The 72,089-nt window shown below is 37.1% G+C and overlaps 1 protein-coding gene across 1 annotated transcript; it reads left to right on the top strand.

Moving 5' to 3' along the window:
- The first annotated feature begins 49,103 nt into the window (after positions 1-49,103).
- On the top strand, positions 49,104-54,521 carry LOC131049110 (cyclic nucleotide-gated ion channel 2). The gene is made up of 9 exons (XM_057983133.2): positions 49,104-49,777; positions 49,910-50,109; positions 50,245-50,902; positions 51,482-51,697; positions 51,989-52,305; positions 52,461-52,572; positions 52,751-52,987; positions 53,584-53,670; positions 53,788-54,521. The coding sequence occupies exons 2-9, from the start codon at positions 50,060-50,062 to the stop codon at positions 54,313-54,315; spliced, it is 2,205 nt and encodes a 734-aa protein (XP_057839116.1). The 5' UTR covers positions 49,104-49,777; positions 49,910-50,059; the 3' UTR covers positions 54,316-54,521.
- Positions 54,522-72,089: the final 17,568 nt, after the last annotated feature.

Here is a 72,089-nt window from a genome sequence, read left to right on the forward strand (position 1 = left end):
CCCACATATACCATCATGAACCTCACGTAAAGCCATTTGAGCCTCGTCAGATTCCAAACACCTGAGGAGGGTGTGGCCAAAGGAACGACGGTAAAGGGTGTCTATGATGATGACATATTTGGTAGTTTGGCGTATGAAGGCTCGACGTTGGTTAGAGGAAAGGTTAGGTGGTAAGGTTTGGGATTTCAAATACCGATAGATGTCATTATACCACAGGGAATTAGGACCAACAAGAACACACATCACATCTACTATTGAAATTTCAAAAGAAGGCACCAACAACTGTTCAACCAAAAATTCACATCTGTCCCTATTGTGGGGCATATTTAACATGGAAGCAATAGTTGCCATAGCATCTGCTGACTTGTTTTGGATTCTTGGAACTTGGCTTAAATGGATATCAGTAAATTTTGTCTTGAATAAATCCACCATATGTTTGTAGGGAAGAAGTTTTTCATCTTTTGTTTCATAGTCATCATTCACTTGACGGATGACTAACTGGGAATCTCCATAGACTTGCAAATGTGTAATGTTCCATTGGATTGCTATTCTGAGTCATGTGACCAAAGCTTCGTATTCTACAATATTATTGGTGCAATGGAAAGTGATCTTATATGACTTTGGGATAGCATCTCCTTGAGGGGTGACAAACAATATACCTACTCCTGAGCCATACTTTGTGTGAGATCCATCAAAGTATAATTGCCATTCTTTAGAAGAAGTAAGAGCAAATACTGATTCATCAGGGAAATCTGTCAACATTGGTTGATCATCATGAATAGGTGTCTCTGCAAGTTGATTTTCTATGATTTGTCCTTATATTGCCTTTCTCTCAATGTACTCAATATCAAACTCACTTAGGATCATAACCCACTTTGCCAGGCGGCCTATCAAGGCTGCCCTGCTAAGAAAGTATTTCAAGGGATCAATTTTTGCAACTAACAATGTCTGATGATTTAACATATAGTGTCGAAGCTTTTGTGTTGCAAATACCACTACTAAACATGCCTATTCAATAGTTGAATAATTCAATTCATAGCCCACTAGTGTTTGACTGATATAATAAATAGCCCGTTCTTTGCCTTTCTCATCTTGTTGGGTTAAGAGAGCTCCCAGTGCCGTTTCAATTGCAAAGATATACAATATGAATGACTTCACTGCTATAGGAGGCATTAGAATAGGTGGCGACATCAAATAATCCTTGAGAGTTGGAAATGCTGATTGACATTGCTCAGTCCATTTAAAAGTGACACCTTTATGCAATAAATGTTGGAAGGGATGACATTTGTCTACCAAGTGAGCTATAAATCAGCGGATTGACTGTAACTTCCCTTGCAGACTTCTTAGTTGATGGAGATTGGAAGGAGGAGGCATATGCATTATTGCTTTAACTTTTTCTGGGTCTACTTCTATGCCTCTGTGAGAAACAATGTACCCTAATAATTTGCCGGCTGTGACACCAAAGACACATTTCTTTGGGTTGAGTATGAGCTTGTAGGTTTCCATTCGATCAAAGATTGGGCCAAGGATGGCTAGATGACTATCTCTTGTGACGGATTTGTATAATAGGTCATCAACATAGTCTTCCATCAAAGTATGCATAAAATCATGGAAAATTGTTGTCATAGCTCTTTGATATGTTGCTCCAGCATTTTTAAGGCCAAAGGGCATCACATTCCAGCAGGAGGTACCCCAAGCACATGTGAATGTAGTCTTATGTTGATCTTCAGGAGCAATGCGAATTTGATTATATCCAAAAAAACCATCCATCAATGATAGCATCTCATATCCAGCAGTCATGTCAACTATGATGTCTATATTTGGTAGTGGAAAGTCATCTTTAGGGCATGCTTTATTGAGATCCCTAAAATCCATACAGATTCTAATGCCCCCAGTTACTTTGCTAACTAGTACCAAATTTGAAATCCAATCTACATAATCAATTGGTTTGATAAAGCCCACATCTAATAATTTTTTGAGTTCTACTTTGACTAAGAGAGCCACCTGGGGATGCATCTTTCTGAGTTTTTGTTTGATGGGCTTGACATCTGGTTTTAATGGCAAGTGATGAAGGACTAATTCTGGATCAAGGCCGGGCATATCTGCATAAGACCATGCAAAACTGATCTTCTTCTCGAGAAAGAAATTGACAAAATCTATCTTTTCTTGTTTTGATAGAGAAGCAGCGAAATGAATGACCTTAGGATTGTCAGGTATACCCAAATTTATCTCTTTGGTCATTTCCACAAGCAATGTTGATTTGTCCTGACTTGATGAGGGTATGTCCAATCTTCCACCTTTGGGTGCCTCAGAGAGGTTTTCACCCATAGGTACATCTTTTATTTTTACTTTTCCATGGTCAGAGAGTGCCTTACGGTTTTCACTCAAAGACCCATTCTTTTGATTTTTTACTTTTTCTTTTTCTTTTTCATTTTTATGACTAGAAGATGGAGTTGACTCCCCAAAATATGCTATGGAATCTAAATCAATAGCAAACCCTGCCTTATGATTGCCTCGTGGTATGCCTTGCTGTAGTCCAAGGAATTTTGCAATGGCTTCGTCATTTTGAAAACAATCCAATTTGAGTGGTTCTTGTTGGTCATGTTGGATAAGCTGTGGATAGACAAGGGGCATGTCATCATCAGTTTCAAGGAGAGTTAGGGCCAAGATGGTAAGGATAAAAATGTCCATGGTATCACTGTCTGAACTGCTCATATTTGATTCGGAGCTTGGGTCCTAGAATGACTCTATCCAAGCATTAGGACATGGTTTGGGAGGGGGAGTTATTTCATGTTTGTCTTCCATGGGCAAATGATCAGGGTCAAGGAAAACATTTTCAAGGGCATAGGAGATAGAAGAAAAGGAACTCCACTCCCATTCATTGGAATCAGTTTCAGTTTGGGTATCCTCAGATGTTGTTTCATCATTAGAGTCATGCACCTTTCCACACGTGGTCACTTTAGTAGACGAGGTTCCAATTTGCAATGGTACAAAACCTAACCCTAAAGTTGGATGTCGCATCTTAGGTATAATAGGTTCTAGTCTTCCTTTCTTATCAGAGCCCAAACCACTGCAGCCATCATATCCCTTTTTCTGCATTATAGTAAACCCTTTTCCATACCGCTCCACTAGCAATTTGACAGGTGGTGTATCAGTTTGATCCTTATAAAGTCAATCTGTTACATCATCATCCAAAATTTCCTTGTTAAGCTCACCCCATTTCGTAAATGTAGTGGGGGGCTAATATTGAATGACTGTTGTAGGTTCCTTTTGCAACAAATGTGGTTTGCCATGTGATTTTGGAGATATTGGTAAATTCCCAATGAGGAATGTTTGAGCCATTGAATACTCTCTGCATCCTTGGTCCTGTATCTTCAATTTTCCTTTGATAGCATCTAACAACTTACTAGGATACACATAATTATGTGAGTGGGCCTCTCTATTCACTGGGACTTGTTGCTGTAGGGAATCTTTTAGATTAGCACAAAATTGAAATGGATTACGATCTCTTGGAATTGTTATCTCCGTCCCATTGTAAGGATATTTTAAACACTGGTGATAAGTAGATGGAACTGCTTTCATTGTGTGGATCCACGGATGACCAAGAATCATATTGTAAGGGAGATCGAGGTCTAGGACCTGCAGGAAAGTGTTTTCTGTCACTGGACCTATTCTGATAGGCAATGAAATTACCCCTTTAGATGAGCGCTCAACATCATCATATGCTTTAATTGTTATTCTTCTAGAAGAATCAATGTCACTTTCAGTATAACCAAGACCAATGACTACTCTCAAGGTACAGATGTTAAGACCTGCTCCGCCATCTATCAAGACTCATCGGATCTTGCAATTATGGACAAAGACTTCAAGATGTAAAGGATCATTATGAGGGAGCTTATCAGGGGAAATATCGTTATCAGAAAAGGCAACATGTTGGGAAACAGTGAGATGTCCAATTCGGGCTTGAAACTGGTCAAAATCAATGTCTATCAGGATGATGGACTCAGTTAAAGCTTTATCTAGGACTGCGTGATGCATAGGGGACATTTTCAACAACTCAAGAATTGATATTTGTGCAGGTGCCTTTCCCAGATGATCTAGGAGATTATACTGACTCGTAGGAGTTGATTTGGGAGGAATTGTAGGAGCTCCTTTCACGCCTATTTTGGATCGATGAGTGGTGACTGTGCAAGAAGGACCTTGTCCCTTTATTCTTATGGTGGAAACATACTCATTTGATGCTCGAAAATAATTAATGACATTGTTATAACTAGTATTTGCATAATTAAGATTCGTTGTTTGGGTAGAGTTTGAAGAAGATGCTTTGCCCTTGTCATGATCAAGCAAAGGAGTTTTGAAAATTGTATGATCAGTGTTAGAGGTCGCGTTGGGTGGGTCTACCTCAATTACTCCTTGATCTAACAAGTCTTGAATCATATGTTTCAATTGAAAACACGATGCGGTTTTATGTCCTTTTGACCGATGGTATTCACAATATGCATTATCATTCCACCAATGCGGCTTTACCAATGGTTCTTCCTTGACATCTAGTAACTTGATAAAATTTGCTTGTATCAATTGTTTCATTACTGATTCAATAGGCTCTCCCAATGGCGTAAACTATCGAGGAGGCCCATCCCTTGATCTAAAAGGTTTTTGTTGCTGGTTTTGTTGCTGACCTTGTTGTTGACTATACTGTTGGTATTGTGGTTGTTGAATAACATTGCTTGCTTGTGTATGATTTTGTTGCATAGCTAACATATTAGGAGCACTCAATTTCTTTATCGTGAACTTGGGTTGATTTGCATTCACTGCTCTTGCGTTGACAACTCCATCATTAGTGACATTCTTGTTTTTGTACCAAAATCTATTTTTGTCCCCTGAATTGTTTGTGTTGTCACTGTCTTTGTTGAGCTTAATGAGTCCCTTAGCTACAAGAGCATTTCCAATGTTCATCCCTTTCTTAATGAGCTTCTCAATGGTACTAGGACTCTTTAGTTTGAGCTCATACATCATTTCTAGGACCAAATTTTGAATAAATAAGTTCACTTGTTGTTCTTCAGGTATATCTAGGGAAGAACGATTGTACAAGCTTCGCCATCTTTGTAAGAAAGTCACTAATGGTTCACCTTGCTTTTTCTTTGTGTTGCATAAATCTGACATGGTCACTTCATTGTCAATGTTGAATGCGAAGTGGGATATAAACTTTTGAGCCAATTCCGGCCATGTCTTTATGTTCCCTGGCAAATGCAAATACCAATCCATGGCTTGTCCTGTGAGACTTCATGCGAATAAGCGCATCAAATATGTTTCTTCATAGCTAACTTCAGTACATGTTGCCAAAAATGCTTGAATATGGTCTTTTGGATTGTTGTTCCCTTTATATTTCTCAAAATTAGGTGCCTCAAAATGCTTAGGAAAGGGAGGCATGTACAGGCTCTTGTCAAATGGATTAGGACATAAATCTTGATTTGTGTATAATTTCTTTGTCCCTTTGGTTTGCAATGCATCAATTTATCGTTGCAACTTCTCAAGCTGTTGTGCAATTGTGTCAGATAGCGAAGATTTTGGAAGTTCATCATTCATTCTTGGGTGTACTCTTTGTCGATACATTGTGCTCTCCATTGGTTGTTGATGCTCTAAAATTGTTGTCTTTGGTGTCTCTGGCATATAAAGTTCTTGATACAACTCTTGTTGTTGTGGTTGTGCCATGCCTTGACATTGACCCTTTTACTGTACTTCTTGTGATGGGATCATCATTTGTAGCCTTGGTTGATATTGCAATTGAGGTTGTTGTTGATATTGCATGGACATCAGTTGTGGTTGTGATGTATGATAACTTGTTTTTCCTGGCACATATTGAGGCACATGTTGTTGTTGATGCTGACGAATCGGAATTCACTGACTTTGTGCCAATTGTTGTTGTCCTGATGTAAATCCCATCATTTGCAAAAAACTTTGTTTGGGAGGTTTCTGTTGTTTCTCCTTTAGATGGGGTATGGCACTTGCATTGACTTGCTCTGTTGTTTGTCCAATCCATTGTGGTGGTTGCAAGTTTGAATTGACTTGTAATGGTGCAGAAGACACTACAACTTGTTGTTGAATGTGATATTGTTGTTGTTGTGCATTGCTTGTTTGCACATTCGATTGTGCCTTTTGTGCATTCCTCAATTGTTGCAACACTTGTTGTTTGTGCACACCATTATTTGTGGCTCTTTGTGTTGCCACTATTGAAGGATCTGTCACAATATTTTGCATAATTGGTACTTGAGTATTTGCCAAACGTATTGAACTTGATGGGACATACGAACTTTGTTGCATTGTAGAATTGTTTTGAACATTCGTAAGATCAAACATTCCAGTCGTAAATATTTCTTGCATCTTAGAGTTGGATCCACTTTTAGTTATTTGAGGAATCACTTCTTGTTGAGGGACACCTGTCAACATTTGTGTGGCCATCATTTGATCTTGTGTTAAAGGTGTTGCATTAAACAATGGATTGTTTATTGTTTCTAATGTTGACTTTTGTGGAATAGTCACTGTCAAAGTTTGTGAAGCACACTTACTCAACAACGTGTGTTGAGGTTCTTGTTGCACATTTTCTTTGTTTGGATGTGGAGAGAAACTTAATAGATCACCGCCTTGCTATTTTTTCACATTAGTTTGCTCATTTGAGGAGGTCATATTACTCATCATATCAAGATATTTTTGTGGAAACATCTTAAAGACCTTGTTCAAGAATTTATCCATCTTTTTTGTCAACTTCGGATCTTTAAGGAGCATATCAACATCATCGGAAGCATTGGAATCTGATGAAGAATCTGGTAAAACATTTGGATTTATTTCTTGTTGAATGCCTTGATCTGAACCAAATCCTTGTGAAAGAGTTTGTTCCTCATGTAATGTTTGAGTTTGAATTTCATGTTGCAGGTTTAGTTGATTCCAGTCAAAAGGTGCATTTTCCCTTGGCGTTGGTGGAACACTCCCATATACCGGTTTCATGGGTACAAATATTGGCTCATATAATGGAGGTGGTCCAAGTTGAACCATTCCATATTGTGGTAATGATGTGTTTGATGAACCTTCAATTTGTAATGTTTGACTAGATTGAAACTGTGAGTTTGATACGTTGTCAATGGGTTGATATGTTGGTTCGCCCATCTTCTTTGATTTTGATCTTGTTTCAATAGGCATGTCACTATGCAAATGCAATATCTTTTGGTTTTTTTTTTAATTTTAAAAGGATGATGTATGATATGCAACTAAATGCAACCTAAATAGATGAAAATGTAATCTATGGCAAGAATGCAACCTATGTTTTTGTTGTTTTTCAAGGTTTTGACAAACTTTTTGGAATGCAAACCTAAAGACTCATCCTTAGGAAGTTGAAATGAAGCCAAGACCTTAAAGGACAAAGGACCAAATGACAATAGGATAAATTAACAATGTCTCACCTATATGCTTGGATACTAAGCTAGGTTTGACAAAAATGATATTAATGAAAGGACAAATTTTAGACAAGGTCAAGACTCCCTAACAACAACTTAGGGTATCATCCAAATTTTTGATTTTTTAAGTTTGACAAACCAAATTTGGGGCAAAATGCAAGAAGGCAATGATTATGACAATGACTTAGGATATGACATGAAAATGATCTAAGGATATGATATGACAAGATGAAGCCAAGACAAGATGACAATACAATGATAAGGATATGCGAAAACCAATGACTTGGAATATGCAAAATGCAACCTAGGCAAGACCTAAATTTAGCAATACAAGGATAATGCACGAATGTCACCTAAATGGAAATCTAGCTTGGATATGACAATGAAATGCAAACATAGGGAAATGATTTTGAACCTAAGTGCAAAATGAGGACGCTTGCAATGAAAAGGACTAAAATGAAGGGAGATGACAATATGTCCTAGGACCTAAGTTGTGTAAGGAAGTAAAGTAGCGGAAACAACTTCCTACACTAACCTTGAGAGGAGGGTAATGCAAAACTTTTCAGATCATTACAACAGTTAGAGAAAAAAGAAATAGATATAATAACATTCATACCACAACACAATGATTTACGTGGGGAAAACCCTTTCGGGAGAAAAACCCCACCCTCCAAAAGCAGCTCAATATTTTATTCAGCAATCAAAAACAGATTACAACATACTTGCAGAGCAAGCTCTTCGTAGGAGTACCACTAATCAGAGATTCAGAGGCAACTCAAGAGCCATAAGACTCTTACACACAACCTCTATCTCACACACCTCATAAATAGGAGATACAATACAAGAAACCGTCAAACGGTATTACAAAACCATGGGCTAAAACCACCCAATAAGGTGTAGCCGACCTTATCTCCCTTCTAGATGCCCTATGACATGTTAAAGCACACATCAACATGTGTCGCTCCCTTTTTACAGCTCATTTATGTATTCGATACAAATTATTTTTCCTATTTCAAGAGTACAAACTTCCGGAGGCCATAACTTGAGAACCGGGTGTCCGATTGATGAACCGTTTGAAGCGCCGGAAAGCTTGCGAAGTGCTCTATCACCTCGTAACCCGCTTCACCGGTTACGGCCACTTTTTAGGGAATTTCGGAGCCTCTAAAGTCCCCAAAATTAAGTTTAAACATTTTATTGCACCCCTCCAAGACGTAAACTTTAATATCTTCAAAACTAGCTGTGACCTTGCGACGAAACTTTACCGGAATGCTTATCTAGCCAACCAGAAGCTTCAGGGAGAGTTTCGCACCATTTCGTGCTCAAATAAAAACTTACTATAAACAGTAACCTCACATAAATGCAAGGTTGAGACACCATTTTTCCCAACAAATCTCCCACTTGTCGAACACCTTGCAAGAGCGGAAGGGAATGTCAACACAATGAATCAATTGCTAGGGGCCATAAGGCCCATAGACTCTGAACACCATCTGAACTTCTCTATGCTCACAGCCTTAGTTAAAGCATCTGCAACATTCATCAAAGTTTCCACCTTAACCAGCTTCACCCTACCATCTTCGACCATATCTCTAACAAAATGATATTGAACATCAATATGTTTGGTCCGGGCATGAAATGTCGGGTTCTTAGCTAGGCTAATTGCACTCTGACTGTCACAGTAAATTGTCACTGAACCTTGTTTTATTCCAATATCTGAACACAGTCTCTTAAGCCAAATGGCCTCTTTACAAGCATGAGTAGCTGCCATATACTCTGCTTCAGTAGTGGATAAAGCAACCACAGCCTGTCGCTTACTCATCCAACTAATTGCACCACCAAACAAAGTAAACACATAAGCACTGGTGGATCTTCTGCTATCAATATCACCTGCCCAATCTGAATCCACATAACCATGGATATCAAGGGAAGTCATGTCTCCAACTGAATTACCATGATAACACAAAGAATACTCTGAAGTACCCTTCAAATATCTGAAGACTCTTTTGACTGCATCCCAATGAACTCTACCAGGATTAGACATATATCTAGAAAGTACTCCCACTACTTGGGCAATGTCTTGTCTAGTACAGACCATAGCATACATCAAGCTTCCAACCGCACTCTGGTAAGGCACTCTGCTCATGTCTTCCATCTCCAATGGGGATGTAGGACAATCTGAAATAGATAGTTTCATTCCAACTGTAAAAGGAACACTCAATGGTCTACAATTCTGCATGTTGAACCTCTGTAACACTGAATTCACATACTTACTCTGACCTAGCCATAACTTTCTGTTTACCCTATCTCTTCTAATTTCCATCCCAAGAATGTGCTTTGCTGCACCAAGATCTTTCATTTCAAATTTAGCAGCGAGCTGAGACTTCAGTTCTGAAATCATACCTTTCCCTTTACCAATGAATAACATATCATCAACATACAATGCAATGAATAAGAAATGATCACAATAAGATTTATAATAAACACAGTGATCTTATTTAGAGTGTTCAAATCCCAAACTCAACACATATGTATCAAATTTCTGGTACCACATTCTAGGACTTTGTTTGAGGCCATACAAAGATTTCTTCAATTTACAGACCAAATTACTTTTGCCTTTCACCACATAGTGCTCTGGCTGTGTCATATAAATATCTTCCTCCAAATCACCATGAAGGAAAGCAGTTTTCACATCCATTTGCTCAACCTCTAAATCATAAGCAGTAGCAATAGAAAGCAAAAATCTAATTGACATCATTTTTGCAACAGGAGAAAATATCTCACCGTAATCAATACCCTCAACCTGAGAGTAGCCTTTTGCAACCAACCTTGCTTTATACTTCTCAATGCTTCCATCTGAACCAATCTTTTTCTTGAACACCCATTTACAACCAACAGGTTTTCGTCCTTCAGGCAATGGTACAAGATCCCATGTATCATTCTTTTTCAAAGCTGCCATTTCTTCCTCCATAGCAATCTTCCAGGATTCTGCATCATTCATACCTAATGCCTCTTCTACAGATTTCCGTTCATCCACACTAGTATTCAGAGCAAAAATACATCTCCAATCATCAGGTGAATACCTTTCAGGTGGTTGTCTATGTCTTGTAGACCTTCGAACAAGCTGAGTTGGAGGTTCTTCCTCCTCTTCTGAAGATTCAGAGCTAGACAAGCTCTCCTCAAATTCTTGCCTATATAGGGGTCTCCATTCAACTCTTTCAAGTGTAGAAGGAAGTTGAATCACATCTTCTTTTTTAGTCTATTCTGGCTGCAATGTAACAGAAGGAGACTTAATTTCTCTAAAAATAACACTTCTACTGTGAATTACCTTTTGTGCAACAGGGTCCCAAAGCTTGTATCCTTTCACACCATAACTATACCCGATGAAGATACATTTCACAGCCTTGTTCTCCAACTTTGTTCGCTTCTCCTTTGGCACATGTGCATATGCCTCACAACCAAAAACTCTAAGATGTCTCAATGAAGGCTTGTGACCTGACCATGCTTCCATAGGCGTTTTATCAACAAGAGCTGATGTAGGAGACCTATTAATTAGGTAGCAAGCAGTGGCAACAGCTTCAGCCCAAAACTTTTGTTCGAGACCAGCACCACTCAACATACTCCTAGCCTTCTCCATCAGTGTCCTGTTCATTCTTTCTGCAACTCCATTCTGCTGTGGAGAATACGGAGTTGTCTTCTGCCTATTAATTCCACAGTCTTTACAAAATCTATCAAAATCATTAGAGCAAAACTCACCGCCATTATCAGTTCTCAAACATTTTATTTTCTTTCCAGTCTGCAACTCAACCATTGCTTTAAATTATTTAAAATGACTAAAAACTTCAGATTTACTCTTTAGAAAATAAACCCATGTCCTACTAAAATCATCAATAAATGAAACATAATATGTGGATTTTCCAATCGAAGAGACATCTACTGGACCAAACACATCAGAATGGATAAGATCCAAAACACCACAAGTTTTATGAGAACTCGAGTAAAACTGAACGCGGTTTTGTTTTCCATAAATGCAATGCTCACAGAAATCAAAGTCAAGATTACAGTCATTCAAACCTTCAACAAGGTTTTTATTTTTCAAGGTCCTTAGACCCTTTTCTCCAATGTGGCCAAGTCTCTGGTGCCATAACATAGTCTTCTCTGCAGGTAACTTTGCTTCAGACGAAAGAGCACCCTTAGGTACCCAAAAACCATTTCCATCTACTGAAAGTGAAACCTTCAAATCTTCCAGTGAAGTATCCGCAGATTTACTTTTTACAGAAGTGCTATTACACTCAACAGTGTATGCTTCAAGCTTATACAAAGTGCCAAACCTGACACCTCTAGCAACTACCATAGCACCCTTAATCATCTTACATCCTGCTTCAGAAAAGACTACCTACACACCCGCATCTATCAGTTTGCTCACAGATAACAAGTTTCGTTTTAATCCAGGGATATGCAACACACCATTAATCCTTTTTATTCTACCATCAGAAAACCTGATTCTAACTTTACCTCGACCAACAATGTCTAGATGTGAATCATCACCCAAGTACACCTTACCTCCATTAAATCCTTCATATTCAGAAAACCAATCTCTATTGGAAGTCATATGAAAAGATCCACCTGAGTCAATTAGCCAGGCATCATTACCTGCATGAGTCGCCAAAGCCGCAATAAAGGCATCGCCATCTTCCTTGTCGGACTCAGAATCAGAATCGAACTTATTCTTTTTCTTCTTCTTCTTTTCTTCTTTGCAGTCCTTACGGATGTGACCCGGTTTACCGCAATTCCAGCAAATGACTTTGGACTTTCAAGGAGATTTCGATCTCCCTTTGGATTTGGACTTGCCGCGCTTCTCATTCTTCTTGCCTTTCTCTTTAGGTCTTCCACGAATGGTTAGGGCTTCCTTTGAACTGATGGATAGCTTCCTTCGCATCTCTTCACCGAGTAGGGCACCCACCACATCTTCAGATTTCAAAACAACAGAAGTACTACTGATAGCCATAACAAGAGAAACCCACGAATTAGGCAAAGAACAAAGCAAGATCTGACATTTCTCCTCCTCGTCCATCTTAACACCGACGGATACTAATTGAGCCACCAACATATTGAATGCTTCCAGGTGGTCTGCAATTCGTCCACCCTCTTCCATCTTCAAGGAATACAATTTCTTTCTTAAGAAAATTTGATTTAATAAAGATTTCACTTGATACATCTCACCAAGCTTAGTCCATAGCTTCTTTGCAGAGTTTTCTTCATGGACATTGATTAGAACAGAGTCTGCCAGGCACAGTTTGATTAGACCCTTGGCTTTTCGGTCCATAACATCATACTGAGCTGCCGCAGTAGGATCTGAGGGCCTTTGGACATTCGCATCAACAGCATCCCAAAGATCTCGATCTATTAGCAGATCTTCCATCTTCAGCTTCCACATCTCAAAATTACTTCCGTTAAATTTCTCCACCTCTATTCTCCCTGACGAACTCGCCATCTGAATATTCCTACAACAAGATCAAAAAGTGTCTTCTGCACAAGCTCCCACTCAAATCTGGATTAGTTCAAAAAATCCAACTGCCCACAATTGAAACCAAAGGTGATCAGGCTCTGATACCACTTGTAAGGAAGTAAAGTAGCGGAAACAACTTCCTACACTAACCTTGAGAGGAGGGCAATGCAAAACTTTTCAGATCATTACAACAGTTACAGAAAATAGAAATAGATATAATAACATTCATACCACAACACAATGATTTACGTGGGGAAAACCCTTTCGGGAGAAAAACCCCACCCTCCAAAAGCAGCTCAATATTTTATTCAGCAATCAAAAATAGATTACAACATACTTGCAGAGCAAGCTCTTCGCAGGAGTACCACTAATCAGAGATTCAAAGGCAACTCAATAGCCATAAGACTCTTACACACAACCTCTATCTCACACACCTCATAAATAGGAGATACAATACAAGAAACCGTCAAACGGTATTACAAAACCATGGGCTAAAACCACCCAATAAGGTGTAGCTGACCTTATCTCCCTTCTAGATGCCCTATGACATGTTAAAGCACACATCAACATGTGTCGCTCCCTTTTTACAGCTCATTTATGTATTCGATACAAATTATTTTTCCTATTTCAAGAGTACAAACTTCCAGAGGCCATAACTTGAGAACCGGGTGTCCGATTGACGAACCGTTTGAAGCACCGGAAAGCTTGCGAAGTGCTCTATCACCTCGTAACCCGCTTCACCGGTTATGGCCACTTTTTAGGGCATTTCGGAGCCTCTAAAGTCCACAAAATTAAGTTTAAACATTTTATTGCACCCCTCCAAGACGTAAACTTTAATATCTTCAAAACTAGCTGTGACCTTGCGATGAAACTTTACCGGAATGCTTATCTAGCCAACCAGAAGCTTTAGGGAGAGTTTCGCACCATTTCGTGCTCAAATAAAAACTTACTATAAATAGTAACCTCACATAAATGCAAGGTTGAGACACCATTTTTCCCAACAAATCTCCCACTTGTCGAACACCTTGCAAGAGCGGAAGGGAATGTCAACACAATGAATCAATTGCTAGGGGCCATAAGGCCCATAGACTCTGAACACCATCTGAACTTCTCTGTGCTCACAGCCTTAGTTAAAGCATCTGCAACATTCATCAAAGTTTCCACCTTAACGAGCTTCACCCTACCATCTTCGACCATATCTCTAACAAAATGATACTGAACATCAATATGTTTGGTCCGGGCATGAAATGTCGGGTTCTTAGCTAGGCTAATTGCACTCTGACTGTCACAGTAAATTGTCACTGAACCTTGTTTTATTCCAATATCCGAACACAGTCTCTTAAGCCAAATGGCCTCTTTACAAGCATGAGTAGCTGCCATATACTCTGCTTCAGTAGTGGATAAAGCAACCACAGCCTGTCGCTTACTCATCCAACTAATTGCACCACCAAACAAAGTAAACACATAAGCATTGGTGGATCTTCTGCTATCAATATCACCTGCCCAATCTGAATCCACATAACCATGGATATCAAGGGAAGTCATGTCTCCAACTGAATTACCATGATAACACAAAGAATACTCTGAAGTACCCTTCAAATATCTGAAGACTCTTTTGACTGCATCCCAATGAACTCTACCAGGATTAGACATATACCTAGAAAGTACTCCCACTGCTTGGGCAATGTCTGGTCTAGTACAGACCATAGCATACATCAAGCTTCCAACCGCACTCTGGTAAGGCACTCTGCTCATGTCTTCCATCTCCAATGGGGATGTAGGACAATCTGAAATAGATAGTTTCATTCCAACTGTAAAAGGAACACTCAATGGTCTACAATTCTGCATGTTGAACCTCTGTAACACTGAATTCACATACTTACTCTGACCTAGCCATAACTTTCTGTTTACCCTATCTCTTCTAATTTCCATCCCAAGAATGTGCTTTGCTGCACCAAGATCTTTCATTTCAAATTTAGCAGCAAGCTGAGACTTCAGTTCTGAAATCATACCTTTCCCTTTACCAATGAATAACATATCATCAACATACAATGCAATGAATAAGAAATGATCACCATAAGATTTATAATAAACACAGTGATCTGATTTAGAGCGTTCAAATCCCAAACTCAACACATATGTATCAAATTTCTGGTACCACATTCTAGGACTTTGTTTGAGGCCATACAAATATTTCTTCAATTTACAGACCAAATTACTTTTGCCTTTCACCACATAGTGCTCTGGCTGTGTCATATAAATATCTTCCTCCAAATCACCATGAAGGAAAGCAGTTTTCACATCCATTTGCTCAACCTCTAAATCATAAGCAGTAGCAATAGAAAGCAAAAATCTAATTGACGTCATTTTTGCAACAGGAGAAAATATCTCACCGTAATCAATACCCTCAACCTGAGAGTAGCCTTTTGCAACCAACCTTGCTTTATACTTCTCAATGCTTCCATCTGAACCAATCTTTTTCTTGAACACCCATTTACAACCAACAGGTTTTCGTCCTTCAGGCAATGGTACAAGATCCCATGTATCATTCTTTTTCAAAGCTGCCATTTCTTCCTCCATAGCAATCTTCCAGGATTCTGCATCATTCATACCTAATGCCTCTTCTACAGATTTCGGTTCATCCACACTAGTATTCAGAGCAAAAATACATCTCCAATCATCAGGTGAATACCTTTCAGGTGGTTGTCTATGTCTTGTAGACCTTCGAACAAGTTGAGTTGGAGGTTCTTCCTCCTCTTCTAAAGATTCAGAGCTAGACAAGCTCTCCTCCAATTCTTGCCTATATAGGGGTCTCCATTCAACTCTTTCAAGTGTAGAAGGAAGTTGAATCACATCTTCTTTTTTAGTCTGTTCTGGCTGCAATGTAACAGAAGGAGACTTAATTTCTCTAAAAATAACACTTCTACTGTGAATTACCTTTTGTGCAACAGGGTCCCAAAGCTTGTATCCTTTCACACCATAACTATACCCGATGAAGATACATTTCACAGCCTTGTTCTCCAACTTTGTTCGCTTCTCCTTTGGCACATGTGCATATGCCTCGCAACCAAAAACTCTAAGATGTCTCAATGAAGGCTTGTGACCTGACCATGCTTCCATAGGCGTTTTATCAACAAGAGCTGATGTAGGAGACCTATTAATCAGGTAGCAAGCAGTGGCAACAGCTTCAGCCCAAAACTTTTGTTCGAGACCAGCACCACTCAACATACTCCTAGCCTTCTCCATCAGTGTCCTGTTCATTCTTTCTGCAACTCCATTCTGTTGTGGAGAATACGGAGTTGTCTTCTGCCTGTTAATTCCACAGTCTTTACAAAATCTATCAAAATCATTAGAGCAAAACTCACCGCCATTATCAGTTCTCAAACATTTTATTTTCTTTCCAGTCTGCAACTCAACAATTGCTTTAAATTATTTAAAACGACTAAAAACTTCAGATTTACTCTTTAGAAAATAAACCCATGTCCTTCTACTAAAATCATCAATAAATGAAACATAATATGTGGATTTTCCAATCGAAGAGACATCTACTGGACCAAACACATCAGAATGGATAAGATCCAAAACACCACAAGTTTTATGAGAACTCGAGTAAAACTGAACGCGGTTTTGTTTTCCATAAATGCAATGCTCACAGAAATCAAAGTCAAGATTACAGTCATTCAAACCTTCAACAAGGTTTTTATTTTTCAAGGTCCTTAGACCCTTTTCTCCAATGTGGCCAAGTCTCTGGTGCCATAACATAGTCTTCTCTGCAGGTAACTTTGCTTCAGACGAAAGAGCACCCTTAGGTACCCAAAAACCATTTCCATCTACTGAAGGTGAAACCTTCAAATCTTCCAGTGAAGTATCCGCAGATTTACTTTTTACAAAAGTGCTATTACACTCAACAGTGTATGCTTCAAGCTTATACAAAGTGCCAAACCTGACACCTCTAGCAACTACCATAGCACCCTTAATCATCTTACATCCTGCTTCAGAAAAGACTACCTGCACACCCGCATCTATCAGTTTGCTCACAGATAACAAGTTTCATTTTAATCCAGGGATATGCAACACACCATTAATCCTTTTTATTCTACCATCAGAAAACCTGATTCTAACTTTACCTCGACCAACAATGTCTAGATGTGAATCATCACCCAAGTACACCTTACCTCCATTAAATCCTTCATATTCAGAAAACCAATCTCTATTGGAAGTCATATGAAAAGATGCACCTGAGTCAATTAGCCAGGCATCATTACCTGCATGAGTCGCCAAAGCCGCAATAAAGGCATCGCCATCTTCCTTGTCGGACTCAGAATCAGAATCGAACTTTTTCTTTTTCTTCTTCTTCTTTTCTTCTTTGTAGTCCTTACGGATGTGACCCGGTTTACCGTAATTCCAGCAAATGACTTTGGACTTTCCAGGAGATTTCGATCTCCCTTTGGATTTGGACTTGCCGCGCTTCTCATTCTTCTTGCCTTTCTCTTTAGGTCTTCCACGAACGGTTAGGGCTTCCTTTGAACTGATGGATACCTTCCTTCGCATTTCTTTACCGAGTAGGGCACCCACCACATCTTCAGATTTCAAAACAACAGAAGTACTACCGATAGCCATAACAAGAGAAACCCACGAATCAGGCAAAGAACAAAGCAAGATCTGACATTTCTCCTCCTCGTCCATCTTAACACCGACGGATACTAATTGAGCCACCAACATATTGAATGCTTCCAGGTGGTCTGCAATTCGTCCACTTTCTTCCATCTTCAAGGAATACAATTTCTTTCTTAAGAAAATTTGATTTAATAAAGATTTCACTCGATACATCTCACCAAGCTTAGTCCATAGCTTCTTTGCAGAGTTTTCTTCATGGACATTGATTAGAACAGAGTCTTCCAGGCACAGTTTGATTAGACCCTTGGCTTTTCGGTCCATAACATCATACTGAGCTGCCGCAGTAGGATCTGAGGGCCTTTGGACATTCGCATCAACAGCATCCCAAAGATCTCGATCTATTAGCAGATCTTCCATCTTCAGCTTCCACATCTCAAAATTACTTCCGTTAAATTTCTCCACCTCTATTCTCCTTGACGAACTCGCCATCTGAATATTCCTGCAACAAGATCAAAAAGTGTCTTCTGCACAAGCTCCCACTCAAATCTGGATTAGTTCAAAAAACCCAACTGCCCACAATTGAAACCAAAGGTGATCAGGCTCTGATACCACTTGTAAGGAAGTAAAGTAGCGGAAAAAACTTCCTACACTAACCTTGAGAGGAGGGTAATGCAAAACTTTTCAGATCATTACAACAGTTAGAGAAAATAGAAATAGATATAATAACATTCATACCACAACACAATGATTTACGTGGGGAAAACCCTTTCGGGAGAAAAACCCCACCCTCCAAAAGCAGCTCAATATTTTATTCAGCAATCAAAAACAGATTACAACATACTTGCAGAGCAAGCTCTTCGCAGGAGTACCACTAATCAGAGATTCAGAGGCAACTCAATAGCCATAAGACTCTTACACACAACCTCTATCTCACACACCTCATAAATAGGAGATACAATACAAGAAACTGTCAAACGGTATTACAAAACCATGGGCTAAAACCACCCAATAAGGTGTAGCCGACCTTATCTCCCTTCTAGATGCCCTATGACATGTTAAAGCACACATCAACATGTGTCGCTCCCTTTTTACAGCTCATTTATGTATTCGATACAAATTATTTTTCCTATTTCAAGAGTACAAACTTCCGGAGGCCATAACTTGAGAACCGGGTGTCCGATTGACGAACCGTTTGAAGCGCCAGAAAGCTCGCGAAGTTCTCTATCACCTTGTAACCCGCTTCGCCGGTTACGGCCACTTTTCAGGGCATTTCAGAGCCTCTAAAGTCCCCAAAATTAAGTTTAAACATTTTATTGCACCCCTCCAAGATGAAAACTTTAATATCTTCAAAACTAGCTGTGACCTTGCGACGAAACTTTACCGGAATGCTTATCTAGACAACCAGAAGCTTCAGGGAGAGTTTCGCCCCATTTCGTGCTCAAATAAAAACTTACTATAAATAGTAACCTCACATAAATGCAAGGTTGAGACACCATTTTTCCCAACAAGTTGGACTATGCAAAACCTAGCCTAAAGTGACATGAATTTTGAAACAAAGACATTCAATGTCTTGACAAGCCATGTTCAAATGTTGGATGAATACTTAGACAAATTTGGGCTTTTGTTTGGATTTTGTTTTGAATTGAAGGTTGTTGATTTTGAAAACCCAAGTTGATTATGAGCACTTTTGAAAGTTTGTTTTTTATTTAACTTTTGACAATCATGGAAGACAAAATGTTTGTTTGACTTTGACTCAAGACAATCAAGCACATTCACAACAAATCCTATGGCTGGCAAGGGCAATATCTATTGAATCCTCTAACCATAAAATACAACACTCAGTCGGATAGCTAGACGCTTGGTAGCACTGGCTCCCCCTTACAGTGCACTCACTTCTTGGGAATACCAAGCTTCAAGTTCAAGGGGCATCACTTCCCAAGAACTTGCTATCTCTAACTGAGGAGTACATGAGAGGTGTCTTCGGCATGCGCGTATCACAACGCCTGAGCCAATAGATATAAGGATTTTGGCATCTAAAAACAAGAGATTCTAGTAAGGGCATCTATTTGGGTGGGTATTGATCCGATGAATAAATCATCGCAATACCATTCCAGCACCCATTGTCTACAACTTTCGTTGCATCCACAGTTATTTAGAGTGGTTCGGAAGAGCTTGGCTTTAGCCCATCACCACTTTGGGTCGTTCCCTCTCACCAATGCCTATGCGAAGTGCCAGGCAAATCGGGAGGCAGGCCCAATTCTAAGGGTTAAAACATGCAATCAAATTAAAAACAGACAAAGCATGCATGGTGTTCATTAACCTTTAAGAAATGAAATGTGCAACTACTTTAAAAATCTCAAGCAAGATGTTTTAATGAGAGTCTTTGACCACGTCCTGCATAAGATTCATTAGTAGTTGCATTTTTAGTCTTCGTCACACATAACGCCAAGATGTTGCACAGAGAATTAGTACCAAAGAAAAACTAGAATGCAAGAAACAGGATGAAAACAAACAAATTTGTGAGAAAAAAAAACTAATTTCACCTTTGTTTCTAGCCTTGCATAGGCGCAGAATGCCTCAACACAGGCACAAAACCAATCAACCTATGCACATAAAACTTCAACACGGGCGTAGAAAACTCAAACACAAGCGCAAAAAACTCAAACACAGGCACAGAAAATGTCAACATAGGCGTAGAAGTGTCCAGAAAGCTCCGAGTCACCCTGTTTCTTGAGTTTTTCACTTGCAAACAACTCAAAAGCACTCAAAACATGGTTAAGGGGTTAGTTCACATCGGGTTCACTAGAAATGTAGATCAGGAAATTGAAAATCATCAAAACAATAGCAATTAGGACAACCACAAAACCTAAAGCTGCTATGAAAGTAATCCCAATCCAATCAATGAAGACATAAAAACAAGATATTCAAATCAAATGAAATCGAAGCAAACCGATGCAGATATCTCCTTCATGTGGCTCCATTGTTCTTCTTTCACCTTCAAATTTGATGTGGATCTCACCTACAAGTGCAAAATGCAAGTGGAAAGCAAGTTGTTGAGAGATGAAATTCGCAGCGTAAGGTTACTTGAAAATGTGATTGATTCCCCCTTTCGTTGAAGAAAATCATCCAATTTATAGACAAATTGGAGAAAGGACAAGATTAGCATGAAGAGATTTGAAAGGAAATTCAAATCAAGAATGGAAAAATTATGACAAATGTATCACAAGATTGAAATGCCATTCCCATGACAAAAGGGAAGAGAGAAAATAGCCTCCATGATTGCAACAAATGGAAGCATAAACATAGGAGAAAATGAGGGGATGAAATTAGGGGAAATATTAGAAAAATTAAAGAAAATAGGAGAAATAGAAATTAGGAATTAAGAGAAATTAGAAAATTAGAAAATTGAGGAAAAGGATGAAATAGAAATTACATGAATTAATTAATAGGTTTTCGTCCATTAATTAATTCATGAAAGAGACCTAGGACTAAATAAATAGATTTATTTAACTCATGAAGAAGAAGAAAAGGATTAAATGAACAAATCATAAAACCCTAGAAATAAGAGGACAAGGAATTAGGTCAAGACAACAAGAAATTAATGTAGGTTCAATCATGATTCTGATTGACAAAGGACCAATGTTGATAAATGATTGAGATTGGTTGACAAAAATCAATGACAAATTGACCAAGATTGACAAGGAGATCAAATTGATAGGCGCCAATTGATGAGGAACAATGACTAATCGATCCAAATTGACATGATTGAAAAGGACAAGGATTGATGACAGATCAATCACAAAATGACAAGATTGACAAGGACAAGGATCGATGATGAATCGATCACAAAATGACAAGGCTGACAAGGATAAGGATCGATGACGAATCGATCACTAAATGACGAGATTGACAAGTTGATAATCGAAAATGATTACTAACAAGCTAAAGATGATTGAAAGATTGACAAGAGGAAAAAACCCTAATTCTATCATTGATTAGGATTGACGATGTCCAAAATGATGATAAATGAGCATGCACCATGATGTGACAGGATAAGATCGACCAAAATCATGACTGAAGATTGCTATCGACAAGACCTAATTCGAAAGCGATAAAAATGAGGAATGCAGAAGAAGGACTCGATGCTCACAAATGATAAAGACCAAGTGCGCAACATAGAAGAAATGTTAATGTGATGCAAGAACCCTAAAATAAGACAATGCACAAATGTTAAAGTATGACTCCACAAGCATTGACCATTTTTAGATGTCTACACCAGTATTAAGCATTAAGTTGGTTAATAAGTTTTTGGTTCAAATTTATTAGACAACTGATTCACCCCCCCCCCCCCCCCCCCCCGCCCTCTCAGTTGTCCCCAGGATCTAACATGCTTATGCTTGATTTCACATCTTGAACTCATTTTCCTTCTTATTGGACTTCACTTCCAAACTTATCCAAATAGGAAGGGAAATGCTCCTTGTATACTTGCCAATTAGGGTATTTAGCTGATTTTCTATCTTAGGCCGACATAGGAAAACTTTTTCTCGCTCACAATTGACAAGCCCAATGCAGGATTAGGTCAAGGGAGGCCCAAAATAGGGCAGGGAAAAGGGCACCATGACCCTGTTCTACGAGGATAGGGGAAACATGCCCCTGTCCTTCCCTAATTTAGGATGGGAAATGATAAAAAGATAGTGCGGGGTGGTAGAAAATGCAAGTTTCTAATGTTTGAGCATGTCTTGGGTCTCCAATAAGGCTTAGGGATTCATCTACCAATGCAAAGACCCAAATGCGGTCGGAAATTGTAAGGTCTCAATTTTATAATGCTACATTTAGCCCCCACTTTAGCGGGAGTATAAGTGTACGACAATACTACTAATAAAGTACAAGGAAACAAGATTGAAAGACTTTCACCACATCAAGGAGGCAAGATACACCATGCCTACAGTGGACTAAGGATCTTACGACTTTGATTGAAAAAGTAAAAGGGAAGATAAGAAGGAGAGAACCATTACTGTAAGTAGAAAGGTTCCCCTCGAGTCATGAATAGCAAGGATACCAAAAATTATAAAGCAAAGACAAGTTCACTAAGTAACTTAAAGTATCAAGAAGGAAAATATGAGTGGAGTGTATGCCCCCACGTTAAAGTGATCACACATACCTTACTGGGAGCGATTGCTTCAAGGTAGGATACACAAAAGAGAGAGAAAGAGAGGGAGCACATTATTGCAAAGATTTAGCCCCCAATCGAGGAATAAGCCCAAGGCTAATGAACACAAAACACAAAGAACGAGGTGGATTCGCTTTCCTGAGGGTCACTATGCTATATGATAACTCATGTATATCATTTATATATGCATAGAATAGTCCTAATTCAGCAAAGAAAGAAAACCACCTTGGAAGAAAGGGAACACATGCGTCTTTTGAGTCAACATGAAAGAGACCAAAAGAGATCTCAATGCTTTGCATCATCCTCAAGTAGACATCACTAGGGACAAAAAGTAGAAGAATAGGTATACACATAGAAGAATGGGCACAAAAGAGTGAGAAAAGAGAGAGGTAGAGGATCTATGGTGCTAATGCATCTAGATCTTGCTGATCACTATTTTGGGAAGGCGAGAACACGCTAGAGGAGAGACATTGAGCACAACAAATGGAGCTATCACAAGATCCAAAAAAGGACTATGCTCATGTACTAAGTCACTTTGTTCATTTTGAGGAGCTATGATTAAATCTTTTGAAAATTCTGCAAATAAATGTTTGTCAACATCAACATATTCATAGTCACTATCAGAAGAATTAGGAGTTGTATTGCCATCATGAATAACATTTTTACCTATTTCTTCATCAAGATTTATAGAAAGAGGAGCTTTAACATGAATAGAAGTAAAACCATTACATATTTTTTGCAACTTATGATTTGGAGATTTAGGTTCAACATCTTGCTTAGGAGAAAATAGAATCATGTCAATTGTTGGTGTTTTGGGAGATTGAATAGTTTGAGAAACAACTTCACAAGCTCTAGCACGACGTTTTCATCGGTGATATCTCATACAATGATTCCGTCGATTCTTAGCAGAAGGCTGAGAAGGAGGCAGATTGGTTTAGGAGGAATGTATTCATCTTTAATAGCTGGATGGTTAGGATGAGGTCTCTTAGGTTGAACAAGAGGAGAGGTAGGTCTCTTCTCTCTATAAGAGAAAGAAGGTGGAAATGTACCTTATAAAGGAGGAATGTTCAGTGTAGGAAGAAGACTAGGTCCATCATGAGAAGGAGGTACAGGTCTAACCTTAGGAAGAATACTATTGTTTTTTTTAGGAGAAGGCATAGTTTCATCCATATGAATAGGTAGGGAATCTTCCCTAGGAGGAAGATTAGTTCTATCTATTAGGGGAAAAACTTCATGTTCAAGAATAATGGGAATATAAAGTGTTGGAGTTCTAGGTTGGCTTAAGGATAAGATCATATCTTTCTTCCAATTATGATAATATTAAAAGAGAGCATTGTTTCTTGGTGGAAGACATTGAAATTGTTGAGGACAAAAGTAATCAATAGGAACACCTGGGCTTCTTTTGGTTGGTCGAAATAAGCTATGGTTAACATTTATCATTTCTCCATTGTGGGGAAATTTCAAACACTTATGGATTGGAGAGGCAATATCCTTCATGGGAGATAGCTAGGGGTAACCTAACTTCATATGAAATTCTTTAGATGAAGGAATGATAACAAAATTGACATCTATAGATTTAGTGTGAACCTTAATAGGAAGTGTGATAGAACCAATAGTAGGACAAGAAAATCCAACAGATAATTTAACGACCACATTAGTGTTAAGATAACCGGTGAACAACTAAGATGGGGGGTGAATCAGTTGTTAACAGATTATGAAACTTTAAGCACACAAAAACTTTTATCAGAATGCATAAACCAAATATCAGAATAGAAAATATATCAATTAAGCACAAACATAAATCACAAACCAAATACCATGCATCCATGACACATAACACCAAGATTTGTACGTGGAAAACCCGGTAAAGGGAAAAACCATGGTGGGAAACCTACCCACAGTCAGATGATACTTCTGCAGTAAGTATGTGATTACAATAAGGGGCCTGCACATGCAAGAAGGCCAATAGCCTAGAGCACATTGCTCATCACAAAAGGAACCTCACTGACTACAAAAGAAATCCAAACTACAATCTGGAAATAAGAATAAAGTAGAAGAATAACATCTCCTATGTCTGAGTACAGTTCCAGTTAAGCTCAATGTCAGAGGTCTCAAACCTCTTACACAAACCCAATTCGATCACCTATGATCGACCAAACCTCTGCCTATGATTGCAACTTTATTTGCACATAGATAATCCCATAACCATAATCCCAAACCACATGCCACAACCTACAAAGAGATCTTACATCATATATATACCAACCTAGGACCTAAACAATTAGGTCGGCCACCTAAACGATAATACAATAAATCCATTACATAAACCCACAAACCAATGATAATCTAAGTAGGTGTAAGACTGAAACAACATTAACCAAACAATAAATCCAACTGGTAACGCATCAGGAGCATCCACCAACACATTACATAAATTGGTCCAAACCTAGTAGAATAAGACCGAAGCTAAAATAGGTTGCCATAAATGAAATTAAATACAACCATTCAACTAGAACATGAACCCAATAACCATCAGCATCCTGAGAACCTTCTAGAAGCTACACCAACACCACTTATCGAATCCATCAAAAGATCTTCAATGAAGCTCTTCCAGTAGAACCCTTATTGGTAACAAAAAGGCTTACTAGAACATATGATAGCTTTCAGATCACCAAATCTCAAACCAATTGAATGTGGCATTCATCTAAATAACATGAATGACTAAACCAAACCAATTCCACCAATCAAAATATACTAGAGACAAATCTCCTGATCATCATCAAAGTCCAACCACTCTACTGAAATCCGGTAGACAACCAAAGAAGCTAGTGTTGATATCAATGACAAACACCAATGCAAGACATAATCAATTCTTCCAAATTGCTAACAATCTCCCCCTTTGACATTGATGGCAACACTAGATGTGAAAAACATCCAACTACCAAGAAGTGCCAAAAAAGTCTCCCCCAATGGAAGACATCCAATCAAATGATATAACAATAAAGTTCTAAACCGAAGACCAAACTCCCCCTATGACTAATATCTCTGTTAAGCTTTGTTTTTCACATGTATATATCTCCCCCTTTGACATCAATGCCAAAAATCTGACATAAACATCAACGAAAAATCATAGAACCTTTGAACCACACAGCTGACTACTCTCCTTGAGTAGTAGCACCAACTCATGAATCCAAAATGAATAATAATTTTGATAATGCATATTGGACTGATGTCGATCCAAATCACTCAAGTCTCAACTGGAGGGGCAGATATCCCCAATCTATCTCTAAAATACTCAAATGATTCCTTGGGCAAAGGTTTAGTGAAGATACCTGCAATCTGCTCTTTAGTATTCACATAAACCAATTTGACTTCATTTTCTTCCACCTTTTCCTTCAAAAAATTATACTTGATTCATATGTGCTTTGTCTTAGAATGAAATACCAGATTATTTGATATGTCAATAGCAACAGAGTTATCATAGTGAATAACTACCAATTCATTGCAATCTACCCTTATATCCTTCAACATTTGCTTCATCCATAGAACTTGTGTACAACTAGTAGTAGCACCAACATACTCAACTTCAATAGTAGATAAAGAAGTACATGACTGTTTCTTGCTGATCCATGAAACAAGTTTCTTTCCAAGAAAGAAAGTTCCACCAGATGTGCTTTTTTGGTCATCTATATCTCTAGCCCAATCTGCATTTGTACATGCACATAATGTAAAGTCATCATCTTTAGGATACCACAAACCATATTTAGTTGTTCCTTGTAAATATCTGAAAATCCTTTTCACTACACTCTCATGATTCTCTCTAGGATCACTATGATATCTTGATACAATACAAATAACATTTATTATATCTAGTCTAGTCTGAGTCAAATATAACAGACCTCTAATCATAGATTTATACCTTATAGGATTTACTGGAGCTGATACATATTTCTTTGTCAATTTCAAATTTGTAACCATAGGAGTACCAACTGGTTTAGAATTTTCCATAGCAAATTTCTTCAACAACTCTCTAGCATACTTAGTTTGACAGATGAAAATGCCTTTATTAGTCTGATTAATGCAAACCTAAGAAAAATCTCATTTCTCCAATCATAGACATCTCGAATTCATTCTTCATATTATCAGAGAATTCCATACATAACTTTTCCTCACCTCCAAAAATGATATCATCCACAAAGACCTCAACAATCAATATGTCATCATTAGTGATCTTATAATACAAGTTATTGTCAGCATTACCTTTAGTGAAACCAAGCTTCAAAATATATTTGTCCAATCTAGCATAGATTTACTTAATTTGCAAATCATGTTATTGTCATCTAAAAGTGAAAATTCATTAGGTTTCTCAATGTAGACTTCCTCTTCAGGATCTCCATTTATAAATGCAGACTTAACATCCATCTGATAAACCTTGTATTTCTTATGGGCAACATAAGCAAGAAATAATCTCACAGCTTCAATCCTAGTTACCGGAGCAAAAGTTCCATCATAATCAATTCCTTCCTTATGAGAATATCCCTTCCATACCAATCTAGCCTTATTCCTCACAACTTGTCCATCTTCATTCAATTTATTCCTAAAAATCCATTTAGTTCCAAAAAAATTCTTATTTTTAGGTCGGGGAACTAAAGTCCATGTGTTTCTCTTTTCTATTTGATCTAATTCCTCTTCCATAACTTTCATCCAACATTCATCCTTACATGCTTCATCTACTGATGCCGGTTCAATTTGAGAAATTAAACATACCTCTTCAGGTGCCAACCTTCTCCTTGTCATCACTCCTTTACTCTTGTCTCCAATGATCTGATTTTCTAAATTATTCAATGTTACATACTGAGGAGTCTTCTGACTTTTTGTTCCTCTGCTATGATCTTCAGTTACTATTGAATTTTTTGATACTGTCAGGATAATTGGTTCAACATTCTATTTTGATACAAGTGTTACCGGTTCAATTATGATCATATCCACTTTTGGTTCTCTCTCATAAGTTCTAATTTGACCTCTGTACTGCTCATCCACCTTGACATTAGCGATTTCCATAATTCTCTGCAATATTTTGTTATAGCATCTATATGCTTTGCTTTCATTAGAATAACCAAGAAATATTCCTTCATCACATCTAGGACCAAACTTTCCAATTAAATCATCTCTTTTGATATAGCATTTACTACCAAAGATTTTGAAATACTTAACAGTAGGTGTATGACCAAACAATAACTCATAAGGTGTCTTACCGATGTCTCCTTTGATATGAACTTTTTTCAATGTGTACATCACCATGCTCACAACTTCTCTCCAATAGATATGTGGCAAATTAGCTTCCATCATCATAGATCTAGCTGCATCCAGGATAGTTTTGTTCTTTCTTTCCACATCACCATTATGCTGAGGTGTCCAAGGTGCAGACAACTGTCTCCTTATCCCATGTTTCTCACAATAATAGTTAAATTCAACGAATGCAAATTCACCACCTTGATGGGATCTTAAGCATTTGATCTTCAATCCTATCTCTATCTCAACAAAAGCTTTAAAGTTCTTGAATTTTTCAAAAGCTTTAGATTTCTCCCTCAAAAAAGTAACCCGCATCATTTTAGAATAGTCATCTATGATTAGCATGAAATATCTATCACCTTGAAAACTTCTTAGTCTAGAAAGACCACATAAATTAGTATGAACAAGATCAAGAACATCATTAGATTTATCTTAATTACTCTTAAAAGAAGTTCTGACTTGGTTTCCCATTTGACATTCCTTACATATCGGATTATGAGGCTTCACAATATTAGGTACATCTCTAACTACCTTAGTTGAACTGATGTTTATAATGAAATCAAAATTCACATGACACAACCTCTTATGCCATATCCAACTCTCATCAATATGTGCAATCAAACATGTCTTCTCATCAAAGTTCAAATGAAAGATGTTGCCTATAGTCTGAGTATCGGTTGAAATCTCCAATCCAGATCTATTGACGATTTTGCATTTTTCATCCTTGAAGTGTAATTGAAATCCCTTATCCACCAACTATCCTACACTCAAAAGATTATGCCTTAAACCTTGAATAGAGTAAACATTATCAGTGTTATGCTTACCATCCAATAATATAGTTCCTCTTCCTCTGATCATGCATGCATTGTCATCTCCAAATCTGACTAGACCACCATCAAATTATTGAAAAGATAAAAACTTCCTTTTATCTCCAGTTATATGATGTGAACATTCACTATCTATCACCCATTCATCCTTGTCTACAACTTTATCAGCAAGGGCCTTCTCTTCATTATGAATGACAAGTTTCAGAGTATCTTCCTTGATAGGCAAGAATACCCATTCCTTTCCATTGTTAGATCCATTGGCTGAATCTTTTGCTGGATCATCATTAGAATCATCAATTACACCTTCCTCATCAACATAGTAGCATGATTGTCTTTGTTCCTCCTGTACTTATGCTTGTTCTGATATTCATGGTTAGGCTTAAAAGATCTTCTAGTTTTCTCCTCAAATCTTGAATTCCTTTCAGGACATCTAGATGCAAAATGACCTATCTTATTACATGTAAAACATTTGAAAGGTGATTTTATTTCATACTTACTTCCTGTTGAACCTTTAGGTACTCTACTAGCAAATATGGCTTCAAGTTCTTCAATCTCTTCATCTTGTTTCCTCATATCCTCTGCCTCCTTCACATATAATGTTTTCCAATCACTCTTGCCAGTTGATGATGTAGATGCCTTGAATGCAGAATCTGTCTTTGCAACTCCTTGAGGACCAAATTCTTCAAGCTCAAAAGTAGATAACTTTCCAACCAAAGTATCCCTATTAATAGAGGTGTTAGACATTATTCTCAACTCATCAATTACAGTAGCCTTCATATTGTAAGAAGATGGTAAAGCTCTTAATACTTTAGAAACAATCTCATCTTCACTCAGAGATCCAACACAACATTCAATTCCAAAAATAATTTCATTGACTCTTTCCATAAAAATAGTAATTCTTTCATCTTCCTCCATTCTCAGGTTCTCATACCTTACCCGCTAACCATCAAGTTTAGCAATTTTAACAATAGGGTCACCTTCATTCAGAGTCTTTAACTTATCCCATATAGCCTTTGCAGATGATTTGTCTGTTAATCCCATTAGTTGCTGATCTGAAAGGGCCCTCAAAAGGGCTTCTCTAGCTCTATAGTCATTTTCAATGTTCTTATCCAAGTTTGTCAGAGAAGGGTTACCAGATGCCGGATCATAAGGAGTTAGCCTTTCTCAGTGATCTCCCAAATCTCCTTGCTAAGACATCTCAGATGAGTCTCCATCTGAAGCTTCCATACTCTGTAATTTGTTCCTTCAAGCCTAGGGATGTGCTTATAGTAAGAAATTGAAGTTGAATAATTAGTTGCCATAGGATCTTCCTCAAGAAGTTAAGCTTCTGTAGAGAGGACCAATCTCTGATACCAATTGTTAGGATAACCGATGAACAACTAAGAGTTATGGGGGGGTGAATAAGTTGTTAATAGATTATGAAACTTTAAGAACACAAAACCTTTTTACCGAAATGCATAAACCAAATATCAAAATAGTAGATATATCAATCAAGCACACACATAAATCATAAACCAAATACCATGCATCCACAACACATAACACCAAAATTTGTACTTGGAAAATCCGGTAAAGGGAAAAACCCTGGTGGGAAGCCTACCCACAGTCAGATGATACTTTTGCAGTAAGTATGTGATTACAATAAGGGGCCTGCACATGCAGGAAGGCCAACAACCTAGAGCGCACTGCTCATCACAAAAGGAGCCTCATTGACTACAAAATAAATCCAGACTACAATTCGAAAATAAAAATGAAATGCAAGAATAACATCTCCTATGCCTCAGTACAATTCTGGTTAAGCTCAATGCTAGAGGTCTTAAACCTCTTACACAAACCCAATTCTATCACCTATGATCGACCAAACCTCTGCATATGATTATAAATTTATTCACACACATATAATCCCATAACCATAATCCCAGACCACATGCCATATTCTACAAAGAGATCTTACATCATATTTATACCAACCCGAGACCTAAACAATTGGGTCAGCCACCTAAAAGATAATAGAATAAATCCATTACATAAACCCTCAAACCAATGATAATCCAAGTTGGCCTAAGACCGAAACAACATTAACCAAATAATAAATCCAACCGGTAATGCATCAGAAGCATCCACCAACACGTTACATAAACTGGTTCATAACCTAGCAGAATAAGACCAGACCTAAAATAGGTCGTCATAAACCAAATGAAATACCACCAATCAACTCGAACATGAACACAATAACCATCAGCATCCTGATAACCTTCTAGAAGTTGCACCAAAACCACTTATCGAATCCATCAAAAGGTCTTGAACGAAGCTCTATTGGTAGAACCCTTACCGGTAACCAAAAGGCTTACTAGAACATATGAAAGCTTCCGGATCACCAAATCTTGAACCAACTAAATGTGACACACATCTGGATAACATGAATGACCGAACCAAACCAATTCCACCAATCAAAATATACCAGAGACAAATATCTTGATCATCATCAAAGTCCAACCACTCTACCGGAATCCGGTAGACAACCAAAGAAGCTAGTCTAGACATCAATGCAACACATAATCAATTCTTCCAAATTGCCAATAATTAGTATCATCATAGATTGCTTTATGAAAATGTTAATTATAAAGATATTCTTCAATGATGACATTAACCATGCAAGAGGGATCAATAAGAACACCACGACAAGGTTTGTCTTGGATTTTCGCGACTATGTATAAAGGGCCATCAGGTGCTCTAATGGTCTCACGAGGGTCAAATGTGATACATTGATCTTGAGGTATTTCTTGTTTCTCTACCATATTCACTAAATTTGGAGCCATTGTAGTGAGGTCAGAAGGAGAAAAAGAGGTATGTTCAGTTTCAATCACGTTAGAGGTATGAGAGGGTAAAGGATTAGTAAAAATCTTAAGATTTTGATTAGGAGGAGCTACTTATTTGTTTCCCTTATCATTCAAACCTTGCATAGATATAGTATTATTATCAATCAGGTCTTGAATATTACTTTTTAATGCAAAACATTTCTCAGTATCATGACCATGTTGATGATGAAACTGACAAAAAGAATTATTATCAAAGTAAGGTGAGGCTGCCTTAGAAGGGTCAACTGGTTTTATTGGAGGAAGTTTGATAACATTTCTTTGTAATAACGGTGACATAATTCTATGCAAAGATTCATTCAAAGGAGTAAATTGTCTTTCTCTTTTAAAAAAAATAGAAATAGGAGGCACACCTGTTGTAGCATTCACATTGTTGTTGTTGATGGTGTCATTGAATTTGATGAAGCCTTTATTCGGTTTGAACTTCACAAACGGTTTTTGAGCACTCTCACCCTTATCACTCGGAGCCATGGGAGTATATTGCTCTAGTTGACTCATAGTCAGTTGATAATTGTGAAGTGTTGCACACAACTGCAGAAAGGAAGTAAACTCAGAAAGGAGAAGTTTTTCCCTAATGTCCTTTTGCAAATTAGAAATGAAAATTCTTTGAATATCATTATCAGGCATTAGAAAAGAGATTTGAGAACACAAATGCTTATATCTACCAATGAAATCGGTCACTTTTTCTTTAACAACATGTTTACAATGCATTAAATCAGTCAAAGTGATTTTAGGACCTATTTTGTTTTAAAATTGTTGAATAAAAGCATTTTCCAATTGTTGAAAAGAAGTAATAGAATAGGAAGGCAAAGAGAAATACCATTGTAAAGCCTTATCTCTTAATGTTCTAGTAAACAATTTGGCAAGAAATATTTTATCATAAGAAAAGTCAGTACACAAAGTTTGGAATGTTTTGACATGTGTTAAATGATCATCTTTTCCATTATAGAGTTCTAATTGAGGGACTTCAACATGTTTAGGAGGGACAACTCTAACAATATCAAAGTAAAGTGGGCTCACACCATCAAATGTGGGTACATTAAACTTGGATTGACTCATAGAAGCGATTTGTTGTTGCAATGATGACACGGTTTGGGCAAGACTATTAATGGTTGCTTCGGTTAAAGAAATTATGTTAGACATGTTTGATTGAGAAGGTGGTGTGATGTTATTGAAAGAAGGCATTTATTGAGAATAGGGTGGTGGAACACTATGGTAAGTAGGCATAAGTGATGATTGAGTAGGAAATGGGACACTTAAAGGAGGGATAGAATGATTGGATGAATTGCCCCCTTGTGTCACATTGATTGGTTGAGAGACAATAGGAACACTCATTGAAGGCATAGATAAAGGTGGAGGATTGATTGAGAAAGAGGGATTTCCCCCATGACTAATGGTTGTAGGTATGACATTTTGAGTTGATGTAGCCATGATGTTTGAAGTGAAAGTAGTAATGCTAGTCATTGGAGTGGTCAAAGGAATATAATGATTGATTTGTGTAGGAGGTTGTGAATAACCTAAGGTCTCAACACAACTCTTTATAGGTATGATATTAGAATCAACAATATGAGCAATACCACACAATATATCAATTCCATTCTTATCAATTTGAATCATGCATTTTAAACCTTCAATTAATGGAAGAGCTTCACTATTTGGATATTCTTGGGACATCCATTGTTGGAAATTATCAAATTGATTGTCCAATTTTGATAGTTGATCTATGGAAACTCTATTCAAAACTTCTTCTTCGTCCTTGGAATCATCAATTGGGTAGATTAGGATGTTACTAGGATGGGAAGAATTAGAATTATCCTCATTGAAGAAGTCACCCAAATTACGCTCCATCTCTCCAGGAATTAAACCTTGGGAAGCCTTAATTCTAATGCTTCGTCTAACGGGGATAGTATAGGTAAGACTAATAGTTGTAAAACTCATGCACTAGAGGGAAATTTGAATTTTGAATTTGAATTTTTAATTTTGGGAACAAAGTTTGCAAAATTAAATAATGCAATATGATGATCAAACAATTTTAACTTTGTGGAAAAAAGAAATGACACACTTTTCAAGAAAATTTATGATAAAAAGAGATTGAAATTTAAAATTAGGGCCAATGGGATACCATTTAATTAAAATTGACAAAATTATGGTTTTAAAATCAAGATAGATTATAATTAACCACTTAATTTTAAATGTTTCCTTGAAGGTTGTAATGTTGAAATTGGGAAATATTTTTGATTTTAGAGGGATCAAAATTGACAAAATCGGCCAATTTTTTGAATTTAAGCAATTAAATACCGTCATAACAGTCTCCTGAAATTGCGGGAAAAAAACCAGGGACCAGGTTGAAAGTGTACCTGGTCCACCCAACTTTTTTGGAAATTTTCAGGGATGAAAGCTACGATGATTTGAGAGCTAACCCCCCAAAATTGGTTGATTTTACAAATTTTAGATAGGCGAAAGTGAGGTTTGAATGTCAAAATAGGACCCTATTAGGGTTTTGAAAAAGATAAGAAATTGAATTGCAATTTTGAAAAAGGTGAAACCTAATGATAGGGCCACCTTGAATGATATTTTAGCGTCCTAAAATTGCGACACTTGCAATTTCGACCGCATTTGGGTCTTCACGATGGCGACGCAACACTAAACCTGAATGGAGACCCCGAAACTTGTCCATGACATCAAAAACTGCATTTTTCCAGCACCCTGGCCTGATCCTCCTTGCACCCTGCTGTCCCGGGAGGTGGGACCAGAGCGCCCAGCGCCCTGGTCCCCCAGGACCATGGCGCCCAGCGCCCTGGTCCCTGGCCCTATTTTTGGGCCCAGTCTCCTATGGGGCTTCGGGTCTTTTTGTTTGCAAATTGGAAAATACTCTTTCCTTGTCGGCCCAAGGTTGGAAAAATCAGTCTATCAGCCCTAATTGGCAAGTATATAAACTACATTTCCTCTCCCATTTTGGTAAGATGGAAAAAGGTGGAAGCGATACTCAAACATTCAAACATTCAAGCATTCAAGCATTCAAGCATTCCTTCAAGCAATTGATCATTCTAAGTCTCCATTCAAGGCTAAGTGTTGCATTCAAGACAAGGATTCAACCATTGAAGAGGAGATCACATACAACATACAACATACAACATACAACAACATCTACACCTTCGCATGTAAGAATACAAACATTCTTACAACAAGGTACTAGTACTTGTTTTACAATCATTTACATTTATAGCATTTCTCATTTCTTGGTTAATTCCAAAACCGGGGTTTGACCTAAGGGCAAACCCCTAATCCCTAACCCCCCAATCATCTTCGCTTTTTTGTGTGTAGGTTGCAGGTACGCAGCTGAAATTGAAGATCTGGAATCCTTGTGCAGAGACGAATAGATCCCCCTTCGTTTCGCGGATTTTTCGGAGGACCGTGTGCACGCCGGGCGCCATCGTCCCGTCGACTTTTGCTCAAATTTGCAGGACAGCGCTGTCTCGACATTTTACTGCTAATTCCAAGTCCGCAGCTTCATCCTATATCCCTATCTCAGTTTATAAGCGAATCTTTTTCACTTTCTATGCATTCCTAGCTTAATTCTTCTATCTACATTCTTTACAAAAGAGGGTAGCCTTGCTGTCTTAACCCTTGAAACTCATTTAGAATCCAATCTTGCATTGTGTGGGATTGGATCTTGTGGGTTTCAACCCCTCTTTTGAATGTAAAGTCTCTCCTAAGTGAAAACCGTCAATCCTAGTAACCTCCCTTCTCTCTCCTTGGAGTTGGAAGAGGGGAGAGCAACTAGGGTTCAATTTTCCGCTTTACATTTTGGTGAACCCGACGTGAACATCCTTTCTGATTATTCATGGTTAGATCTGAAAATTGGATTCCTTGATTACATTTCCGTGTTTGATCTTTTGCAAAATTTTAGAGGTTGATTGCATAAAAACCCTAAATTTTCTTTTTAGTAATTGAGCTTGCGAAATGTTTAATTGTTAATGCTTGTTTCAGATCTACCCTTCTATTACAAATTATCAATTCATATTTGTGCTTTAATTCTGAAAATTAAGTGGTTAAGTGTCAAAACCCTAATTTTTGAAACCCTCTTGATTCAACCTTTGTCCGACAATTTCACTGATCAAAACATCTCCAAATCAGCTGTAACTTTGGATTCCGCAACAAAATCATAATATCTTTCATCCCTAAAAATTTGGAGAAACATTGCGAGGACCGTGTGCACTCCGAGCGCCATCGTCCCCGACATTTTTTCTGAAATTTCGGGAGCTAGATCTTACTGTATTTTTCTGCTAAAATCCAGAATTTTGGCTGATTTTATCAATTCTAACACTTTCAAAATTAAAGTCAAAGTTGGTCTTGTGATTGCTTGGTTTAAGGCTTCTAATCATTCAAAAATTGTTGAAATTGAAATTTTGTGTCAAAATTGTGTTCTTACTATCCTAAATCTGAAAAGTGTGTTAGCATTCATTCAAAATTTCAGTGCTTCATTCAAATTCTTGCAATTTGTGACTTTTGAAATTAAGTGTTTAATTACAACAACTTTGATTTCCGCTTTCAAAATCAAATTTTGCGTGAAATTGAGTCAAATTTTAAAATTCAAAACTTGCATTGCTTTTGGTATTCCCTCTAAAATCATAAAATTCAAAATTTCAGTTTCCCTCTCTTTTTCAAAATTCAAATTTTGCATTTTTCGACAATCTGGGTAGGGTTCAATTTTGAGATTGCAACTTTAATTTGGCCTATCTACAGATCATAAAATCACTCAATTTTTTTAGATTAGCTTTAAAATCATCATAACTTTCATCCCTGCAAATTTTGAAAAAAGTTGTGAGGACCGTGTGCACTCCGAGCGCCACAGTCCCTGACATTTTTTCCGAAATTTTGGGAGATTGTCGTGATTGCATTTAACAGCCTAAATCTAGAAGATTGGCTGATTTTATTGAAATTCGCTACCTCTAAATTCAAAATCTTCTCTCTCTCTCTAGTGCATGAGTTTTACAACAATAAGTCCTACTTACACTATTCCTGTTAGACGAAGCTGTAGAATTAAGTCTTTCCGAGGTTTAATTACCGAGGAGATGGAACCTAATTTGAATAGCCTTTTTAACGAGGACACGGATAATTCCTCTAATCCTCCTAATGATGAAGAAGCTCTCCATGAGGTTTGTGTAGAACAACTTTCGAAATTGGATAATCAATTTGACGATTTTCGACAATGGATGTCTCAAGAATACCCCGATAGTCAAGCTCTTCCTTTAATTGAGGGTCTAAAACGCATGCTTCAAAGTGATAAGAATGGAATTGATATTTTGCGTGGTATCGCACACATTGTGGATTAGAATGTGATGCCTATGAAGAGTTGTGCCAAAACTTTAGGTTATACACAACCTCCCACTCACGTCAATCATTCTATTGCTTTGACAACTTCTATTGCTAGCATACCTACCTTTACATCAAACATAATGGCTACTTCTATACAAGACATTCCGCCTATGATCACCAGTCATGGGGGAAATCCTTCTTCTTCAATTAACCCTCTTCCTTCATTCAATCCAACTTCTTCATTCATTCCTTCAATAAGTGTTCCTATTATATCTCCACAAATGAACATGACGCAAGGGGGCCATTCATTCAACCATTCCATTCCTCCTTGTAGTGTTCCTCCTTTCCAATCCTCTCCTATGACTAACTATCATAGTGTCCCACCACCTTACTCTCTACCTTCTTTCAATAACATAACACCTCCATCACAATCTAATACATCTAATATGAATTCTTCGACTGAAGCGACCATTAACAATCTTGCACAAACTGTCTCTTCTTTACAACAACAAATTGCCTCTATGAATCAATCTAAGTTTAGTGTGCCCACATTTGATGTTGCAAGCCCACTTTCTCTTGACATTGTTCAAGCTATTCCCCCTAAACATGTTGAAATCCCGCATTTGGAGCTTTATAATGGTAAAGGAGATCCTCTAACACATGTTAAGACTTTTCAAACAATATGTACCGATTTTGCTTTTGACCAAAGGTTGCTTGCAAAACTGTTTACTAGAAAATTAAGAGACAAAGCTCTACAATGGTATTGCTCGTTGCCTTCTTATTCTATTACTTCTTTCGAACAACTTGCAAATGCTTTCATTCAAAAATTTCAAAACAATATAAGTCCTAAAGTTACTTTGATTGATTTAATGCATTGTAAACAAGGTGTTAAAGAAAAAGTGACTGAATTCATTGGTAGATATAAGCATTTGTATGCTCAAATTTCTTTTCCAGTGTCTGACAATGATATTCAAAGAATCTTTATTTCTAATTTACAAAAAGATATTCGAGACAAACTCATGTTTTTTGAGTTTACTTCTTTCCAACAGTTGTGTGCAACTCTTCACAATTATCAACTGACTGTGAGTCAAATGGAACAATCACATCCTATGGCTCTGAGTGATAAGGGTGATAGTAGTCAACAACCATTTGGGAAGTTTAAACCGAACAGAGAGTCCGTTAAATTCAATGAAAACATCATCAACAACAATGTGAATGCAGCATCAGGTGTGCCTCCTATTTCTAAGTTTTTCAAGAAAGAAAGAAAGTATACTCCTTTGAATGAATCATTGCATAGTATTATGAATAAGTTATTGGAACAAAATGTGCATACTCTTCCTCCTATAAGGCAAATAGATCTTGCAAAGATTAATTCACCTTATTTTGATAACAAATCTTTTTGTCAATTTCATCGTCAACCTGGGCATGATACTGAAAAATGTTTTGCTTTAAAGGGTAAAATTCAAGATTTGATTGATAATAATACTATCTCTGTTTCTGGAGTGAATGATAAAGGCAACACATCTATAGCTCCTCCTAACCAAAATCTTCAGATTTTTATTGATCCATTACCTTCTCATACCTCTAATGCGATTGAGACTAATGATTCCTCTTTCTCATCTGATGGTCTTGTGTCTATGACTCCGAATGTGATTAACTTTGTAGAGAAGCAAGAAAACCCTAAAGAACCTTCCATCACATTTGATTCTAGTGAAACTATCAGGGCACCTGATGGTCCTTTATACATAGTTGCAAAAGTCAAGAATACACCTTGCCGTGGAGTGCTTATTGATCCTTCGTGCATGGTTAATGTTATTACTGAAGAATTCCTTTTTACTTTGCAATTGAATCAAGTGATCTATGACAAAATAGATGTGATTGTGAAATTATTTGATGCATTTTCTTCTCCTGCAATTGGTTCTATTACATTACCTATTGAGGTCCATAACAAATCCCTTGATGTGAACTTTGCTATTATTCCTTCATCTGAACAATTTCATGTGAAGCTTGGCTATCCTTGGCTATCTTCCATGAAAGCTATTGCTTCTCCTATTCACAAGTGTTTCAAATTTCCCCATAATGGTGAGGTTGTTACTATCAATCATAGTCTCTTTAAACCAGCTGAAAGAACTTCTAGTGTTCCTATTGATTATTTTTGGCCTAAACAATTCCAATCCCTTCCTCCGCGAAGTGATCATCTTTTCAAATCTTATCAAAAGTGGAAAATAGATATGATCCTATCTCTAAGTGAACCTAGAACACCCAAACTTGATATTCCTATCATTCTTGAGAAGGAAGTTCTTCCTTTGAAAGATAAAACTAATGTCTTTCCTCAAGAAGATTCCCAACCCATTCCTATGGATGTGACTATGTCTATGCCGAAGAAACTTCCTAAAAGTAGGCCTATACCTCCTCGTCATGATGGACTTGGTTTTCTTCCTAAGCCAAATATTCCCCCTTTATATGGAGCAGTTCCTCCTCCTTCTTTTTATAGAGAGAAAAGACCTCCTTCTTCTCCTATTATCCAACCTAAGAGACCACAACCTAAACACCCAAATAATAAGGATGAGAACATTCCTCCTCCTCAAACTTCTCCACTTCCTACTAAGACTAGACGAAATCGTTCTGCATGTGAACGCCGACGAAAGCGTCGTCTTAGAGCTCAAGCAACTGCTTCTCAAACTTTGCAATCTCCAAAAACACCTTCAACAAGCATTATTCCATTTTCTCCTCAATCAGAAATTGAGCCAAAATCTCCTAAACATAAGATGCATGATGGTCTTGATCCTGTGCGAGTTAAAGGTCCTATTTTTATAAATCTTGATGATGATATAGATGAAAATGTTACTCCTCTCGCTTATGACGGTGAATATGAACTTGTTGATATTGATAACCATTTATCTAATGAATTTTCTAAAGCACTTATCCTAGCTCCTAGACAAGAACAACGTGGCTCGGAACATGAACATAGCCCTTGTTTGGATCTTTTGATAGCTCCATTTGCTGTGTTGGATGTTCCTCCTCTAGCGTGTTCCCTGCCTTCCCGAAACATTGATCAGCAAGATCGGGGGGTAGATGACGTGCTAGACTAGTTTCATTAGCATAGCAGACTCTCTCCTCTCTTTTGTTACTTCTTCTATGTGTTATTCTCATTCTTCTATTTGTTGTCCTTAGTGTTGTCTACTTGAGGATGATGCAAAGCATTGAGATCTCTTTTGGTCTCTCTCATGTTGACTCAAAAGACACATGTGTTCCCTTCTTCTAGGTGACCTTCCTTGATTGGGGAATGAAGAACAATTATGCATACATACATATGATATACATGAATTATCATACAGCATACTGACCCCGAGGAAAGCGAAGTCACCTCGTGCTTTGTGTTTTGTGTCTATTATCCTTGGGTTTATCTCACACTTGGGGGCTAAATCTTTGTGATAACGTGCTCCTTTCCCTTCTCATTTCTTATGTGTATCACTACCTTAAAGAAATCACCCCCGTTGAGGCGTGTGCGATCGCTTTAATGTAGGGGGGCATACACCCCGTCTATCCCTTCAGGATACTTGAAAATTTCTTGGCGAACTTAGCTTTGCCTTGAAAATTTTTGGTATTTCTCTTGCATGACTCATAGTGAGGGAACCTTACTACTGATAGTCATGGTTCTCCCTCGTGATTTTCCCTTTTACTTTGTCAATCGAAGTCCTAAGATCCTTAGTCCACTGGGGGCTTGGTGTATCTTGCCTCCTTGACGTGGTGAAAGTCTTTCAATGTTGTTTCCTTGTACTTTACCGAAAGTATGAGCGTACGCTTATACTCCCGCTAAAGTGGGGGCTAAATGTAGCGTCCTAAAATTGCGACACTTGCAATTTCGACCGCATTTGGGTCTTCACGATGGCGACGCAACACTAAACCTAAATGGAGACCCCGAAACTTGTCCATGACATCAAAAACTGCATTTTTCCAGCACCCTGGCCTGATCCTCCTTGCATCCTGCTGTCCCGGGAGGTGGGACCAGAGCGCCCAGCGCCCTGGTCCCTGGCCCTATTTTTGGGCTCGGTCTCCTATGGGGCTTCGGGTCTTTTTGTTTGCGAATTGGAAAATACTCTTTCCTTGTCGGCCCAAGGTCGGAAAAATCAGTCTATCAACCCTAATTGGCAAGTATATAAACTACATTTCCTCTCCCATTTTGGTAAGATGGAAAAAGGTGGAAGCGATACTCAAACATTCAAACATTCAAGCATTCAAGCATTCAAGCATTCCTTCAAGCAATTGATCATTCTAAGTCTCCATTCAAGGCTAAGTGTTGCATTCAAGACAAGGATTCAACCATTGAAGAGGAGATCACATACAACATACAACATACAACATACAACAACATCTACACCTTCGCATGTAAGAATACAAACATTCTTACAACAAGGTACTAGTACTTGTTTTACAATTATTTACATTTACAGCATTTCTCATTTCTTGGTTAATTCCAAAACCGGGGTTTGACCTAAGGGCAAACCCCTAATCCCTAACCCTCCAATCGCCTTTTCTTTTTTGTGTGTAGGTTGTAGGTACGCAGCTGAAATTGAAGATCTGGAATCCTTGTGCAGAGACGAACAGATCCCCCTTCGTTTCACGGATTTTTCAGAGGACCGTGTGCACGCCAGGCGCCATCGTCCCATCAACTTTCGCTCAAATTTGCAGGACAGCACCGTCTCAACATTTTACTGCTAATTCCAAGTCTGCAGCTTCATCCTATATCCCTATCTCAATTTATAAGTGAATCTTTTTCACTTTCTATGCATTCCTAGCTTAATTCTTCTATCTACATTCTTTACAAAAGAGGGTAGCCTTGCTGTCTTAACCCTTGAAACTCATTTAGAATCCAATCTTGCATTGTGTGGGATTGGATCTTGTGGGTTTCAACCCCTCTTTTGAATGTAAAGTCTCTCCTAAGTGAAAACCGTCAATCCTAGTAACCTCCCTTCTCTCTCCTTGGAGTTGGAAGAGGGGAGAGCAACTAGGGTTCGATTTTCTGCTTTACAGATATTTAGAAAACTGAAATTGATTGAAATTGACTGAATTTTGCACAAAATCCAAGTAAATTTGAAAATTAGGGTTTGAGGGCCTAACCACTGAATTTTGAAATTTTGAATTTTGGAAAAAGGAGGGAAACTAAAAATTTGAATTTTAGGCAAAAAGACAAGTCTGAAAATAGTCCTAAATCTGAAAATTAAATGTGAATCCAATGTTTGCACAAATTCAAGTTGATTTTTCAAAATTAGGGTTTTGACAATTAACCACTTCATTTTGTAAATTTGATTTGCAAATTGAACGAGATAATGAAAGAATTGAATTTGACAAGAAAAGTAATTTTTAGATCTAAGACAATAGATAGCAATTTTTGCAAAACACAAGTTCAACTTTGACAAGTAGGGTTTGGAATGAATTAACCACTAACTTTTGTAAGGAAATTAAACTTGTAAATGAAAAATATGCAATAATTTATAATGTAAAGCATGTAAGACGTCGGGTTCACCAAAATATAATGTGGTGAAAAGTGATGAGAGGAGATCAAGTGGAAAGCTTTACCATCCTCAAGAAAGGAGTGAAAGTTTCACAAAGGATTCCTTTCAATTTCTCATGCACATTACATTTAAAAGAGGGGTCGAATTCACTAGATCCAATCTCAATGGAAAGAGATTTAATGCTAAGTGAATTGTAATAAATTTGGAAAGTAAAGTAACCCTCTTTAAAATAGACAAGTTGAATTAAGTGAATTGAGACTAAGTGTAAAGATGACAAGGAAACAATTATATCTTAAGATAGAGATGCAGGATGAAGATGTGCACCTGGAATTAGCAGTAAGATGTCAAGATGAAGCTCCCCTGCAAATTTGAGCAAAAGATGTTGGGAGTGGGTTGAAAGTGTACTTGGTCCTCCGAAAAAACCACGCGCTGAAAAGGCTTTTTTCGTCTCTGAAAATGGAGTCTAAACCTACAATTACAACTGTGGACCTGTAACCTACACACATAAAAGAGAGGAAATGTTGTTGGGATTGGGGGTTTGCCTTCAGGTCAAACCCCATTTTGGAATTAACCAAGTGATTGAAAATACTTATGAGTAAATGAAAGGAAATGTATGAAGTAAAGTTCACCTAAAGAGAGGATGCAATTGAAATGTTGATAGAATTGATTGAAAGGATAGGTAGAGATCTCCTCTTCAATGGTTGAATCCTTGAATTGAATGCAACACCTAGCCTTGAAAGGAGACTTGAAATGCTCAATGCTTAAAGGGATGTTTGAATGCTTGAATGCTTGATGACAATGTCACTTGGAAATTTTGCCTTATGATCGCTTATGCTTGATTTCTCTTCTTGAACTCATTTTCCTTCTTATTGGGCTTCGCTTTAGAACTTATCCAAATAGGAGGGGAAATTATCGTTATATACTTGCCAATTAGGGGTACTTAGCTAATTTTATGTCTTAGGCCGACATAGGAAAACATTTTCCTGCTCACAATTGATAAGCCCAATGTAGGATTAGGTTAAGGGAGGCCCAAAATAGGGCAGGGAAAGGGGCACCACACCCCTATCCTAGGGGGGACAGGGGCACCACGCCCTTGTCCTACCCTAATTTAGGATAGGTAGTGACATAAAGGCAGTATGGGGTGGCAGAAAATGCAAGTTTCTGATGTTTGAGCATGTCTTAGGTCTCCAATTAGGCTTAGGGATTTATCCGCCAATGCAAAGACCCAAATGCAATAAAAATTTGCAACGTCGTAATTTTATGACACTACAAGATGGAAGGAGAAGATGCGGTGTTTGCTAATGATGCCTCGATGACAAAAATTCCTCAAGTACAATCTGATTATAATCTTCATTCCAAGTGTAGATTCACAAGAAAACATGTCATTTAGCAACCCAAGACCTTGGTCCAGACAAGGCTCAAAACCAACTAATAGTTATACCACCATTCCAAAAGCCCAAATAGGTCAAACCTTATTGTAATGGTGATAAAATGATGAGTGATAGATCAAGGGGAAAACTACCCTTTCCCTCAAAGAGAGATGAGAGTTTCACTATGGATTACCCTTCAAGCACTTTTCACCATTACATTAGGAAGAAGGGGATGCGGTAATTCACTAGATTCAATCTCTCCACACAAAGATGATAGATTGAATTCTGAATGAATTAAGAATGTTAGGATGATCCCCCTTTTCCTTGTTTGAAATGGAAAGGAAATTGATTGAATTATGGAGTGCAAAAGTGACCAAGAATTGATTATAACTTGAGATCGGAATATGGGATAAAGTTGTCCACTTGGAACTGATAATAAATGTCAAGATGAAGTCGCCCTGTGAATTTGAGGAAAAGTTGCCCGAACCGTGGTGGAAATGTACACGGTCCTCCGAAAAATCCGTGAAACAAAAAGGGTTTTTCCGCCTCTGCAAATGAAGCCCAAATTTGAAAGTATATTTGTGCACCTACAACCTACACACAAAAAAGAGAAGAAAATGGGTTGGGATTGGGGGTTTGCCTTTAGGTCAAACCCCAGTTTTGGAATTAACCAAGTAATGAAAGAAAGTACTTGCAAGTAGATGTAAATGAAAGACTAGATAGTAAATCACCTCAAGGGAGGTTGTAGTAGAAATGTTGATAGAAATGCTTGTGGAATTGAATGTTAGAATCAATCTCCTCTTCAATGGTTGAGTCCTTGACTTGAATGCAACACCCAGCCTTGAAGGGAGACTTGAGAATGCTCAATGCTGGTAAAGAATGCTTGAATGCCTGAATGCTCTTGAATGCTTGATCGCTTGTGAATTTCCCACTCATCCAACTTATTGAACCTCAACCTATCCAAATGAGAGGACAAATGCTCCCTTAAATACATATTGGTGGATTTGAATTTCATCACAGGCCAACATCGGGGGAGTTTCCCTCCTTAGGCACAACCAACAATGCAACCCTAGGAAGGGTCTTGCCCCAAAATAGGGCAGGGATAGGGGCGCCACGCCCCTGTTTAGGGAGGACAAGGGTACCACGCCCCTATCCAAGGGGGGATAGTGGTGCCATGCCCCTGTCCTACCCCTTTCTCCAGAGAAGAATGCGGATGGGGTGATGCAGAGGCCAAGGAAGAAGTTGTTTTCACAAGCTGAGTAATCTTTGGTCTCCGATCAGGCTAGAGGATTCAAGTTCGCATGTGTGAGGACCCAAATGTAGTAAAAAATTTCTAGGGTTGCAATTTTATGACACTACATTTAGCCCCCACTTTAGCGGGAGTATAAGCGTACACTAATACTGCTGGTAAAGTACAAGGAAACAAGATTGAAATACTTTTACCACATCAAGGAGGCAAGATGCACTAAGCCCCCATTGGACTTAGGATCTTACGAAATTTTCACTATGTTGATAGAAATGCTTGTGTGGAATTGAATGTTGGAATCAATCTCCTCTTCAATGGTTGAATCCTTGACTTGAATGCAACACCTAGCCTTGAAGGGAGACTTGAGAATGCTCAATGCTGGAAAAGAATGCTTGAATGCCTGAATGCTCTTGAATGCTTGATCGCTTGTGAATTTCCCACTCGTCCAAGTTATCAAACCTCAACCTATCCAAATGAGAGGATGAATGCTCCCTTAAATACATGTTGGTGGATTTGAATTTCATCACGGGCCAACATCGGGGGAGTTTACCTCTCAAAGCACAGCCAACAATGCAACCCTAGGAAGGGTCCTGCCCCAAAATAGGGCAAGGACAAGGGTGCCACACCCCTATTCGGGGAGGACAAGGTGACCACACCCCTATCCAAGGGGGGATAGTGGCACCATGCCCCTATCCTACCCCTTTCTCTAGGGCAGGATGCGGACGAGGTGATGTAGAGGCCAAGGAAGAAGTTGTTTTCGCAAGCTGAGCAATCTCTAGACTTTGATCAGGTTAGAGAATTCGAGTTCACATGCGCGAGGACCCTAATGCAGTCAAAAATTGCTAGGGTCGCAATTTTATGACACTACACTTATAAGAAAAATGAATCAAAACCACCTCTCCTAATGACCCTCAATGTGGTAGATTAACTTAAGAGAGCTCCTAGGAGCATGTACTTGTAGGATATCCTTGCTATTCCTGAGTGGAAATCTTTGCTACATGAGGTGTTAGGTGACTCTGAAAATACCACAATTGGACCAGTTGCAAGACTAACACCAATGAAAGATAAAAATCCTAAATTTGAGAGTCAATCATATCAGATTGCAGTGTTCACAAATGAAGGAGAGGCTCCCACAAATGAAAAGGTAGATAAACCAAATCCTACTCCCTTCATTTTGACTCTCATTGTACGAGATAAATTAATTCATAATTAAATGATTGACTCCAAAGCCAACACTACTGTCATGCCTAAGCAAATAGTTGAAGTCCTAAAGCTTGAATACAAACCCCTAGACAAAGGAGTTATCCAACTTGATGGGAACAAAGTTCAAGCCATACGTGTGATTAAAAACCTCCCACTAACCTTGTATGCTTTCCCAAGCATCACAATTCCCCAAGAGGTGGTAATAGTTGACATTCCCCCCATTTTCGATAATAATTGGCAGGCCACATGAATATATATAGTGGTAATAATTGGTAGGCCAAATGAATATATAAAACTACGTGTAAATTTGATGGGAATATTGACAAACATAAGGCTAGATTGGTTGCAAAATGGTATGCTTAATAGGAAGGTAATGCTTATAGTGAAAAAATGATCTTGTAGCAAAGATGGATACTATTAGATTAGTTTTGTCATTGACTAGCTTAAAATGGTTGGATCCTTTATCAAGAGGATGTTAAGAGTGCATTTTTAATGGTTATGTTGATGAAGAGGTTTATGTCACTCAACCTCAAGGTTTTGAAGTACCTTCCAAAGAAGGTTTTGTTTACAAGTTGAAGAAGACCTTGTATGGTCTTAAATAGGCACCAAGGACATTGCATTCTAGAATTGAATCTTACCTCTAGAAGAAAGGTTTTGTCAAAAATCAATCATATCCCAATCTTTACATCAAACATTATGGTGAGGATATTCTTATTATTATTCTTTACATTTGGATGATCTTATTTACATTATGAACAATTATGAACTTCATTTGTCAAATTTAGCAACTATGGTATCAATTTTTGAAATGAATAATTTAGGATAAATGCATTATTCCTTGTTCTTAAAATTTGGCAACATGTAGATGGCATGTTTTTGTCTCAACAAAAGTATGTTTTATATCTTCTATAGAGGTTTCATATTAAAGAATTGCAATCTAGTGGCTATACCTATTGAATTTGGACTGAAGTTACATCCACTTTTGATGATTCTACTTTAGTTAACACCACTCTCTATAGCTAATTGATTGGTTATTTCATCTATTTGATTACTATTACACTTGATATCACATGTCATGATCTTGGTATCTTGGTTCATGTTAGAATCTAAGCAGACACATTAGAGTGTTGCTAAGAGGATTCTTAATTTATCTTCAAGGAATAGTGGCATTATGGTCTTCATTTTCAACATTCAAAAGGGAGTAGGTTGGTCAGATATATTTAGGTAGGTTAGGTAGGTGATCATAAGTCTACTTCTAGTTAACTCTTGTCCTTGGTTCTACAATAATTTCTTGGAAGTTCCATAATATTGCTTTCTATAGAGGTTGAATACAAAGGTACTACTTTTGTTGCTTGTTAGGAAGTTTGGTTGAGATTGTTACAAGATATGTAGTCAATTCGTAATGGTCCCATAGTGTTGTATTGTGATAATCAACTCATACTATTTACATGAGTATACTCCAATGTTTCACAATAGGACTAAGCATATTGACATTCAGCACCACCACATCCATGAGTTTATTCAACAAGGTTTGGTTGAAACTCTGTGTTAACCTATTGAGACACAACTTGCTGATATCTTCATGAAGCCCCTTACTTGTGATCAACTTCAAACACTTAAGCTTTTCTTGATGTTTTTCCAAATGTTCATTATGAAGAGAAATAATGAAATATTGATCATTTTTCTTTACAATATCCATCATAAAAGAGAATGTAGAATAATACAAACATTATTATTATTAAAAGATAATTATACTAATTAAATAATTGTTATGTTAATCAACTTGTAAATCATCATTGTTCTCCTTTATAAATTGAATTCCTTCATAAACCCAACGATAAAACACAACCTTACTATTAGAAATTTTATCATTAATGAAAAGGCAAATAGAAACATCTAAGAAAAGTATTTGGACCAGTCAGAAATAACTTCCCCAAATGAGCGCTGTGGACATGGCCAAGAGAAAAGGCCACTCAATCCGTACACTATCTCAAAATCATGCTTTGAAGTTTGAACTAAGCCCAATTTGAGATTGATCAATTGAAGGGTGACAGCTAGCACTGCCCTGGAGCTAAACCAGGTTGAGCTTCGTCAATTGATCGCTTATTGAGAAACTTGTGATTCCTTACATCTTGTTAATTCATGTGACTTGTATGTTTCACTTCAACACTTCGTGTTATATAACAGATTTGTTAACAGTTGAAGTGGGTTTAGATCTATTCAGAAATGTTTGTAGTGCAGTGTGGTACTAAGTACGGCTACAAACAAACAAAACATAAATAGTGAATGACATGAGACTGACATGGTGAGGTTTTGGTGGTTATTAATTAGTGAGAGGACCAGTAAAAAACAAACACAAGGAGTAAAGAACATAGTCACATGTCTCTCATAATTCATGTCAAATTCTTTGGAAACGGCTTTCAATTATGATTGTCACCTCCTGTCATGCTTTTATTCGTACCCCACTCTTTTGGCTTATCATATCTTAACAGATATGTTCTTGATCTAAGCATAAGAATCCCAGTTCGATGATGTTCTGATGCCTTAGCAAACTCTTCCTTACCACACGATCGACAAACAAATAATTAGTGGTTATCTCAATTCCTGTTTCTCATCAAAGAGGGGTTAAATTTTACAGGGGTAAAGTATAAATGTTTCATTTGTAATACAGTAACGGGTAGTCTCATATTGTAAACCATTTGTAAACCTATATATAAACAGTCCGATACTATGAACTATAAAAAAATCTTTCTCAAATGTGCCTAAACATGACAGAGCTTAGTTATGACCTTGCTAGTTCGTTATGGGTTATACCCATAAGATTTATTTGGCCAAGAGTTTTATAAATTTATGTTTTTTTTTAATCTTTCGCACAAAAATATACATTGCTTCAATTTGATCATTTTTGGCCAGGAGTTTTGGTAATTTCTGTTTTTTTCGGCTCTCCCCTATCTTTTGACGCCTGTCATATATACGATCGATTTTGATTTTTCAGATACTCCAGAGTCCCACTTGGACATAGAGTTTGTTTTGGCAGGAACTCTATTTTGTTATCTCTATCTGAGTCTCTGACTCACTTAGCCTTATGCGCAAACTTTGTATGGTTCTCCAATAAACACATCAAATTGCAGTATAAAAACCAAAAACCTGTGGTATGCCACCAGAGATAAAATTACAGTTGACATAAGCCAACTGATGTAGTTTAACTATGGCAGAACTCTTAGCTCCTACCCATTTCTGTTTATGGAGAAGAACTGCTGTGATTCATGCAGGGTCTCAATCTTCTTATAGGGAAGATGAAATTCTAGTAGCAGAAAACATTTTTGTGTGTTGAGAAAAAGGAAAGTGGAGGCCCATAGTGTCTCTAAACCCTAAAGTTGATAGGAGAATGTAAGCATCTTTAACTACTTGTGTATCTTTACCTAATCATCCATTTTATTGGATTTAATCTCAAGATTGTGTTCAAGGGTTTTATCTCTAATATTGGATTTATAACTAATTAGTCTTATGATTGTTTTGAAGATGGGATGAAATATGGATAGCTTCTCATTCAATTCAGGGTCAGCTTGAAGGAGTGCCTTGGAAATTCAGCATTCACCATTACAAATATTGGTTTTCTAGTTGTCTAAACACTGCAGTGATCTATGTCCAAGCCAATAGCCATTATCAACAATGGAGACAGCCAGAACAATATACTCGCTTATCTTCAAGGCGGCATCGGGGTGAGTTCTAAATTTTTATCTTCACGTAACCTTTAGCAATAGGAACTGGACTACTGTAGTAGATTTTGTTAATGGAACTTCAAGTTCTGGTATGCTAAAGTTGAATTTTTAGCTCACTAACTAGGATAATGGCAGATGGATTTCAAGAACTTCAAGGACCGCAAGTCTAACACATCCCGAAGAACTAAGTCAGAGGGCAGGTGAAGATTCAACACTAGAAGTGGTGACTTCTCCAGCTTTGTCAAGATCAGGAAATCCGTCAGAAGAATGTTTTGCTTGTACTCAGGCACAGACTCCAGCCTTTCATTCCATCACTTGTGATGAGGACAACGATCTTCTGTGGGAAGCCAATGCTGGGTCATCTATTTTTCCAACACAGTGCCAACAGCATATGCTCAGACAATCCAAGAAGAAAAGCAGTTGGATATTTGGAAGTGTACTGGACCCAAGAAGCAAAGAGATACAGAGATGGAATAGAACAATTCTTCTTGTATCTGCCATTGGCTTGGCCATTGATCCACTGTTTTTCTATGTGTTGTCTATCAGCAAGGACTTGATGTGTCTCTACATAGATGGAAAGTTTGCTGTAATGGTGGCTGTTCTTCGTTCTACCAGTGATGCCATGCACTTGTATCATATTTGGTTGCAGCTCAAGCTTGCTTATGTCTCAAAGGAATCCCTTGTAGTGGGCTGTGGAAAATTAGTCTGGGATGCTCGGTCAATTGCCTTACATTATCTGAAATCCCTCAGAGGCTTCTGGTTTGATATCCTTGTCATCTTGCCAGTCCCACAGGTAAATTTGTAGGTTCACATACATTGAAACTTCAAAATCCATTTTCACATTCAAATCATAGGCATTTAATTCTGCAACATTCAATAGAGCAGGGAAATTTACCGAAACATTCAAAACCCATCTTCATTTTCAGATGAATATAATGTACAGTGAAAATCAATAATATAGGAAAAATTATGGAGAAAATTAATACCTGTCTTCATTTTCAGAGGCAAACAATACTGTATCATTCAACAAAAAGGAAATTTGTGGAAAAAAAATATAAAGTCCATCTTCAGAGAATCTTCATTAGAACATCTTAAGCCGTCTCTGCCATTTTTAATACTGCAGATAATAGTTCTTGTAGAATAAACTTCGCAGAGAATTTTACACTTAATGACAGTTTTAATTTTTTGCCTGTCTGCATAGATCAGTTGAGGTTCTCTAGAAGATTCATTCATTCATTTCTATGATAGTTTAATCTGCATTAGATCAGTCCGGGTTATCAAGAGAATTCATTCATTCATTCTTTTTCAAATTTCAATTCAAATTTATATCCAGATTGCTTTCTTATAGTTTTCTTTGTTTATGAATCTGCAGATGGTGTTCTGGCTGGTTATACCGGACCTCATTAAAAGAGGACAAATTACTCCGATCATGACTGTGCTGCTCCTAATATTCTTATTCCAATATCTGCCTAAGGTTTACCATTCAGTATGTCTTATGAGAAGAATGCAGCGAGTAACAGGCTATGTTTTCGGTACGGTGTGGTGGGGTTTTGGCCTGAATTTGATAGCATATTTTATTGCATCTCATGTAAGTTGGTTTCTAGAGATAGCAGGACGAGATTATGGAATTTTTCCGTCATTTTGATGTCCATGATTCTGTTTTATCGAATGAATCTATTATAAACTCATGGGAGTACTGTTATATTTTAGGAAGAAAAGGATATCAAACGTGGATTAGGAATGGTTTAATTTACAATCGGGCATATGGGCAAGCCAGAGTTAAAATAGAGACTAGATCCATTTTGACATTGGGCATCCATCATAAATCTAACGCTTGCATTCAACTTTCTGTGTTATGATTTTTCGGAAACATTTTCAGGTCGCTGGAGGTTGTTGGTATGTATTGGCAATCCAAAGAGTGGCAACTTGTCTGAAAATACGATGTGAAAAAAGTGGTGCTTGTGAATTGCTTATGCTGGGATGCTCAAAGCCTATTGCATATAGCCTTCCGTTGCCTATTACAGGTGAAATAAACCCCAACTGGAGCAAAGATGAAACTCTAGATGCTGTCTGTTTTAGCCAAGATGGTCCTGTATTCCACTATGGCATTTACAAGTGGGCACTACCCCTAGTAACAAGCTCAAGCTGGTCTGAAAAAATATTGTACCCAATTTTCTGGGGCCTTATGACTTTAAGGTGTGTCATATCTCTTCTATTGTGAGCTTTCTGATTTAGTATCCCCATTGTTGGAATCTATGAAAAGCTGCATATAGAGGATCTTACATGATCTTTATAGACTAATGTTTGAATACAATGACAATAACTAATCCTAGATATTGAATCCACTGCAGTACATTTGGCAATGATTTGGAACCAACATGCCATTGGTTGGAGGTGGTATTCAGCATCGTTATAGTTCTTAGTGGTCTACTTCTATTCACACTGCTGATAGGAAACATTCAGGTGAATATGTCTAGAGCCTAATCTCATAATTATTCCCTTTAATAACCTGATGTGAGAGCGTGATCATCTAAATTTTTCTTTTCATTTTTTACTTCCAGCTTAAACAAACAATAATAGGAGAAGAAGGTGTTAAAATGTATAGATAACTGGTTCAAACTCATCTCTCTATGTTTTGTAGGTTTTTCTTCATGCAGTTATGCAGAAGAAAAGACTGATGCAGCTGAAGATAAGAGACTTAGAATGGTGGATGAGGAGAAGACAACTTCCTACTAGACTGAGACACAGAGTAAGGCATTATGAGCGACAGCGGTGGGCTGCAACCAGAGGAGTGGATGAAACAGAGATGATTAGCGATCTGCCTGAAGGTCTGAGAAGAGATATAAAGCGCCACCTTTGTATTGATCTTATCAGACAGGTAATAATTGGCGGAAAAGCATAAAATTGCACTACTCCTTTAGTCACCATCAAAACTTAAGACCAAGTTATCCATGTCTGAAGTATGATCCAATAGACATACATGCAATAAAATTAGCATTTGGTGTCCAGTAGCCGTTGGTCCACTGATAAGTTTGAACTTAGCTCTAGTGCAAATCCACTGACATTGTTGCAGAAAGATAGCCTCAAACCTAACATCTAAGCTTAATAGCAGAATGGATACCCCTAAACACATCTAAGCTTAATGGTGCCTGTGATTATCAAAAAGTTATTAGAAAAGGCTTTTTAACACAATTTACAAGACCACTAAATAATCTTGATAAGTATCTCTTAAAGTTATTTTTCGTATTCCATCAAACTTAATTTGCAGTGCTTGTATGTACCCAGTTTCTTGAAATGTATGTAAGTATGGAGGTAAGGCGTGATACTTAGTTTCACAAAATGTATGTATGGAGGTAAGTAGCCTTTTAGGGCGCTCAAAAGAGGTTTATCTTTTATAAAGGAACTCTCTTCAGTATAGACAATGATTTAACATTCAGATGATTTAATGAGAAAATCTTTCTTGGGAACTTTCAGGTACCATTATTCGATAACATGGATGATCTAATACTGGACAATATCTGTGACAGAGTAAAACCCTTGCTGTTTACAAAGGGAGAAAAGGTATCTTAAATCTCTTCTCATGAATTCTCAATCTCATTATATTATAAATTGTAGCACAGTGTTTTGTTTAGTTTGTCTGGTTCTGAATCATGACTGCTGGACGGTTCAATTTGGTAGATTCTGAGAGAAGGAGATCCCGTGCAAAGAATGCTATATATAGTGAGAGGGCATTTGCAGAGTAGCCAACGGCTAAGCAAAGGCCTGGTAAGCACATGCATGCTTGGCCCTGGAAATTTCTGTGGAGATGAGCTACTATCATGGTGTCTCAGAAAACCCTTTTTGGAAAGATTACCCCCATCTTCTGCAACATTCACAAGCCTTGAAGCCACAGAGGCATTTGGGCTTGATGCTCAAGACCTCAAGTATGTTACAGAGCACTTCAGGTACAAGTTTGCAAATGAGAGACTGAAAAGGACTGCACGTTATTACTCTTCTAGTTGGAGAACTTGGGCTGCCGTCACAATTCAACTTTCATGGAGAAAGCATAAGGCAAGGGCAGAACTCTCTGCAGAGAACAATATTGTACCAGCCTTTGTGTCACTGATCATCACCAATCCAGTGAACAGATCACTCTCAGACCAAGACCGCCTTCGTCTCTATGCTGCAATGTTCATGTCCCCCAAACCCAATGACCATCTTGAGTGATCTCAGCATCATGTGATGGTATCTACAAGTTTTCATAGAGATTCAAATCGAAACAACACTGATATTTTTCACATCTTGATTCTTGATGTATGGATGCAAGATGTAATCAATCCATATGATTCCAAGGAATGGGTATTTTTAGAATTACCATGTTGTTTTTGATCTGTTAAAAAAGGAGGAAAAATAAATCATCTCTACTAATGGAAGCCTAAGTGCATATGGTTTCTTTCACTTTTTGTGGCAAATGTATATAAATTGAATTTGCCAGATAAATTTAATAATCCATACTAGCCAGTTTAATAGTTGTATAAGTGTGGGATGACATCTTTTCTGGTTAACGTTTGTTACTACGGTGTATTCTCTTTCTATAGTCCTAATTTGGACTTATAGTTAAAATCATACTGACCAGTTTGATTAGGAGATGTGGCACGTCGACTGGACTGTATCATTTTCCTATCAAGATTCCTACCAATAATAAACAAACCTACACAGATGCTATGGAAGAATTTGGAGAGAAGGTGTTCTATAGTTCTCGCTAATTTAGGTTTTGCAGGTATATCACTTAGGCGGTGAGCTAAGCATTCCAGAAATTATTTCCTTTTCACACGAGTTATTATACCTGTAGATTTTTTTTATGAATCAGTTAAGATTTGCTGTTGTCGCGTTTTACTAGTGAGCTACCAGCCCTCTTGATAATTGATTCATCTTTAGTTCAAATGTGGCTCATTTTCAACAACCCCTTGAAGCCATACTGCAGGTGCTTGTGGATTCTAGTTTGGTCTGGCTCTTCTTTCTTTAAGTACTAATACCATCTTAAAATTTTTGAAGGCCGATTAAGATTTGAATATGCTACCTCCCATTTCCTGTTAAAACTGCTCTACTTCTATACCACCGAACATCTTGATAACTGATTCATCTTTGATCCAAATGACTTATTTCCAACTTGTACCAAAGTTGGGCAGATGTGGCTTAGGGGAAAATAAGCAAGTTAGCTAACTCATCTATGATCATATTGAGCTTTAATGTTTGAGATGCCACAACGGACCAGTCTACAAATAGAGATATAGTTAGCCATAGTTGTCCATATGAAGCACGTGGGAGTGTTGTCCTTGGATGGATACGTGGTTAAAAATTATGTAATGGGTCATTTCAGACTTGTTGGAAGATCATACTCTAAAAGAAGTCAAAACTGCAACCTATAGAACATTGCCAAATTGCACCATGCTAGTGAAGGGTTAAGAAATGGTCAAGGTGAAGGTATTGCATATGTGATTATGGCAATGACTGCAATAATAATCCAAAATCAAATGCAATTTTCACATCAACGCTGATAATGATAAGCTACTTGTGATTGCAAATGGTACAACCTGTCTTTATTACCCTTTAGCACTTTGTTTTCCACAAACACTTTCCACGGAAGCTTGTCTAAGATACAATAGTTGTATAAATTAGGGGAAAAAACATTTATATTCAAACACAATCATCTTCCGTCGAGGAGTTCAAAAATTCGAAGACAATTATGGGAATTAGGTAAAAAAGTTTGCAATGGTGAAGAAAGCCCATGACAGGAATTCCACAAAACATGTAAAGATACAGCATTTCTTCTTTTTAAGGATTCATATCAGTTTATCTATTGCACTCACTGATTTTGAAAGTGTAATAAAGAATATAGAGGATATTTTTCATAAGGTTTTTTTTATAAATCATGAAAAATCATTTTACAACTTAAAAGGTTATTATAAAGACTATCTAATAGACCGACAAAAGTTATTGTTTGTTTGTATACTTGATATATATAATATAATAAAGAATACAGTGACCATTGATAGATGTGTTGAAAGTAGATGTTTCATAAATCCTTCTTTGCAAACCACCAAAAATCACCCCCAAAACATAAAAAGCTATTATAAAGACAACCCAATAGATGACAAAACTATTGCTTGTTTGTATAATTCATACTTATACATCAAAGATGGTATAATAGAATATTACAGAGTTTATTGATGGATGAATTAAAAATGCATGTGCCATAAATTCTTCCCTCTTTGCAAATCAGCAAAAACCACTCCAAAACATAAAAAGCTATTATAAAAACAACACAAAAGACCATAAAAACCTGTCACTTATTTATATAATTGTGATCCACAACAGTTTGGGGTGTTGGAACAAGCAGAGATGAAAAAAAATCTGAAAATCAAAATTTTTTGGGTATTTTCTAGGATCTGATAATTTATATTTTTGGAAGCCTTCAGAACAGATTTGGAATTGAAACTGTCGTTGGTCCTTAAAAATTGCTAGCTGAAGACAAGAAAGACAAGAATTTTTAAGGATTGTGTAAACAAAATCAGATTTTGATCACCGACCAGAAAGTTATGACCCATCAAATTGAGATATCTAAATTCCAATTTTTTGAAAATTTGTAATTTTGTCTATTGTTTTATTTCAGCCAGTTGTTCATTTTGAATTCTCAAGATTCTACAAAATGTTGGCATTCTAGATAAATGTATAAACTTCACTTTGGATTGAATTAATTTCAACTTAAAAAACCCACAACTCATCTTCACGAGTATGGCAATTTGTCCAGTTTAATACCGTACATCACGCCGGATGTTGTAACATGAATTCTACAGGAACAACTTACTTGTGAAAATTTGTCTTTCTCAATGGACTTTTAGAGGAGATGCGGTCAAAAGAAAAACAATAATGCTTCATATTAGAAACGTTAGATACATGGAAGCAAAGGTCCATGCAAGTTGACGAAAAACGACGTTGACAGATAATCAAAACTCAATTTCAATGGGTACTCTAACATGGAGACCATCAAAGGCCTCAGTTATACTTTGTGTACGGGTACAGGCCCTGTCTTGTTCTCTGCTGACTCACTTTCCAATCTTCAGCATTAAATACGCCAACGAAATTAATGGTGGGTAATGACCCACTTTAGGGTTTTTCATCGGCCTGATTTAGAGTTGGTATCATCTTCCCCACGTTGGCAGCCCTACATCAAAACCTTGTACTGAATCCATCCTCTGCCTTATGCCCCTGTACAGATCTGTCAAATTCTGTATTCACTGCATTTTAAAAGCTAGTACTCTGGGTAGTAACATGTTGTTACCCAGGTTCAAATAACTTAACCCTCCACCCATGTTCAAATAACTTAACCTTTCATTCATTTTAAAATGATCATTTTTTATTCATGTGTATAACTAATTTCATAATATATATTATTATTATTCAAGGTAAAAAAATAGTTATAAGCAGTCAAATGACATACAAAGACAACCAAAAGAAAATAATGGCAAACTTGATATACCCTTTAAGATATAAAAATACACAAAAGTAACTATAAACTACTTTTATGCTTCAGATGGTGAAACCTATTGCATCAGTAGGTCAATGGAGTATAATTTGAATCAGCATAATTTGTGCTCTTAGAGAATGTTTATTGGTTGCTGTCCTCTTATTCCCTGTGGCTGCCCTGTCCATTTTGTGATCTGTTCTGTCTGAGCTCCTTGCCAGAATTGTAGCTTTGTTTTGTTTCTGTAAGCATATTCTTAATCTAGTATTAAAAAAGTGGGTGAGGAGTAAATTTGAAAAGGGTATCATGGGAAGGGTGGATAATTGTAGAAAATCTGAGCAAGAATTCACTAAATGTAGTTTTAGATTGTCATATAATGAATTCAAACCTGCTGTCATGTTCAGTGCTGTAAGGCAATGCTGGTGTGTTGGCACATGGATTTTGGAGTTATATATGGGTGGACCCCTATTTAAAAGGATATCAGAACCGCTTTCATCTTCTCAGTTGCGTGTATTATCTTTTATGTTTTTCCTGAAAGAAATTGAATTGTGTAGAAAGTTATAAATTATTGCAACTTCCAGAATGGATAATTAACACCTGGGAAGATGTTTTTCAGGTTGGTCCTTCTCAGACGGACACACAAAATAATGAATGTTCCTTGAACAGTTTTTAAAGTTTTCATCTCTCTTCTTTTTTAAGTAGAGAAGGTATCTTGAAATGTTGGGTGTACACGCTTCAACAAGAATTTTTAATAGCAATTAAACATGATGTTTTTGTATTTTGAACGCTAGTTCATAATGTCTTCTCTTTTCTGATCGGTGGAAGGTAATATCTTGGTTGGATTTTGCTACGGAGAATTAGTGAAAACAAGTCAATGCTGAAAGAAACATTTAAACCATGGCCGACTTCCTATGTTTTTTTCTTAGTTTCTCCACTACTCTACCCTGGACCACTCTCCTCTCTCTCTCTCTCTATTTATAAAGGAAAGGAAAACAATTAATTTAGGTTAATTTAGTAAGATATAAATATAAGAATGAATCAGTTTTGATTAATATATAAGATTTATGGTATTTTTATATTAAATGTTAGAGTTATGAAGAGTCAATGTAATGGACAGGGGTGTGATAAAGATGTTGAACTTGATTGTTACTAATTTTGTAAAAGGTATATCATTATCAATAATATGTATTGAAGAATGAGTGTCATTTGATTAAAACGTTGAATTTGATGATTACTAATTTTGTAAAACTACCTCACTATCAATAACATGTATAGGATTCTACACTAGTTTATGTTATGTCTTGGGTTAAGAATGTGAGTCTAGGTTTATTCTATAATTATGGTTTTGTTCTTTGTACATGGGTTTGATCTTGTTTATTGTATACTTTTACTCTATGGAGCTCAACTATCCGATATCTCTACATGCTCTACTAGTTTTTTTGATATGTAAGATTGATGGCATTTTAAAAATACCTTAAAAGATTGTCATTATGTCACAAAGGAACATGCTCACCTAGGTCAACCCCAAAAATGTGTGTGAGAGATTGAAGATGGTAGACAAGTTCCTTGGAATAATATATGCAGATTTGTTACTCCTTTTAAGGCACCAACCTAAAGTGTTTCATATTAATTACTCTTTAAATGCTTCTAGAATACAAAGTAGATGGCAATTTGCATGCCTTTAAATACAAGCACATAAGATTAATGCACTCAAATGTGTGTTAGTTATCACATAATAAATAGATACTAGGTAGGAGTCGGCCAAATTTGAATTTGAATTTTGGAAAAACAAGGATCAAGTTTGTGTCTTGATCCCAAGTAAAAGGATAGAAGGGAGTGTGATAGTTGCACATGTTGATGCAGAGGCTAAGAGGTCTTATAACTATACGAGTGAACTAGAAAGATATGTGTTGAACAATAGCTGTCATTGATGTCAAAGTGCGAGGCAAAAGTTATCTTTTAGGAGAATGTTGCAACCCTACTGTCTACTTCTAATACTTAATTGTGTTAATGTCATTATCATGTCAATGTATTTTGAGTTGTGTTAATCTTATGTAGTCCCATTGATTGATATGACTATGGAATTGGTTGAAACTTGTGTGTGTTATCATAGTGCATTTCTTCAAGTTTATGGAAGTGATCTGGAAGTTTGTTCTAGACTATTTGATATTGTTACCCAAGTAGTGAGCATGTTTTGGCAACCTACAGAGGTTTGTGCCTTCTAATGCTTAAGTGAAATAACCTACAATCTGAATGGTGGGCATGCCTACACTAGTATTAATAAGATGGAGTGCAAAAAAGTGGACACACCAAAAAAAAGTTGAAAAAACAGCAACCACGTTTGCGGTTTTAAAATACCCCATACGCGGTTAGGTTCATTGTGCCCGAGTCTAAAGGGACAAAATCGCATACGCGGTCCTTTAGGAAATAAGACCGCGTACGCGGTCCTCTAGGAACTGGGACCTCGTATGTGGTCTTATTTTTTAAAGGACCGCGTACGCGGTCCCTATTAATAAATTATTTTTTTCACTGTCGACTATATCATTTTACCCCGCAACCGAGAGCAAGTTCGAGCATGTTTTTCCTTCCAATTTGCGCATGGGCTCCATTTTTTCACACCCAGACGCCATGGAAAAAGGTCGGTTATGCATTATTTTTGTTTTTCTTGCACATTTGATAAATTTTATTTACGTTTTTTTATTTAAATTCATTGATTTTGATTAGTTTTTATTTTATTTTTTGTTACCAATATCAGATTCTAAAAATCCAAAACCACAACAAGACACACCTCAAAACCCACAACAAAACCCACGACAAAACCCATAGCAAAACCCTCAAGATACACCTCCAGCTCCTCCTTTAGACCATACGACAACTACAAAGGAGGATTTGCTTAATCAGTTAGGGCAAAAAACTGCTAAAATAACTAGATTGATTAATAGATTGAAAACATCTTAGCTTGGGCATCATTTATCCCTTGCCGCTAGCCTAGGAACATTAGCTAGTGGTGCCACTGCAATTTCGAGTCAGATTACAAAATGGGGAAACTATAGGGATAGGTCTCACACTTATTATGGGAAAAATAAAAACATAAGTAAAGCACAAATATGTGCTCTTTTTGTTGACCCTAGAATTGGTGAGTCCTTACCTCTTAATGCAAAGAGGTTTCCCATACATTGGTGTAGCAATGTGCAGATGAAGAATCTTTTTTGGAATAGGTGGTGGATGGTCTTTGACGAACCACCTTGTAATAATTTTGAGGTTCCATTATATTTTTTGAGGAAAGTATTTTGTGAGTTTGTCCTCAACGAGCGACCTAATTATTTTCATATGAGAGAGTTCCATGGTCGAGGTGGTGGCTCTGCCCAAGATAGACTTGGAGCACGTAGGGTAATAGACCCGTAGAGTCATCACCCCCTAGCACTCAAACCTAAGGTGCATGCGACAATCCCAGTAGCCATGAAAGAGTCAATGGAGCTACAGACTCTTCAGGCGGCCACAACATTGACTAATGCAATCATCCAGCATGGGACACAGTTAACACACCCTCTTGGCCCGAACGATGATCCATTAGATGAGGCAATTGGCACTGGTCAACCCATTGAGCATGCGTGTCCCACTTGCTTAGGCATATGCACAGGGATAGATGTCAAGGCTAGTGCAGATGGTGTCACATCCCATCTATGCATGATTTGCGAGAGTAGATGTTAGACTTGCACAACTAAGGATATGGCAGTGTCGAATGAATTGATGGACATTTTGTTTGCTAGTCAGCACAAACACAGGTGTGTTGATTTGAATTCGTAACATTTTATTTATCAGTCACTTCAAATTTGTAATTGTAAATGAATTTCATTTATAGATCGATTTAAATTGATACAAACAATATGCATTTCAAGATGCAGCAGTAAGTGTTAATACACCATCTGATATTCCTCCCACAATTATTGCAATTGCAACTTCGACTCTTGGGGTATAAATTTTGTAACATGTTAAAATAGAATAGTACTTTGAATTCAAAAAAAATTATAAGATATACTAACTCTTTTTAATGCTTGACAATTTTTTTGTTTTGTAGGTGTTGACAGGGGACCAAATGTCCCACATTGATGATGTCATGCTCTCAATGATCGATTTTGGCCTACAAAGCTATGCGGTATCATATTTTGAACACCTTGTTTTATATATTCTTTTGATAGAATATGCAAGTCATTTAATTTTAGATTTGTTAAATTATGTTTAATAATATCTATTAATATCTCTTGTGTTAATTTTGTTTGTTTTAGGGTACCCCCTCCGTGTCTAGGCCTCTTCCTCAGCGAAAGAAATCCTTGATGACACCTAAACGTGAGAAGAAGGTAACTAAACACATTTTTAATTGTATAATTATTTGAAAAGGTTGAAATTGTCTTAGTTGGAATTTTTAGATTGATTAGTGTTTCTTGTCTATTTTATATATAGCGGCCATTGGGCTTTGTAGATTTGTTGAATGCTCCTGATACACTCGAGGATCGAGAGAGGGAAAAGGTATGTATATCTCTACTTTATTTTCTTGATTTGATTATTATATGCATGTGTACATGTGAACTTGTGATAAATTATAATCTTATCATTTTTCATACAGGAAATATCCATAGCCGCTTCATCAATGGTGAGCCCTCCTCTATGTACTAGAGAAGCATCTCAGGCTCGAGTACACTTTTATTTTATATATTGCATTAATTTTATTTAACCTAAAATACATATCATTATATTAATTGTATTTAATCTTTAATCATTTTTCATATAGGTAATAGCCATAACTGCTCCATTAATGGCGAACACTCCTCAGACTACTGGAGAAGCCTCTGAGGCTCCGATACACTTTTTTTCTCTATATTGTATATTTTTAGTGTTTTTGATCTATATATGTTAGCACATTGTATTAATTGTACTTAATCTACGATAGGCCCCTTCGCAGTTCAACCATAACTTGGATCCTTTCAAGTTTGTGTTCAAGAAAACTCCTAAGACTGACAAGGAGAAGAGAAAGAAGACAATAGATCCTAGATCAGCAGATGAGGTAATCTACATTTTAATTGCAAAGAAATTATAGTTAAATGCATAGTGTAGACACCTAAAATTGTCCTGTCTAATTAAATAAATATCTTTATTTATTTAATCATTTTAAGCCTAATTCTTCTATTAATTAAATAAATCTTTATTTATTTAATTAGTTCATTTATCCTCTTCTAGCCTTATTTCTCATTTAAATAAATACATTTATTTATTTAAATTATCCTTCTCTTAAATTAAATAAATACTTTTATTTATTTAATTAATTCATTAGCCTTTTCCACCTATGACACGTGTCATTCATCTCTTAATTCCTACATTACCTACCTTCTCATTATTTTCTATTTTCACTACCTACCCTCTAATCATAGCCGACCATTTATCTTTTACACCTCTTAATCTTATCCCTCCATTTCTTATAGTGTCTTATATATAAGGAGATGCTTCCTTCATTATCAACCCTATGCATTCTAATCAAGTATCCTAACATTTGAACTTTCATATGTGATCCTACTTGCAACCACATTTCTGTTCTTTGTTGAGCTCTTGTGCACACATAAAATTTGAGAGCAAACATATCAAGCAAGATCAATGGAGATAGGAAGAATGGAGATCCAAACCCTATTGGACATGTGATGGTATAATCTTTGTGATTTCATTTGATTTGCATTGTCTTAGGTAATCTTCATATGTAATGGTGGATCTTTGTTTTTGCTAGGCTAGGGTTTTGTGGTTGAATTCATTTAGTCTTCCAATATTGTTGTTTCCACTTTTCACCATATACACATAGTTATGTTGATAATTGTAAACTATTTTCTACAAAAGGATTCTAACTTGGCTTTTGAATTGTGGTTGTGCAGCCATCTACAGAGCCACGTACTGCATCAAAGAGGTTTGATTTTGATGATCCACCACAAGTATAGGATCATATAGTGTTAGTTGTGGTCATTGAATGACCAATACATGTAGATATATTCAACATTTTTATTGTATATCGATTTGGACATGGCATATTCCACATTTTTCTAAAATTTGTATTGACTTGGCATATATGCCTTTTTTGATATATATAAATGTTGATATTTGATCCAATAAATGTGTATTGTGTTCATTATTGTGCATTTCGTTGATATTGATAGGCATATTTGATACATATAGAATTTGTTCATTGTGTTGATTATTGTGCATTTTGATATATATAAAAGATTATTTATAAAGAATTTGTTTGGTGTATTTGGTGGCTACCCTTATATAAAGTTAAATGAATAATTGCCTATGTAATCAACAATATGAATATAAACAACAAAAATCTATGATATAAAGCATTGCAATTGTGGAATATGATTTGATAAGGTTTCTAAAATATTGAATTAACCCTACAAAACTCATTGTCTCAATCAAAATGAAATTCAATGGTAATGGTAAGATTTGATTCGTGGTAATGATCACTGGATGCTTTTGATTCCTTTCGTCAAATTTTGGTTTTTGACTTGTTTTCCATTTTATTTTATTTTTTAATCTAAATAAGGTGATTTGGAGCCATTAATGATCATTTGAAGTCATTTGTGAAAGTTTGGGGTCATTTGGATAAAAGATGTAAAAGTTGCTCAGTTGTTGTCAAAGTTGCTCAATTGTTGTCAAAGTTGCTCAGTTGTTGTCAAAGTTGTCAATATTGTCAAAGTTTTGTTGTGGGAAAAAACCAACATCACAAGCGCATCTGGGTGGGCAGGTTTATGCTAGGCATTCTCCTATTGTGCCTCCCAATGTGCCGGAGCATCGAGAGCCATACCCTACCGATGCGATCTCTTAAGTGCCCTGAGTCCAAAAAATTGTCAAACTTTGATGGATTGTTTCTCACAATCCGGGATGTATATGATCGATCTGTTTGAACCTATAGGGTCACATAAGGCTCGTCTACAATGACCTATCTCATTTTTTGATGACTTGGAGCCAAATGGTAGCATTTTTTCACCTACTACAAAAATTGTTAGTGGCATGCAATGCAAAGTTGCAAGATAGGCTAGATTTGGTTTCGTTTGTTGTGGGCACAAACCAGCATCACCAGCATGTTTGGGTGGACAAGTTTATGCTAGGAATGCTCTTGTTATGCCTCCCAACACACCGAAACATTGAGAGCCATACCCTATCAGTGCGATCTCTCAAGTGCCGTAAGTCCAAAAAATGTCAAACTTTGACAAAAAATTTCTCGCAATCCAAGACACGTATGATAAATCCGTTTGAACCTATAGGGTCATGTGAGGCTTGTCTACAATGATCTATCTCAGTTTCTGACAACTTAAAGCCATTTTCAAATGGTAGCGTTTTTTCACCTGCTGCAAAAACCATTAGTGGCATGCAATGCAAAGTTGCAAGATAGGCTAGATTTGGTTTTGTTCGTCATGGACACAAACCAACATCACAAGTGCATCTGGGTGGGTAGGTTTATGCTAGGAATTCTCCTGTTGTGCCTCCCAATGCGCTTGAACGTCGAGAGCCATACCCTATCGATGTGATCTCTCAAGTGCCTGGAGTCCAAAAAATTATCAAACTTTGACGGACTATTTATCGCAATCTAGGACACATATGATCAATCTGTTTGAACCTATAGGGTCATGTGAGGCTCGTATATAATGACCTATCTCGGTTTCTGACGAATCAGAGCCATTTTCAAATGGTAGAGTTTTTTCACCTGTTGCAAAAATCGTCAGTGCCATGCAATGCAAAGTTGCAAGATAGGCTAGATTTGATTCTGTTCATCATGGGCACAAACCAACATCATGAGTGCATTTAGGTGGGAATTTTTACGCTAGGAATTCTCTTTTTATGCCTCCCAACACATCCAAACATTGAGAGCCATACCCTACCGACACGATCTCTCAAGTGCCTTGAGTCCAAAAAATTGTCAAACTTTGACGGACACTTTCTCGCAATCCAGGATGCATATGATCGATCCATTTGACCCTATAGGGTCATGTGAGGCTCATCTACAATGACCTATCTTGGTTTGTGACGACTCAGAGCCATTTTCAAATGGTAGCATTTTTTCACCTGCTATAAAAACCGCCAGTGGTATGCAATGCAAAGTTGCAAGATAGGCTAGATTTAATTCCGTTCGTCATGGACACAAACCAACATCACGAGAACATCCGAGTGAGCATGTTATGCTAGGCATTCTCCTGTTGTGCCTCCCAATGCACCAGAACGTCGAGAGCCATACCCTACCGATGTGATCTCTCAAGTGCCCTCAGTCCAAAAAATTATTAAACTTTGACAGACAGTTTCCCACAATCCATGATGCATATGATCAATTTTTTGAACCTATAGGGTCACGTGAGGATCATCTACAATGACCTATCTTAGTTATCTTCTTGGTCATCCTAAAGTGCTTGTCAGCCATTTCTAATCCTACTGCTATCATGGTGCCCTCTACAAGCCCATTCCTAACAAACTATTCTAATATGAGGGTGAAATGAAATAGAGAGAAAGAGGGAGAAGTAAGGCAAGCAATGAATTGCTAGCTCTCCTCCATTCTCACTATCTCTCCAAAGGGTGTTTTCTCTCATCCGAGCCAAAAATAGGCTTTTATCTCTTTTGGCCTGCTTCAAACAATTCAAATGCCTAATTTTTGCACTCCTCCCTAAATCCCCAATAGGAGAAATTCATACAAATGGCGTCAGCAGCTGATGTGCATTCACAAGTTTTAGGGCTAATGCCAAAGCTATGTCCCGTACATCTCTAAAAGTCTTCCTTCCCAAGCTCTTTAACTACAAACCCACGAAAGGAAAAGCCAAAACTCCCACTTCCAAACGTGACTTATCACATCACATAAACTCAAAACCCTTAATATATTCAAAACATAGTCACATATATTCAAAAAATAGTCACAAAACATAGTCAAATATATTCAAAAAATGGGATTTTATACAAAATTTGGCATTTAAATATGTGCGAATCAGCTCATTGCCATTTAAATATACAAAATTTGGCATCTAAATATGTACAAATCAGCTTATGGCCATTTAAATATACAAAATTATGCCCGTAACTATGTACAAATCAGCTCATGGGCATTTATATATACAAAAAACGAATATAGAACAATTCGCTGATGATATATACAAAATTATCAAAATCATTCTACGTTGAACCGTAGAATCAATCAAGTGACCCTTTTGGATTGGCTCTACCCATATTGTGTCAAGTATTGCCTCGTGGTTAGATTCAATAACTTTCCATAGAATATTGTTATGAGGTCTACCAGGATACTTAATCAAATGAATATTTGTTGCAACAACAACGTTGGAGAAATGAAGAATATGTCTCTGTGTTTCAAAGTCCTCGAACAACCAAACATTAGAATTCTTGATAGGGTATCTCCTAAGCCATGTGTCTGTCACGACAACAGACCCTGTTGGATACTCAATATCCTCTCCATCAATGATTGTGGTTGTCAATTTTCTCTTAGGCTCAATACAACAACACAAAAAGTAATTCATTCCTTCTTCATTGTTCTCTTTTGCAACAATTGTGTACACATGACCTACATACTATAGAGTGATAATTAATACCAAAAAAATATTTAATGTAACAAAATGAGCTAAAAAATTTCTTGCAATAAAATTTACCCAAAAAATCACCTAGTTCCACTAGGTCAGATACATGATCGAAATCAACCGATGCTTCCATTTGGTTCAACTGTAGTGCTCTGGGAATTTATAGGTATTAATGGGAAGCAATGGTCTACAAGACAATTTGTCAACCCACTCTTCTGATTCACATTCTTCCCACAAAAAATACATACATGAAGAGCAAAAGCATACAATCTATCTAGTATAAATTACTGGTGAACTTGCATTTGAACTTCAAAATGAGTGTATGTCATTGGATCCTACAACTGTATAACAATCTTGATAGTTTTCAATGTCAGATTCACTGATCAACCAAAAATATCTATGAACCATTGACATACCTGCATTACCTGGTCCCATTGTAGAGTTACACCATCGCACAATTATTGTTGCATCTATCAACTCAGCACCACCTTCGTACTTCAATTGTTATCTAGCTAGGGATCTTTTTACGCATACTCTTGCACCATCATGCTCTCCCTTTCCATGTCCAGCCTCAGTGAAATTCCAAAAATGTTGTACACTACTTGTCACATGCATCCTTCTCAACCAATAGAATATCCTTGCATTTTTGAAATGTGAGGTGCAATTATCTGACCATATTATGTGTTGCTTGTATCGTATATTACTTTCCCTTAAACTATCATAGAAAAATTTAAAGCATCCTTGCAAAAACTCTGATGAATGTGTACGATTGTCACTTATGTAGAAGTGATACTCTCTTACAACCTTTCTATCCTCCTCTGTGCTATCATCTGCATGCATGAATGTTATGTGTACAAAAATAGAAACTTGTGTAGAATGGTAATACATAGATTTCACTTCATTTTGAGGTTGTAGTGTATAATTTTCAGCAAAATCAAATACAAAGACAATGGTACCAAGAGAAAATGTGTCCTTGCATAACTTAAATTGCTCATCTAACCATCGAGCTCTATGTGTATGCATTATATACTCATAAACTAGTTTCTCTTTAAACGTTCTCATAAGATCAGCTACACATATCATTTTTCACTAACTCACATCTCTTCAATTCTTTTCCATCTTTAACCCCATATGTCGTTGTCTTGTACTTTCCAAAAGATACTAGTTTCTTACTAATTTCATGTGTGCTATCCAAATGTAGACATCTTGGCAAATGTTGCAAACCATCACATGTAGCACAAGAACCTTTCAAACACATCATCTTATAATAAATGCAACCATCATCTCTTTTACATGACACACTTTAAATAAATTCTCTTGGTTACTTAGGAGGTGGTTGTATATTGCATTCCTGCAAAACATCGTTAATGTGCAAAGTACAACATATATGATGATAAATATCATAGTGCATGGAAAATTCAATATGCATCCTACAACAACACGTGTTGCATACATGATTAATCTTAACATAAATAGATTTTTCCATTTCAAAAAATCTTTGACTAATTCTTATTTGAGGAAACTTTTGAAAGAATCTTTCATAAAATTTTGTTTGAGTCATATTGAAATAGTGTTTGGCATGTGGCTCACGCTTTCTAGATCCAATTTGCCTTCTAACAACATGTCTTTGGTTAGGCGAAACCCTTATGTTGTCATGCCAAAAATTTCAATTAATGCTCTTAGTGCATCAACCACAACCTTGTCTTTGCATGGTAGTCTACTCGAGAAATCCCAAAGAGAATTATTGTTAGGATCCTCTATTTTCTCCTGCCTATCTAATGCTTTACGTAATGTTGTTCTACTTATGTTTAATGACTTACTTGTTTTGCTTATCAAATGAATTTTTTTAAAAAATTTCTTTCTCATTATGGTTGATGTAATAACACGTAGAGTAACATTAGAATCTTTAGTATGTGATTTTGAAACAATAGCTTTATATGTATCAAATAGATTTCTCACAATAGTTCTTTCGCTATTACTTTCAGATGATCTTAGGCCTAGAATTTTCATTGTCTCTCTAAAATTTAGATTTTTAATCATTTCAAAATTAATTGGTATCTTGCAGTTTGATTTAGGTTTTCAAAATATTTTTGTCATATTCTTTTAACCATTCTCCTACAAGTTCGTTCATTCATTTTATCGGGCATTGGCTTCAAAATATTCTCGTCAATGTCAATTAGATACTTTGGTTTCCTACAAATGATTCTAGGAGGTGTTAACATCGGTGCATTGCGTGCATTAGGTACATTCATCGCATCAAATAGAGCCGGTGTATGTTCATCATTGCATGCATTAGGTTCATATGGTAAATCAAATATTGTTGGTGCATCTTCATCGTTTGTTTGATTATTCATTGTGATCTCTTCTTCAATTGCATTATGTTTGTTTGGTAAATCAAATTGAGATGTTGAGGATGACGTACCTTCTTATCCCATTGTTCTTATGTCACATAATTTCTTCATGCATTGCCTTTGTCTTTCCTTTTTAGCCTCTCGTTGTTCCATCATTCCTCGCTTGTTCTTTCCCATCATTAATACCGGTTGTCCTAAATAGAATCATTTTACATATATATGTAAACAAAAGTTCTTAAACAATCAAATAACCATAAAATTGAGCATTATCATTATTTTCTTAAATCAAAACTATTAAACAATCACAATAACATTGACCAAACTAATAAGAACAACAATTCAATCATTTGAAATCATGCAAAACAAAAATTTCACTTACTTCTACATATAAAACTGTCACAGAAGCACAATAACAGTTGTGGTGGGGACTTCAACGAACTCAAAAACTTCTTTTGAGGCCATTGAGGTTGTTGGGTAACTAAAAGTATGTCCATGAACCACGTACGCGGTATGTTCATTAACCCCATGAGTACTTTTAGTCTCTAAAAAAGCTCAGTAGGCCAACGTCCATATTCCCAGTACCCCACATGCATTAGTTGCAGTAAAGAAAATCTGAAGGAAAAGGGAGGGAGGGAGGGAGAAGGGGAAGGAGAGAGAGAGAGAGAGAGAGAGAGAGAGAGAGAGAGAGAGAGAGAGAGAGAGAGAGAGAGAGAGAGAGAGAGGACATTCCATTGTCTTTTATTTTATAATATATTGGTAGGTGAACAGGTCAGATATTTTTCAGGCCATGTTTGAAGGGGATTTGATGGTTTAAAATAAAGGAGTGATTGTGATAAAGGAGGTGGGGGATAAGATTATTGTGTTCCAAGTGGTATATAACGAGATGGGTAAACATAATATAGTGATGAAAGAGGTGGGATGAGAAAGTATTGTGTTTCAGGTTGTAGGTTTCATGGATAACGAAAAAGTAGAAGTGATACTAGAGGAGGTAGGAGGAGAATCCTTGAAATTGTTTCTGAATTTTCTCTACACAAGAAAAGTAGGTGATAATGAAATTTTTCCCAGTTATAAAAAACTTGCAAGGTTTGCAACCAATTTTTAGATAAAGAAGTTGTTTACCAAGTTGAATTTGTGTATGGATGGGGTATGGAGGAAGGGAGAGAGAGGGAAATGCTAATATTGCTGGTACTGCACAAGGGCTCATACTTTCTCTGATCAAACCTTTCTTTAACAACTCCTGGAATTGTCTATTTAGCTCTTAATTCTTTGTCAGTGTCATCCAATGTGAAGCTTTGTTAGGCAAACTAGCTCCGAGAACCAGGTCCATGCAATGACTGATACTTCTCACAGGTGGCAATCCATTAGGTACATTATCAGAAATGATGTCTTCATATTCTGTCAGCAAATATTTTTTCTCTTCTGGTTGTTCTTCTTCATGCTCTAGATTCTCAGTCTTCTTAGGAATTAAGGCAAAACAAACATTCTCATGTCTCAATCCATCTAGGAATTTCCTTCCATCCACCAAATAGATTCTAGCATTCATACAAACTTCACTCTTCAAAGGTTCCTCCAAGGGCAACAAGGTTTGCTTCATCCCATTGGCCACAATAGTGTATGTATTCTTCCTCCCATGATGTATTGCCTGTCTATCAAACTGCCAAGGTCTACCCAACAAAAGATGACAAATATCCATAGGCATAATATTACACAAGACTTCATCATGATAATTTCCAATTTTCAATTTCACCAAAAAATTTTCACTTACTAACAACTTATGTTCATCCCAAATCCATGCTATCTAATAAGGCTTAGGGTGTTTCAACATTTCCAAATTCAACTTATTCACCATCTCTTCTAAAACAAGATTATATGAACTACCACTATTAATAACAACTTTACAACACTTACCAAAAACAATACATATGGTCTTGAACAAATTCTTCCTCTGCAAGGGCTCTTCATCTCTACTGGTATGACACAAAGCTCTTCTCATCATCAACAGTTCTCTATCTTCCGGTTTATTATCTGTTCTAATGGGGTTTTCTTCCACCACTTCTTCTCTTCTGATATTCTCTATATTCTTACACTCTAAATTACGATGTCCTTCTCCTCCACACTTAAAGCAAGTTTGATGCAGAAGCATCCCCGGTTCACAACAATCTTGCATCAACGAAAAACATTTCCTTTTCTATTTGTTTTCTGTTTGCACTTTCAATTTTCCTTTCTGTATGTCCCAATTTTGGCTCACCGGTTCCTGTGGAGTTGGATTCTACTTGAAGTCTTGATCATTGTTTCTTTCTTTCAAACTGCATCTCATTTGGATCACTTTTTAGCAAGATATCGCTACCGGTTCCCTTGATAGTCTCTTGTTACTGATTGCCTAAGACCTATTTTAGTGGTCTACCGAAACCCATTCTGAAGCTTGCAGAACCTTAGACGTTGATCTCGATGTTTCTTGGCATGTGACCGACCTTCTATGTTTCATCCTTTGGATTTTCCAGAGGAATCTCTTGGCGG

Source organism: Cryptomeria japonica, chromosome 3 (genome assembly GCF_030272615.1).
Source record: "Cryptomeria japonica chromosome 3, Sugi_1.0, whole genome shotgun sequence".
Lineage (NCBI taxonomy): Eukaryota > Viridiplantae > Streptophyta > Pinopsida > Cupressales > Cupressaceae > Cryptomeria > Cryptomeria japonica.

Coding starts and splice junctions, on each gene's coding strand:
- LOC131049110 (XM_057983133.2), top strand. CDS start 50,060: ATGGAGACAGCCAGAACAATATACTCGCTTATCTTCAAGGCGGCATCG. Junction 52,306..52,460: donor TGGGGCCTTATGACTTTAAG/GTGTGTCATATC, acceptor AATCCACTGCAG/TACATTTGGCAATGATTTGG. Junction 53,671..53,787: donor TGTTTACAAAGGGAGAAAAG/GTATCTTAAATC, acceptor TCAATTTGGTAG/ATTCTGAGAGAAGGAGATCC.